The sequence below is a fragment of the Apodemus sylvaticus genome, chromosome 4 (assembly GCF_947179515.1).
Source record: "Apodemus sylvaticus chromosome 4, mApoSyl1.1, whole genome shotgun sequence".
Lineage (NCBI taxonomy): Eukaryota > Metazoa > Chordata > Mammalia > Rodentia > Muridae > Apodemus > Apodemus sylvaticus.
Window position 1 is genome coordinate 108451052 of NC_067475.1, and position 72089 is coordinate 108523140.

A 72089-nucleotide genomic window follows, 5' to 3' on the forward strand; every position below is an offset into this window, starting at 1 on the left:
AAAGTTGTCTCTGAACTTTATAGAAAACCAAACATCTCATATGATAACAAGGAATGGAACTTTATTTCTTTTCTGACTTTTTAATTTAAAATAAATTATTTAATTCTGCTTTTTAGTGTGTGTGTGTGTGTGTGTGTGTGTGTGTGTGTTTGTATGGGCATGGGACCCCAAAACAGCAATCCTGTGGGAAGAGGAGAACTTTCTGGAATCAGCATTTCCTTTTCACCATTATATGAATTTCTGGGGTTGAACCCAAGAATATATTTATCACTGAATCATCTGGATTTGTGAGCCCTGGATTTGTTGAGAGCATCACAATTCCCCAAAAATCAAAATAGCATGAAAGTGATAGTTTGTGATAGGCTCTGAGCTGCTCCACTGATCTTAGGCCCTGTGTGCTCCTAGCTGGTCCCTTCCAGAGAGAAGGTGGAGATCTCACCTCTGCTCAGAAGTGAACAGGTTTCTGGGAGATCACTCTCTCCTGTCAGGCTGTGCACAGAAGGCTGTGGAGTTTCCTGGCTCCCTGGAGCAAATCGTCTTTTGGCTTTAAAGTATGGAGAATGTTGTAATGGTAACTAGAAACAACAGGGATTTTGCCTCAAGAAAAATGCTGAAATAAGTTTAATCCCATTTCTAAATGCCTTCTGTTTCTCAGGACACTGGGGTTTTTCCATGACTTGGAAAAGGTTACTGTTTTGGTTTTTTGGTTTTTGGTTTTGTTTTGGTGTGTGTGTGTGTGTGTGTGTGTGTGTGTGTGTGTGTTTGGTTTTTTTCCATTCTGGAGCTTATCTCTATGACACTCAGTCCTTTATTCCATATTAGGAACCATCACTGACAAATATTAGAAATTTAGAAATTTGACTACTAGAAATTATTTCATAACAAACTAAAATGTTTTTGCATAACTGCTATAGGGGATGGTGATTGGGGAGGTTTGTTAACTGTAGTTTTAGAAGGCTATTATATATTAAGGCTAACATCTATGATATAGTGACTTTATAAGGGAATTCTATTGAGAAGGGTTATTTTGAAACACATCCTGGGTTATATCTTTGGGAACCAATAAATAACACAGACTGAGAATAAGAAAGATAGAGTGAGCTAAGTTAGAAGTAAGAGAGGTGTAAAGAGAAAGAAGACAGAAACCTCAGGGAAGAAAATGGAACCATGTTCTTCACAGATTGTTGAAAATGCTCAGAGCCTGTGTTTTTGTTTACATATGAAACTGAAAATCATCTTCTTGATTCTTTGAAGAACTGTGTTGGAATTTTGATGAAAATTGCATTAAAGGCAATCAAGAGTATATCAATTGAAAAGGAAGTAGTCAAATATCATTATTTTCAGATTGTATAATAATATACATAAGTAACTAAAGTGAAAATTTCTGGTTTGGTTGGAGACCCAGTTGTGTCATTTGATTTTTTTTGGAAACTGTACTATAAGAAGATGTTTTCCTGAAGCAGACATGTGAGAGGATGTTTTGCTGAAAATAGACATGTGGTGTTTTTCAGAAGCTGACTGGTGAAAAGGCATGTGATATTTTTGCTGGAGCAGACCCTTGAGAGGACGTGGTTTCCTCTGGATTGAGGTGCTGCTGCTTCTATTGCTTTTGCTACTGCTGCTGCTGATGATGATGATTGTGTTTGGTGTTTTCATAGTGAACTGGACTGAAGATAACAAATATTAAAATTGTCCAAGGAATTTATTCTAAACAGACCCACATCCCCCTTATTCTATCTTTTTTTATTTCTTTTTTTTATTGAATATAATCTTTATTTGCATTTCAAATGCTAAAATGTTTCTGGTATTCCCCCTCCCTGAATACCCTCAATACCCCCTCTCACCCTCTGCCTCCACGTATATGCTCCTCCACCCAACCCACTCCTCCCTACCTCCCTCAATTTCTCTTTGTTGGGACATCTATTGTGCCTTCACAGGATAAAGGACCTCTCCTCCCACTGATGTCCCACAAGGCATTCCTCTGCCACATTTTTGGCTGGAACCATCTATACCCCTTGATTGATGGCTTAGTCCCCATGAGTCCTGGAGCGTCAGGGTAGCTGACCTAGTTGTTCTTCCATTGGGACTGTAAACCCCTTCAACTCCTCTAGTCTGCCCTCACTTAGTATGATATTCTCCAGCTCCATCCATTTGCCTAAGAATTTGATGAATTCATTGTTTCTAATGGCTGAATAGTACTCCATTGTGTATATATACCACATTTTTTGCATTCATTCTTCTGTTGAGGGATACCTGGGTTCTTTCCAGCTTCTGGCTATTATAAATAGGGCTGCTATGAACATAGTGGAGCATATATCCTTATTACATGCTGGGGAATCCTCTAGGTATATGCCCAGGAGTGGTATAGCCAGATCTTTCGGAAGTGACATGCCCAGTTTTCTGAGGAACCGCCAGACTGATTTCCAGAGTAGTTGTACCAATTTACAACCCCACCAGCAGTGGAGGAGTGTTCCTCTTTCTCCACATCCTTGCCAACAGCTGCTTTCTCCTGAGTTTTTGATCTTAGCCATTCTGACTAGTGTAAGGTGAAATCTCAGGGTTGTTTTGATTTGCATTTCCCTGACGACTAGTGAAGCTGAGCATTTTTTAAGATGTATCTCCACCATCCAAAGTTCTTCAGGTGAGAATTCTTTGTTTAACTCTGTACCCCATTTTTAATAGGGTTATTTGGTTTTCTGGGGTCTAACTTCTTGAGTTCTTTGTATATATTGGATATTAGCCCTCTATCTGATGTAAGGTTGGTGAAGATCTTTTCCCAATTTGTTGGTTGCTGATTTGTCCTTTTGATGGTGTCCTTTGCTTTACAGAAACTTTGTAATTTTATGAGGTCCCATTTGTCAGTTCTTGACCTTAGAGTATAAGCTATTGGTTTTCTGTTCAGGAACTTTCCTCCTGTACTGATGTCCTCAAGGATCTTCCCCAGGTACTTTTCTATTAGCTTCAGAGTGTCTGGCTTTATGTGGAGGTCTTGATCCATTTGGAGTTGAGCTTAGTACAAGGAGATAAGGATGGATTAATTCATATTCTTCTGAATGCTGACCTCCAGTTGAACCAGCACCATTTGTTGAAAAGGCTATCTTTTTTCCACTGGATGTTTTCTGCCCCCTTTGTCAAGAATCATGTGGCCGTAGGTGTGTGGGTTCATTTCTGGATCTTCAATCCTATTCCATTGATCCGCCTGCCTGTCACTGTACCAATACCATGCAATTTTTAACATTATTGCTCTGTAGTATTGATTGAGGTCAGGGATACTGATTCCTCCAGAGTTTCTTTTGTTGTTCAGAATAGTTTTAGCTATCCTGGGTTTTTTGTTATTCCAGATGAATTTTAGAATTGCTCTTTCTAACTCTCAACAACATTAGTCTTTAGGGAAATGCTAATCAAAACAACCCTGAGGTTTCACTTTATACTCATCAGAATGGCTAAGATCAAAAACTCAGAAGACAGCAGGTGTTGGAGAGGATGTGAAGAAAGAGGAACACTCCTCCACTGCTGGTGGGGTTGCAAATTGGTACAACCACTCCGGAAATCAGCCTAGCAGTTCCTCAGAAAACTGGGCACATCACTTCAGGAGGATCCTGCTATACCACTCCTGGGCATATACCCAGAAAATTCTCTAACATGTAATAAGGATACATGCTCCACTATGCTCATAGCAGCCCTATTTATAATAGCCAGAATTTGGAAAGAACCCAGGTATCCCTCAACGGATGAATGAATGCAAAAAACATGGTATATATACACAATGGAGTACTATTCAGCCATTAGAAACAATGAATTCATGAAATTCTTAGACAAATGGATGGAGCTGTAGAACATCATACTAAGTGAGGTAACCCAGTCTCAAAAGATGAATCATGGTATGCACTCACTAATAAGTGGATATTAGCCTAGAAAATTGGAATACCCAAAACATAATCCACACACCAAATAAGGTACAAGAAGAACGGAGTGGCCCCTGCTTCTGGAAAGACTCGGTGTAGCAGTATACGGCAATACCAGAACAGGGAAATGGGAAGGGGTGGATGGGGGAATGGAGGGAAGAGGGCTTATGGGACCTTTGAGGAGTAGAAAGCCAGAAAAGGGGAAATCATTTGAAATGTAAATAAAAAATTTATCAAATAAAAAGAAGGTGGTGCCATCTCTGGACTGGTAGTCTTGGGTTCTATAAGAAAGCAATCTGAGCAAGCCAGGAGAATCAAGCCAGTAAGTAACATCCCTCCATGGCCTCTGCATCAGCTCCTGATACCTGACCTGCTGGAGTTCTAGTCCTGACCTCCTTTAGTGATGAACAGCAATGCGGAAGTATAAACTGAATAAACCCTTTCCACCCCAATTTGCTTCTTGGTCACGATGTTTGTGCAGTAATAGAAACCCAAAGACATCTATCCAGCCTGCTGAATGTATATAGGGGTAGGGCCAGATCCTAAAGGCTCACGCCCTTAGGACAAACTCACTGACATACCTGCCACCAGGGTCAGCTCTACTCTGCTGTCCAGGTGCTATGCAAATCCACTCTCTCAAATGCAGCAATAGATAAGATGGTGGAGATTTCCAATACTCACCAGGTAAAGGGCAGGGCCAACTCTCCTAGGTCCACAGCATAGCATGACTGACAAGGAGCAGAGCCAGCTCTCACATGGTACCCCATCACCAGGTACAGCTAGAATGTACTGCCCAGTAAACACAGAAATGTACTCCCAGTGTGTGTGTGTGTGTGTGTGTGTGTGTGTGTGTGTGTGTGTGTATGTAGATGTAGATGTGGGGGTTGTCTACTTTCCAGAGTGCTGCATCCAACAAAGAACAGGGTCAGCTCTCCCTTTCTCTCGACTACTGTCGAGGTTTCGCATACTGTCCAGACAAGGGTCAGGTAAAGCTCTGCTCAACCTTTGGACATCTATGTGGCCTTCTGCATGGACTTTGGTGGTAATGAGGGCACCAAATGAACACAGATCTTTGCTGCTGTAGAGCGATGGGCCAAGACTGTCTGTCAGTAGTAGCTCATGGCCAAAACTTCACCATGGCCTCAGTGTGGGCTATTCACATCAGAATGTTCCTCCCCACCCTCATGTTTCCAGTTCCACCTCACTTTATAGTATGTTTCTCTCTCCCCACCCCCATATCTTCATAGCCTACTTATTTCTCATAGTGGTGCCCACACACACTGTGCCAGCAATGACATCTCTTGAAAGTTAGTCAACTAAATTTTTTCTCATAAACATTTGCATAAACATTTTTATTTTGTTGTTTTTCTTTTTATTTTATTTTTATTTAAAAAATATATAAATTCAAGTATATTTTATTCTTCTCCTCTAGACCTCTGTGCCAATTCAACTTTTAAGTTTTTCTCAAAAATTAGACCAAAACCTCCCAAACATAGAAAACAAAATACAACACATAAAGAGAAAGGAAAAAGCCCACATTGTAACCAAACAAAATAATTAGAACACAAATGAACTGTGAAGTCAATTATATGTTTGCACCTACTCCTGAACATTAGGTCTGTCATATTGTTGATATACCCAGTGTCAATCTACTGGAAAAAAAACTGATTTCTTGACTCACAGCAGGTATAATTGGCAGGTCAGTTGTTAACCTTTAACCTTGAGACTAGGTTTTCATTCAGTCAGTTATTTACTTTTATAAATATAACAAAATATAACATAAAAAGATTAAAAACAATTGCATTGACATTGGATAAGCTAAAACTATAAGAAGAAAAGAGCCCCAGAGAAGGCACAAGAGTCAAAGACCCACTTGTTCACACACTCAGGAATCTCATAAAAGCACTAAACTGGAAGCCATAATATAAATGCAGAGGACCTAGTGCAGAACGGTGCAGGTCCTGTGCATTCTTTCTCTAGGAGCCCACAAGCTTTGCACATGTGCATATAAACAGCCTTGTTTTCTTGACATCCTGTATCTCCTCTGACTATGACACTCTTTCTTTCCCCTCTTATGCAGGGTTCCTAGGCTCTAGGGAAAGAATTCAATGGAGTATCCCATTTACGATAAGTGTCCAAGGTCTCTCATGCTTCATCCTATCATAGGAACACTAACTTAACCATGTTCCTTGCTACTCTCTTGATAGAATAAAGACATTGAAAACAACCTAGATACTCCTCAACAGAAGAATGGATATAGAAAATGTGATTCATTTCCATAATCTAGTATTTATTACTTTTCCTTTGAAAAGAATTACATCAAGATCTTTCCAGGCAAATGGATAGAACTAAAAAATAATTAATCTGAGCTAGGTATCCCAGAGCCAAGAAGACTTTCATCATAGAATCTTTCTCCTACAGCAGCTAAAGACAAATATAGAAACCCACAGTCAGACATTCTGCAAAGGATGAAAGAGCATGAAACATAAACATTTTTAATGAGATAAAATATTTGTTTCTGGTATGGTAACAGAACTGAGGTTAAAGGGTAAGAAACTACAGAGTCACATGACAAAACCTAGGAAATCTGACTGTGGAGATCAGCATCAAGGTACTGGCCTGAGTTTATCGCCCAGCTCATAAGCTTATATAAAGCATTTGGGCCAATCCTAAGCCCTAAATCCTTGGCCAATTTTAACTCACCACACCATCACCATGCTCCAATAAAAGCCCAGTTTAATGAGGAACCATGAAAGGAGTGAAGGGTGTATCACCCCCTTGGCTCTGATTTGATGTCTCACTGATGTGCCAGGGGCCATCTTAGATATGATATCATGTACAGCAGATAAGGATTCTTCGAGGAGTCTCAGGAGCCTATGGCACCTTGCTCTCCATCCCAGTGTTCCTTCACAATGTTGACCACCACATCCCCTACACACAGGACTTTACAGTTCTTTTTTAATATGATACTCTTATACATTTCTTGAAAATATCATACATTCCTATATTACATTTTGATCCTACACTAGCCTCCCTATTCTATGTCTATTTCCTCCTAGATCCATATCCCCAACCTTTTACCCAACCGCATGTCTTCTTTTTACTTTATAAGCCACTAGGTCCAATTTCAGTAGCTCATATATGCACATGTAAGGTGCCATCCACTGGGTCATGGTTAAGCTGCAGGAGACCACACTTTTAAAATAAAAACTCTTTGTTCTAGTAACAATCTGTTGCCAATAAATCCCCATCTGGGGTTAGGGATATGATTCACTTCCGTATCCATGGTGAAATAATTATTGATTATAACTTGATCTTGTTCAGGGTTTATGAAGGCAGCCATGTCTTCATTCCCACTGCAACAGTCTGGCCAATCCAGAAGACCATTTGTCTCACACTGATCTTCTCCAATATCTACCACTTATAACCTTTCTACCCTTTCTTCCTCAATGATCTCGGGAGGAGGAGGGCACAATAATCATATACATGACAGATTTGTTGCTAATGATCCCTACAGATATTACTCTCTTCACTTTGACCAGTTATAATTTTCTGTGTTTCCTCATGTACACTGCACAGAAAGAATTCTCTTATGAGTGCTGAGAGCTACACTAATCTATAAGGACAGAGAAATATGTTTCAAACACAGTTTAATATTATCCACTAAGGAAAATAATAGTAGTTCATTCCCCATCAGACTTATGAACATCCTAGCCCTAGGTTCTGGACCATATTCACAGCACCTAGCATGTTTGCTTCCTGTGGAATGGGCCTTAAATCCAATCAGAAAGTGATTATTCTAATAACATTTGTGCTATCAATTTACCCCTGGGCATTTGTAAAGATGACTTCTTCCTCCACCACAAATTGTTCCATATGCTTATCAAAAATTACCATGTTACTTAGATATTTGAAAAAATATTTCATGTGTATCAAAGTAAATTATATATGGAAAAAATTTCAGTTCTGGTTTAAGATAGTTTAGTTGATGACCCCTGCGGCAGTTTGAATATGCCTGGGGACAGGGAGTGACATTATTGAGAGATGAGGCCTTGGTAGAGGAAGTGTGTCACTGTAAGAGAGGGCTTTGAGATCCTCCTCCTAGCCATGTGGGAACCAGTCTACTCTTTGTTTCCTTTGGATGAAGATGTAGAACTTTTGGTCACCAGGGACTGGAGTATTGCTGTGATAGGCCTGAGCATGATTTTGTTTGGAGGAATATGAATTTGGGGACTTTGTAAAGCAGTGGAATGCTTTAAGTGGGGCTTACTGGTCCATACTAGTAGAAACATGGAGCATTCCTGAGTGCATTTTGAACTGCAGGGACCTAGTTCAAGAGTTTTCGGAGAAGACATTTAGTATGTGGTCTAGAGTCTGATTTGTGAAATTTTTGGTAAAGAATGTGGCTGATTTTTGCAATTGTCCAAAGATTCTGCCTGAGGCTAAGGTGAAGAGATCTATATTAATTGTTTTGACAAAAAAGTCTCAAAACAGTTCTTGACTTGATGGTAATGGACTGAATCTCTGAACCTGTAAACCAGCCCCAATTAAATGTTGACCATTATAAGAGTTTCCTTGGTCATGGTTCACAGCCATAAAACACAAATCAAGAAAACCCCTTTATTTTATAAAGAAAAAAAATAAAACCAAAAAGATTACTGTAGATCTTTTAGATTCTAGATAATCATGGGTCAAATGACAAAAAAGAAACATATATATCTAGTTTTTGTGGTTTACCAACAACAATGAAATGTTTTAATGTCAGGGAAGATCCTTATATGATAAAGTCAGAGAGATCAGTGATAGTTATTAAAATGAAATGATGTTCCAACTGTAAGAGAAAAAATACTGAAAGTAATGAAGATTAGGATTACTTTATCAGCTAAATCATAAGACATACCTAATTTCTGAAAGTCTTCTCAACTTTAAGCAAAAGCACAAATCAACTGAAAACAACCATAAGGAGTCAGCAGCAGTACCAGAAATTTGACAGTGATTTTAGTTCCTCGCAGTGGAAATGCAGTTGTTTTTGCAGTTGTTGGTACTGACAGAGAGGACCATAATAAAGGGGAGAGTAAGCCTGGGTATTATCAGCCCAGATACCTTCTTAGGTTAGAAATACAGTTTCTATGTGGGCTAATGATTCACTTCAACATATGAAAATAATACTGCAAATAATTCTGACTCCCACAGATAGTTGGCTAGGTATCATCATTGGATTAGTAATCACTGTCTAAGAATGAATGAAGTTTTGGCCTTTTAAAAATTAAAATAAAGTATAATTTCATAATTATACTTTTGAAGATTTCCTCCTTGAAACCCACCCCAATACATGTGTGTGCATTATGAATATGTATATATGATTCAGTGCTACTTGCATATATATGATTCCAATAATGACTACTTATACCAGATATCCTATTAGGAGGCTTTGTCTTCCTAAAGTTTAGCTAAAGTTCAAATATGCAAGCTTTGAAATTGTTTGTAGTGAAGATATCAGCATTGCTCTCTAATACATAGGAACATCTTGTATTAAGTAGTAAATAGACCTCATATAAAGTGAATTAAAAAACAAAACCTAATCTAATTTGCCCTAAGGAAATTGAATTTTTGTATAGATAATACACACTTAAAACCCTTGACTGAAATATAGTGTAATGAGTACGCCATTAAAAATGTTACTGCTATGTTTCTCCCTAACCACTGTCTCCTTGTTTATCATCCCATTATTATCTCTGCTTGGAAACTGTCATGACCTTTTGAATATAACTACACTCAATTTTTAGTACTGAACTACTAGATTAGAAATCTTAGTGATAATAAAGATGACAATGAAACAAATATCCTGATTTTGTCAGCATTGAAAATTAGCAAAGTAATTGTCCTAACATACCCAATTAAAATTAGGTTTATTCAAAGTTCAAGTCATAGTTAAGCTCTTTAAATTTAAAATACTTTAAAGTGTAACCTTTAGGTTTCATTTCTAACTACATGACCAACTAGCTACATGTACCATCATAGATTTTCTTTTAGCCAAATTATGTACTTATCTATTAATCTCAAACCTAATTGTAAATGAAATGGTGCTGTGGCAAATGATATGACCCCATGAATTCCATCCTCTATGTGCTCATGGGTGATGGGAACTCCAACATTTGTGAGTCGTGTGACATAAATAAGTCCATCATCTCTTAGGATGTCATGTTCACATGTGAGGATATAAGTTAATGGCAATTTCTGTAACTGGGAATCATTAACTAATTGGCACATTTGTTTTAATAATAGAAAGGATTGATCTAGCATGGGAAGGGAATATAAGGACAGAGAAAAAGGATGGAAGTGATTGGAGAAGGGATGGAGAGAAGAAGGTTTATGGGACATATGGGGAGGGGGGATCCGGGAAAGGGGAAATCATTTGGAACGTAAACAAAGAATATAGAAAATAAAAATATTAATAAAAAAACAGTGTCTAATGAGTACTCTTATTTTTGCTCATTGTTTGAAACATTAACATGCCATTCCCTATTCTTCAGTTAGAAAGTGGTACACCTTCTCCTGTTCACTCATGTTCATTTACACATAGCAAGCAAATGGGAATATGATCTGAAGAGTCGCTTTAAAGTTGACAGAAGGCTTATGTAAAAATATTTTTTTAGTTTTTGGTAATAAGTTATTTTTATCTATATAGAACATACTTCCTTCCAAGTGATCTAGACATTGGCATATGTCATGATGCCCAGCTTGCTTATAACAATATTTGACATATAGTAGCTAAAGGAGCAGAAACAATAAATATAATAAAACAGCATGTCAAAAACCCATTCAAATGGACATAACCATTTGTTGCTAAATGTTGAAAACAGTAGTATCATATGCCTGGCCTTTAGCTAATTAGTATTATAACATGACAGAAAATACAAAGACTACATTACAAAAATCAGAAAGGCAGAAGGAAGTAGTTGCCCATTTTATGTGTAATCTGTCTTCACCAGAAATGGGAAGTGTCCTGAGTTTTTAGCTATAAGGAGACTCTTTCCTTTCATTTTCAAGTCCTGCTCACTTCAGGAGCCCCTCAGGGCCATCACTTAGTCAGCACAGGAGTTTACCCTGTACTACCACAACCACAAATGTCTGTCTCTATAGTCCTCCACAGAGAAGATTAGGATCTGTTTAGGTCAAAGACAGGCCCCCATCAAAGAAGTTAATTTATATAAAATGAGAGGATTAGTTGTCCTCTCAACAGCACAGCCCAAGAAAATTATCTGACAAACTCCAAAATGTACACACAATAGACACAAAGTCCAGCAAGTTCATAAGGAAAATGAAGAAAGAATGTTCTTCCAAGGAAAATGTTGTCAGACTGTTGATCCTTCCCAGTGTTTTTAGGCCAGTAATTTTTCCAAATTAAATGCAGCATCCCAGATCATTTGGAGAATAAGCAGCACATGAGTAAAACTGAGGCTAAGACAAGCAATAGCTCTCTCATGTATAAATTGACATGGTCCCCAGTTGAGTTAACTCCTGCCTGCTGATGATACTTGAGGAGCAGGAAGATTATAGTTTAGTTTAGTTTTTCATGATTCATTGAGATATACAAGAAACTTATGAGTTAAGTGAAACCTGATTCTGGGGAGATGGCTCAATTGGTAATGTCCTTGCCAGAATAAGCCTCAGGAGCTTGATCTGAAATCAGACCTGGCTATAGTGGGAGCCTTGCCCCAGAGCTACGGTAGAGAAAGAAAGGAAAATCTGAGTTTAGTGGCTATTTAATCTAATAGATGATCCTGCTGAGCTCCAGGATCAATGGAAACTACTTATGTTAAATGTAACACACACACACACACACACTATGTACAATTGGCCTTGAAAATTGTATATATATATATATATATATATATATATGTGTGTGTGTGTGTGTGTATACACATACACATACACGTACACGTACACATACACGTACATGTACACATACATATACAATTTTCAAGGCCAAACTGGTTTACCTATCAAGTTACAGGCCAACAAATGCTACACAGTAAGAGTCGATCACAGAATGAAAAAATAAAGGACGGAAAGGAAAATGAGGGAACAGCTGACTGCCACATGCTTAAACACACATATGTACAACATATGTACATGCAAGAGCAAACACACATGCACACACAAAAATAGAAAAATAATTAAATTAAATCTATTACTCATTAAGAACAAAGAGAATAATGACTTTCTCAGCAGTATTTTAATCTCCACAAAATTTACATCAAGAGAAACCAAGAAATGCCAACAAATCAATAGGTTAGCATAATGGAAGGAGCTGAGGTAGAGAGTGTCTGGATTTGCAGGTATCTCTAACTCTTTCCTGAGCCATACAGTTAACTTCTTCAATGTCTTTTGTGTTAAAGCTCTAAGATACGGGGATATTTGTCCTTACCTCTAAGTACTCCACAGAACCAGCATCCTTTGTTATGAGAAACCCCGAAACAGTGGTTTCTGGTATGCTAAAATACTTTCAGAATATCACATGCCAAATCTTCCAGAAACTCTGGTCCTTTCCACATAAAAGGTCAGTAATTGAAGACTTAGTGTTTGGATTTATTAGCACCATGGAAATCTGAGCAATGACCATGAATATTTTATCCATTAACAATCCTGAGAAATCATGGAATCTGATTTGATCAAAAGGGGTCCAGATGGAAGACATGTTAGTGCAACTACTGTCTTTTATATCTCACAGAATTTTGTGAGGTCACATGTATGCTTTCAGAAGAGGTAGTTGCTTTTACCCCAGAGTCAATGTATGGTGTTCAGCTTTATATGAACCCAGAAACCCTCTCTCTCATTGCCCTTGACCAGAACCTTGGAAGGAAAACCACTGCAGTTGGATGCCTACTCCATTCCTGACAGCTAGAAAGGTCAGCTCAGGAAGAGATGTATAATAACCAACGTGTGACACACTTCTTGAATTATTTCTAGACTTTTCATGAAGCCACCTTTATAAACTATAGTAGACACCCCAAAGAAACGAAGAAGCAGGTGGAGCAATGGTTGCATAGAAATCCCTTATTCCTCCCCGTGTGGCTGACAAAGCAGAATGCATAGAATGGAAGCAGCAAGGACAGGGTCTTCTGGTAGGCAGGATTGGTGCAGGACTTTGCATTTCAGTCCCAGCACACATCATTTTTAACAAATGCTTCAATCCTTATAGCCATACTTCTTCCCTTATACTGTCTACTAGTCTAGACTCCAACATCCTTACCTATCTTATTTAAAGACTTGGGTCAAATTTAATCTTTTTCAGTTACATGGTGTTTAAAATGCCCAATGGTAATGACCCTATAGTGACCACAATCACAGGGTTATCAGTCTGGTAGCAATTTTTGCAGGTGCTCTGGTGCATTTTTAATTTTACCCATAAGTGTGCACCTGTATGTTTGTACATGCAAACACCTAAGCAAGAGAGTCACTTCCTAAATTCACAGAGCAACATGCCTCAATTCCAATGCACCAATGTTCAATTTCCACCTTACATTAAAGACCATGTGTCATACTATGTCTTAAAAACATATGAAGTATTGGAGCTGGAGAAATGGCTCAGTCAATAGCACTGGTTATTCTTCTAGAGGACCTGATTTCCATTCCTAGCTCTCACATGGTAGCTCACAACTGTCTATAACTCCCACAGGGGATTGAGTGCACACTTCTGTTCCCTCCAGATATTGAATTCAAAAATGAATCAACTAATCCTATTTTGAGCATTTTATACTTAAAAAAATAACAGATGTTATCATTGCAATCATAAAGACAGTATTTAAAAGCAGGTAGCAGCTACTTAACAAGTATGTCTTGGAATTAATATAGGCAGTGTGGTTAAGTGCATTCATCTTAGTGCTGCACAAACCCTCAGAAGAAAGTCAAGCCTTCAGGGAAGGAAAAAATGCACTCATATCAAGCCCTATGAAAACATCATCCAGAATCATTGAAAAAATGAGCGTGTGTCAACATGCATTTCTCACCCTTTATCCGAAATAACTTAAAGGATATGATTAAGGTGGGTATATTATTCCTTTAAAAATGACTCAAACTAGTTTGCAAAGGTCAAAAGAGAAAGGAAATATGATAACATAATTCTACTCTTGTTATGTGGACAAAGCTGAAATTGTTTAATTAATACATCCTGCTTAATTCAGGATACAAAAATGATGTCACATTCAACAAAATGACTCCTCGGTCTGACATTTCACAAAAAATTACAATTAAAACATGTGAACCTAGTAAGCTAGAGGATTAATGGGAAAAAATGTAATACTCTTTCTCAGGGAAGTGATACATGTCGTTTACTTCTTTATTTTTGAGTTTATAATATAATTATACTATTTTTTCTTCCTTCCCTTCTTTTAAACCATCTCTTACCTGCCTCATTGATCTGTTTCAAATACATGACCTCGTTTTGCAAATGTAATCTCTAACATTTTATATTGGTTTTCAATAGCATGGTTTAGAATAGTGTAATAACAGTTTTTATTGGTGGTATATTAGAGATTATCAAGTGTGAAAGAGCAGCTAAGGGCTTGTCAAAAGTCCTGCATCCAGAAGGACCTCATGCTTGTTTCAAAGCTCAGCATCTATAATTTAAAATTATTTAAAATGCAATTGGACTCATTAGAACAGTGGATCATATAAATGAGCATAGGAGCTGACATGTGTGCTTCACCCATGTTGGTATGTAAATCCCACAATACCTATTTCATTTCAATAGTATATTTAATTCTATCCATCTCAGACTTTGCTTTATTCACTGGCCCTTTTAAATTTACCAGAATTCTCACCCAGTGTTCCAGATCTGAACATGAAATGCTAAAAAACTGAAGATCCTGAAGATGTAACAGCCTCAGTTTCTCCTGAAATAAGAACTTGCTTCCAATGAAAAAGTAGCAACAAATGAACTCCTTCAAAGCCTTTCTTCCATATGTAACTTCCCATCTTAGCCACTTACAGGGAAACTAAAGATCGTGAGAAAATGGGTGAGCCATAGTGCTTTTACAACCAATCCTCTGTTACTTTGCAGTAAGCTGAAACTATAGATGTTGATGGAACATGCATATCTGTCATGTAATAGTAACAGTGTAATAGTTGTAATAGTGGCATAAGCTGTGCCCACTTCCACTCCTCTGCTAAGTATATACATATCTAAGCACAAGACAAGTGACACCAGTAAGTCTGCATGTAAGATAACATACTTTCATTGGTATTTAAATGGCCATTATGGGGTTGGGAAACATGTATTATCCATTAAAGTTCTTGTCTCACAAAGCATTAAAACCAGAATTGGTTCTTCAGAACCCATTTATCAGACATGTTAGCCTGTAGTGTGCAATTGCAGCCTGGGAAAGCAGAACTGGCATCATTAAATCAAGGTGGCTAGCAAGAACAGACAAATCAGTGAGATCAGAGTTTGATTGAAAGATACTTCCTCAATAAATAAGGTAGATGCAACGTTCTAACATTGATCTTGGGCTTCCACATGCACATAGAAATATACATGCAAACACATGTATAAACACATATAGTGATTTCACACACACACATAAACACACACACACATACCTTTAAAGGTCACTATATATAGCATAAGCATAAATTGACATTTTATAATGTCTGTTCAGGGCCCTTCAGGATGCTGAAAGGCATTGTGATTTGCTCGGATGACTCTCTCTCTTCCAGTTTCGTAGACTCACCCACCCCATCTCTACTTCGCTCAAGACCCTCACAATACAGCTTGAGTTCCTGAAGCAGCAGGAATAGTAATATTAATGTAAGATATTAGGAATATATTAGAGAGGAAAGGCTAGAGTTGAATAATGATGTGTTTGTGTGTCAAGGTGACAAGAACTCAATTATCCTGACTGGTTTTATTTTATTTTGTTTGAAAACATGAAAAAAATCTAGATTTATTTGAGAGGAGGAAACAAAAAGAAAATCTCTCTTAAGCTGTCCTATGTGTAAGACTATGCAGTATATTCCATACAAGTGATTGATATCCCCAGCCGATTATCGGAGGTTCCATCATGCAAAGTATAAAAAGCAATCTGAGCGAGCCAGGAGGAACAAGTCACTGGGCACCATTTCCTCATGTCCTGTGCTTCATGATTCCTTCTGTGTGTCCTGGAGAAATATAAGCAATCAGCTCCACCCTCCTGCTCCATCCAGACATAAACCCACTCCCACTACCATGGATTTTCTACTATGATGTACTTTGTCATACCATAAGCCCATAACTCATTTCTCCTTTAGCTGCTTCTTGTCATCTTTTCTAGTCACAGAGAAAAGAAAGCAATTAATACACATCAAGTACACTGATACCAACATTAAAGGGGATTTTACAATTTATTGTTAAAAGATTTAACAGTAACTCTTATATTCAATGGTAGTTCATAGTCCTTGGTATATTTTAAACTTTGTATGACAAGACAGGCCAACTTGAGAAGAGTTTAAAAGGAGGTAATTACTTAGGTCCATGGTAGACCATTGTCTAGCAAGCACAAAACATTGGACATTGGATTCAATGTTCAGTACACACAGACAGAAACACACACACACACACACACACACACAGAGAGAGAGAGAGAGACAGAGACAGAGACAGACAGAGACAGAGACAGATAGACAGACCGATAGATAGAGATAGATGAAAGAGAGAGAGAAGAAGAATTAAATCCCTATTTAATATTACTTACTTAAAGCCAAAACTAAAGCTAAAGTCATGCAAAAAGAATAAATTTACTGGATTATTTTACATCATATAGATTACATTCCAAACATCATGCATCATGGAATCACAACATTCAAAAGATTTCATTTGTTTTAGGACTAAACTGTGCTGGTTTCTATCATATATTATACATACAACATACCAGTTGAGTCACTGTTGCTGCCAAGGTGCCCCCAGAACTGTCTCCTGAAATACAGATGCGAGTGGGATCCACTCCATATTTTGCAAGAACTTTATCCTGGAGAAATAACTTGACGACAAAAATACAATCTTCGAGGGCCGCTGGGAATAGATGCTGAGGAGCAAGTCTGTAGCTTTAAAGGTAAATCAAGCATACAAACAAACAAAACCAGTGGAGAAATTATGATTAAGTTTATGTTTTCGATTATCTCTCAATTTTCCCAGATTCTTTTAAATTAACCCATTTTGAATATTTAATTCCATCAACTAAACTTGGGCTTACTAAAATTTTCAATTTGAATACAAGAAGTAGAGTTTGGTTTAAAGGTTCTGGGGCATTGTTTCCATTGTGAGAAGAGTGAGACAGGATACATCTTTGACCTCAGAAAATTTGTAAGCTTCACCAGGCCCTCAGTAGAGTCAGTGATTCAAAAGCAATTCATAATCATTGATTAGATAATTCGTGGAAATTAAAATTTGAAAAAAAAACTTATAGAAAAGCATTGGTGGTTGTCTTTAATTAGAAATTTATTTAGACCAAAATTCCATAGAATGGTAGAATTTCATGTAACAAAACAAGGATTTGAATTAAAATTATGTTTGATATATGAACATGTAAAGCATATCACTAAAATACTGTAAGTCTTAAAACAAAATAGTATCATGATTTTACTTTCCCCCTTCTTGGACACATCTCACTGTGTTCTGTTATAGAAACTCAATTGAGCTGTCTCACTTAACTCTGTTTTAAACACTAAAATATCCATTGATTTCTACAATTCTTCACAGTTCTGTAACGAACATTAATATTCAGAAAGTCCTTGTGAAGTTTTAAATTTTGAGATGTGTCTAAGTGTTTTAAATAGCTTAATATCAACTAAGCAACATTAAAATATTATATTTTACAGTAATTTTAAAAATCAACTAAAAAACCATAGAATGCTTAGACTAGATAGATATACCTTAATGTACTCTGTTTAAAAAAAAAACTTGGGGGGCTGGAGAGATGGCTAAGCAGTTAAGAGCACTGACTGCTCTTCCAGAGGTCCTGAGTTCAAGTTCCAGCAACCACATAGTATCTCACAACCATCTGTAATGAGATTTGATGCCCTCTTCTGGTGTGCCTGAAGAAAGCCACAGTATACTTATATACATGAAATAAATAATATTTTTTAAAACTTCTTTAAATTGTAATGTGGAAATATTGGCTAAGCTATAATGAGGAAAGAAAACTATCATTACTGTTTTGAAATTTCTCAGGCATAAGTAATTCCATTTGCTTTGAAGGGATAGCTGTGAACAGGACAGTATTAAACTTTCTAGTATTCGCTACTTGACTCTATAACACTGTCAGTCAAAATTCTATATACTGTTTCTGCAAAGGTCTAAAGCTTTGTAAAATAATTTCTGTACCATAATATTGGAAAGTAAAAACTTTTTTTTCCAATCTCATGAGGGGATTTAAGAAGTACAGAATCCACCAAGTAGGTCATAAAGTAGCAGGTATATATTCAACTTTCTAGTGTATTGTTGCACATTTGAGCAGCAAAAGTTATAAAATATTAAGAGTTATCATTAAAAAGATTCTTGATGTATTTGAATGGTTCCAGCATTGGTTCTAATATTACTGGACCCAGGAATAATTCTAACATACATGTTTTTGTTATTATGTCAAATAAATCCCAACACACCTCAGATATTATGGGAATACACTGCAGGAATATTACCTGTGTAGGCTTTATGTTCTTGGAGCTATCACTGCTTTATGGACAAAGATGCTTACTTCTCTGTATCTCACAGGTGTCTGCCATGGCAGAGACGAAAGCAAAATAGTGCCTTGTTGAGGACTCACTGACATTATAGTACCAAGAAAAAAAATTGTAAACCAAAATTCCCTAGCAGGAACCCAGCCACCATTGAGGACTGTGAGACTTTGACTATAAACCAAGTTTATCCTGGGAGAGCAAAGGCCACAAAAATAAAAATCACCAGGTCTCTTACTCTGGAGCCATAACAACAGCGTCAAGTTTGTTGGTTGTCCATCGGTTCACGGAATCATAAGGCAGCATCTCTGGAATAGAAGAAATAAGTATAGAGCAGAGCTGCATAAAAGCCAAGCAATGAAAACCCAGACACATCTATGAATCATGACTTATTTGAATTCTAGTTACTTGATAGAAGCCTGTCAATCTACACTTCTGTCACCTCATATAGGAAAATCGGAGTAACAAAACCTTTGTATCTCCTGCCTACTAAATTACTCCTGAGCTGGGCCAGAAGATGAAATCAGCTTGGTCACAATGAAATAAGCAACCGGAGTTCTGGTGACCTGCTGTGTTCTCTCAGGAAATTTCCGCTGGGTTCTTTGTGTTGCTTACTCATATGACCCTTGCTGCAGAGCAGAGCCTACAAGCATCATGCTCTGTTCTCGTCTGGGGCCAGTTTTATCAGAAGTTATGTGCCTGAGCAGTAAGGAAAGAAACTACACCAGGTGATATTGCACCAACAGTGACCACTGAGCAATGGTGACGATCATAATCCCAAAACTTTTGCAGTAACAAATTATTCTTTTGTTGATTTTTTTTCTGAGAGAGGAAAAAGTGTATGCCTTGACTCTCCCGAAGTAACTACTCTCTTATCCATTAAACTGGCTTTAAATCTAGAAATCAGAAAACAATATAATCATCACTAGACTATAAAATCAGATAGTAATGTAATTAATATTTAAAGATCTTTTAGAGTTCTTGCAATTTTAATAGTGGAACTTTAACTTACTATATAAACTTCATGGGGTAATTGTAAAAAAATAATAAGCCTTTTTCCTTATGCAGGGCTTAGACTTTTAAATAAAGTCATTCATATTTAATACATTTACAAATAAACTTTAAGTTACTTTTCTGAATATAAGTGAAAATTTTAGTTGCTAAAATAAGTCAACATATTCTTGCTTGTATAGTTTCTTGTTTAAACTAACTATAGTTTGTATCTAGTGATTATACAAAGCAGTGGGAATAGGAAAGGATAAATTTATTAAAATCTTAACAGAAAACAATGTCAAAATTTATTGGCAAAATACAATTCACGTAAAGAGCATAAAAATATATTCATGCTGTAAAACACAAGCATAATGACTTTTATTAACTGTTTATGGGGAAAACTAAATCACTGAGTGACAAAGTGGATCAAGGTCATGAGAATGCACAGAATTCCATTGCAAGCAAATGAAACCTACATTTAAAAACTATACTTACTGAAACTTCCCAAGATGTAGGCACCACCATGAATGTAAATCACAGCTGGTCTCTGTTTTGCAGACTTCCTTTTCGGTAAATACAGACGAACAGGAATGCCACTGAAATCTGTGTCAATCACTGTAATGTTTTCATCTGAAACTGGCTTTGTATCTTGAAATCCCATTAATATGGCAAAAAACTCTTCAAATTTCATAAGACCCATATTTTCCAACAATGTGGCCTATTAAAACAACATTCAAACGCAAACATTAATATTTTAATGTTAGTAATACTAAATGCACAGAGATGAAATGGGAAAAAATAAGGAGGTGGGGATAATACTGTAGTGTTTAGAGAAAAGCCCTTGCCACAGATTGTATTGAGATCTCAGAAGATGGTGAGGAAAGATATAGAAACCCAGGAGTGGAAGACTGCTGAAGTAGTGTCCTCAATACATGGCAAGACAGTTGTACTAATAAACTCACTGATGCTTTGGTTGCCTACATTAGACACACACATAAAAAAAGCAATATGTAAGTATAGATTGGTAGTTGTAATTTGAGAGACCCTAACCCAACTCAGGAGCTATGTGCAGTTTATGGCCTCTGAGCATGGGAGAATCAGGTAGCTTGAGGGATATGCCCCTTGATAAGTTGCCCTGGCTCCAATACATGGCTCTATATCTATAAACATATATGCAGCACTAACTGGACTACTTGAGTTATAGAAAGTATTTTGTAAAAGGGCATGATGTGGAGCAAGGAATGAGGGAAAAGGGGTCTGGGAAAAATAAGTATCATTCTTACTTTACAGAAACATGAAAATATTGTTGGACTCTTAAAAATGAGACTTCTTACATGTCCTATGACATGTACTATCATTTACACTACAAAACCTCAATAATTTCATCTGCTAACACTTTCATAAAATGGAGCCAATCAACATTTCATGATAGATATGGGAATTGTTCATGAAGTCCCAACCCAACCTCATAGAAATACTGGCAGTTAATGCCTGTTAGGGGAAGGTCGCTTTCTTCTATGATGTAGTTACCCTTGTCCAGATACATAATCTTCTTTCATGCTAAGGCAAGAAACTAATTAAGCTAATTGTGTCTTGCCAAGAAAGAAGACATAAAAGTAAAAAGAGAAAATTTTGAGAACAATTTCACCAGAATAAAGAACATATCCCATGAATGTATGAACTATCAAGCTTAAAAAAAGAAATCTCAAGCATCTAATATTTGGAAACAAAAGTAATCTCATCTGATACCCCAAATTTTTGGTACTGTAATTATTATCATGCTATGTTCTTCTTAATGGTTTTATCAAAAATACTATCTGAGGATAGCATTTTATGCTTTCTTTCTTTGAATGCCTATTTCCACAATTTAATTTGTTGTATAATAAATTTATTTATAACTTTTAAAATTTAACTTGTGTGTGTGTGTGTGTGTGTGTGTGTGTGTGTGTGTGTGTGTGTGTACAGGCATGTATATACCATGTGTCTATGAAGCCAGAGAATATATTCAGATGTTGTTTCTCAATTTCCATATTGTGTGAGTTAGGGTCTGCATTTCTTTTTTTTTTCTTTCTTTCTCTTTCCTTTTTTTGCCACTGTATTTGCCCATCCTGCGAGTTCAAGAGCTTCCATAGATTTTCCTATCCTATCTTCTCATACCACTGTGGGAGCTGCAGGATCACAAATGAACCTTACTGTGTTTAGTTTTATGTGGGTACTAGAGATCCAAATTCATGTTTGCCTTCATGTGCAGCAAGTGTTTTAGCACCAGGTATCTCCCTGGCCTTCAATTTATTTCAGTGTTGAATGTAATCACTTAGTTACTATATTACTAACAGTCTAAGTTTCCACTTTTAAGCTACCAAGAATTTTCTTTTCTTTTCCTTAAATAAGTCTCTTTTTATTTCTATAGCTGATGTAAATCACTCTTTAGTATTTTTAACTGTTTTCAAACATGTAAATGTTAGTTCAACTAAAGTAATTATAATTTGGTTTGTTACTAGAATATTTTGAAAGCATGCATCAGTGTAATTATCTCAGAGTAGAGAGATCAATAATTCTTGTTTTGATAACCTTAGTGAAGATACGTATCTATATTAAGGTCATCTGGGCATAAACTTGCTGTAACATCATTAGCATGAAAACAGAAAAGTGATAAACATGTCAGGAGAATTGACAAATTGGACCTCATAAAATTTCAAGGCTTCTGTAAGGCAAAGGATACTGTCAATAGGACAAAACAACAACAAACAGATTGGGAAAAGATCTTTACCAATCCTACATCCAAGAGAGGGCTACTATCCAATGTACACAAAGAACTCAAAAAGTTAGACTCAGTAGAAACAAATAACCCTATTAAAATGGGGTACTGAGCTAAACAAAAAATTCTCAACTGAGGAATACTGAATGGATAAGAAGCACCTAAAGAATGTTCAACATCCTTAGTCATTAGGTAAATGCAAATCAAAACAGCCCTGAGATTCCACTTCACACCAGTCAGAATGGCTTAGATCAAAAACTCAGGGGACAGCAGATGCTCTCGAGGATGTGGAGAAAGTGGAACACTCCTCCATTGCTGGTAGGATTGCAAGCTGGTACAACCACTCTGGAAATTAGTCTGAAGGTTCCTCAGAAAATTGTAAATAGCACTTCCTAAAGACCCAGCTATACCATTCCTGGGAACATACCCTGAAGTTTCTCCAACATGTAATAAGGTCATATGCTCCACTATGTTCATAGCAGCCTTATTTATAATAGTCAGAACCTAGAAAGAGCCCAGATGTCCATCAACAGAGGAATGGATACAGAACATGTGGTAAATTTACACAATGGAGTATTACTCTGCTATTAAAAACTATGAATTCATAAAATTCTTAGGCAAATGGTTAGAACTAGAAAATATTGTACTGAGTGGATTAACCCAATCACAAAAGAAGACACATGGTATGCACTCACTTATAAGTAGATATTAGCTCAGAAGCTCCGAATACCCAAAATACAATTACAAACTAAAGGAAGCTCAAGAAGATGGAAGACCAAAGTGTGGATAGGTCATTCCTTCTTAGAATGGAGATTGAAATACCCAAGGGAGATACAGAGACAAAGTGTGGAGCAGAAACTGAAGGAAAGGCCATCCAGAGACCGCCCCATCTGATGATCCGTCCCATATGCCGTTACCAAGCAAAGACACTATTGTGGATGACAATAAGTGCTTGCTGACAGGAGCCTGGTATAGCTGCCTCCTGAGAGGCTTTGCCAGTGCCTGACAAATACAGAAGTGAATGCTGACCACCATCAATTAACTATGTACAGAGTCCCCAATGGAGGAGCTAGAGAATGGACCAAAGGAGCTGAAAGGGTTTCCAGCCCCATAGGAGGAACAACAACATGAACCAACCAGTACCCCCATAGCTCTCAGGGACTAAACCACCAACCAAAGAGTACACATGGAGGGACCCATGGCTCCTGCCATGTTTGTAGCAGAGGATGGCCTAGTTGGACATCAATGAGAGGAAAGACCCTTGGACCTGTGAAGGCTCGATGCCTCAGTGTAAGAGAATGCCAGTACAGAGAAGGGGGAGTGGGAGGGTGAGTGAGCAGGGGGAGGGGAAAGGGATAGGAGGTTTAGAAATGGATAACATTTGAAGTGTAAATAAAATATCTAATAAAAAAGAAAAAAGGAGAGCACGTATATTTGTAAGACTCAATTATATTCTTTATAGATGCTTAGTAACATTTCCTGCCACAATCAATTAAAGCTGATCCTTTGCAATCCTGATTTTAGAGCATTTTTGATATTTTAATTTCTGTAATTTTCAACCTGTGTTTTTTTAAAAAATTAAATATTTACTTATTTAAAATATTTTAGCATATCTTAATTTGCAGATTATCTTTATTAAACTTATCCAAATATGTGCAACACTTCTTAAACTCTTTTCCATATACAATATTAATTCCTGTTGCAGCTTCCCCTAGGGATCCTTCACAGGCCCAAATTCTATCTTGTAGAACTTGTACCCTAATTTCCTCAGGAAGACAATGCCTAGGGGTCAAATTAGGATGCACCAATATTTCCAGAAAGGTCAGTTCACTAATCCAACAGCTCCTCATGGGGTCCAAACTCTTCTACACACCCTTTACAACTTTTATTATACATACATCTTCCAAATTCCCCCAATATTTCTTTATCAAACTTGCTATTGGTAGAGATCATGGAGGCTCTAATCATTTCTCAGTAATCAAGTATACCCAGATATTTCCACTCTCTCCTGTCCCTCATATTTTTTCTGTGCTTAGTAACCCAGGCCCAGTGTTCCTTCTCCTTTGGGCCTTCAATTCTCTTAACTACTAAAGCTTTATGTTTCTCAAAAACATTTCCTGTTTCAGATATTTCTTTGTACAACTTAGTCATAACCATGAGTTGGCTAAAATTTCCCAGTGAACATTCATGGCTGTCAGCCTCCACATCCAGACTCCTTGTCCTGTTATGCTCTGGGTTGGCTGCATGAATGGCCAGGGCCAGAACAGTTTGTTTAAATAGGTATCAAAGTAATTTTCTTCTCTAGTAATGCCCTCAACCTCTTTCCCAGAAAAAATTACCAAAATTTTATTTAAAGAAAAATAGGGTATAGAAAAAGGTAAAAAACATATAAGCTTACAAAAAGAGAAATGCCATCTGTATACTAGAAAACCAGAGACACATTATTCAGGTTGATGGTACTCTTGCAGCTTAAACTGTGTGTCATGTAGCTATGTCCACACTCATGTCACACCTGACATGAGTCATAAATAATGACTAAAAGAGAACCATACTGGCTGAAAAATTAATAAGCAAAATGCTTATCAATTGAACTCCCAATGGAAGCTTGTCAATAACTGGAATGATCATTTCAATAACTCATAATTTGTTCCTATGTATCCATGTGAAAGGAAATCAATGTACAGTTACATGTTTCATGTTTGTATTTTGCATTTGAGTACACGAAAGTCACAGAATACATTTATAGTGAGAGGATATAAGTATTAGGATACTTTGTAATCTAGTAATGTATGAACTCAATAATGATGATGTAGCAAGTCTTCTATAAAATGTAACTTGTTGCCCCTCATTTCCTATTTTGTCCAAGTCAATAATGTGAGGCATTAAGAAACCCGAACCAGGATAACTCAACCAGCATTGGACTCAGAAGTAACTGTATTAGCTGTTTCAATGATTAGTTCAACTGTCAATGTCATACAACCTAGAATCACCTTAGGAGAATCTCTCATTAAAGGACTGTCTTGATCATGTCAACTTGTGAACAGATGTATGGGGAATTGTTCAATTATATTAACTGATATAGCAATATATAGCCCTGTATTGAAGGTGGCCCCATTCCCAAGTTTGTGCCTGGATATCTAGCTAAACATATAAAACATATACACATGGATACTTTCGTTTCTCTCTGCACTTGATTATACATCAAGATCCCAAACTTAATCTTCCTAGTATAATGGACTGTATTCTATGTTGTGAACTAAAATAAACACTCTCTAAGCTAAGCTGCTTTTGCCAGGGTATATTGTAACAGAAATCAGAATTAGAATAGGGCAGTTGTCCAGCATGGGACGGTCACTATCCTTCGGTAGTACACTAGCCATGTCTTCCTCATCTACTATACACTGATGCATCTTCTCTGATCATTCATTGTTTTATCTCATCTACTTCCCAAACATTTCTATTGTCAAAAGCTTCCTGACAGAAGTATATTTTGGTAAAAGAGAATGAGATATATTATTGAGTTCATATTCAGGCACTGTCACAAAGTCTTAATCACAGCAACATAGACCTAAAGGCAGAAAACAGCAGCAGAAGATGCCAAAATGTAGCCTCTGAGATATGTGAGTCACTGAGGCATGTCAGGGAGTATGTGCCATATAGCATACTTTCTGCTCATAAAAAATGTGCTCTTCTCATGAGTACACAGGGTAGCTTTCTCGTGGATTTTACAGACATTACAACACACAAATTCAAAAGCATATAGAACAGACAGATCTATAGTTATTATACAAATAATTGTTAAATGATATGAAAAGATAGAAATAAATGGTACTATCATAACATTTTTCTTATTATTACAATATAATTTATTTAATATCAATATAACACATGTATAAAATTGTAATGAAATTATCATTACTATTGAGTTTATTATTAACACAGTTAAAACTGATCAATTATTTGGCACAAGAATAGTTTTTGAATATAGGAAGCATAGGAATTACCTAAAAAAGGGGAAAAGATACTAAAATAATGAAAGGTTTAATATATAAAATCTTTTATAATATGAATGGTTTATACACATGAATTTAAAGAAATATGTAAGCCTAGGTTTTCTGAAAAAGCATCAAATATATTTAAACATCTGAACAACTACGCAAAAATTCTTTTAGGAATACTAGTTCTTTTGTGTGGTCAATACATTATTAACTTTAGAAATAGTATCTTAAAAACACCATGAGTCCTTCAATAGACCATAAAGTGTGTTAATGATTAATTCAAATGTTAAGCACATGAATTATAATAATTTGTATATATAGCTCTAAAAAAGCAAGGTATCTTTCAAAATACTAATGAAAGAAAATTTCATATTCATTTATAACAAAGCTTCCCAATTTCTCAGGAAAACATATTACCATAAGTGATGATATTTTCATGCCAGCATCTATGATTCTCACTTTCCACGGTTCTTCAATGTTTTCTGGTATGGCTACATAACTATGATAAGCAAGGAAGATAAAAATGGATCCAAAGCACAGAGTTTTGTACCGCATGATAAGTCTTCTACAGACTTCTTTGTGTGAGTAGTCAAATGCCATCTCACATATAAATTGCTAAGAAGTAAGACAAAGGTAGAAGACAAATCTGTCCAGGTCAAATGACAATATAGCAATACCTAGTAAAGATTAAGTACAAAGATCAGTTTACTATTACAACAAGTTATGTAATTGTGCTTTCTTGTGGAAAGAGTGTATCATGAAGTATCTATTGATTGTTTGTATTAAGAACAAAAATATTACAGAGTAGCAAATTCTTCTTTAACATGAGTGAAACTCATCTTAGTGGGACTCTGGGAATAGCACCAGAAAGGTAAAAGTCCATTTTTGGTGCCATTTTATGAAAAGTATTGACAAGAAGTTTAAAAAATGGGGATAACATTGAATCAACATGAAGTTTAAAGCACAACAAAATATACTGTGAGGTGAGCAATCAACTATAGGACAGGGAACTAAATGCTTTTCAAAATTACACATTTAATTCACCTGATGGCGATTAGGCAGTATTAAAATATCATATATGAAATTAAATTTAGAAAATTCATATAGCTACTTGCATTATCACAAAAATAATATGTATTCATTAAGCAAGTATCGATTACAACATTGTGTCTGTCATGTCTTGTGTTAAGCGAAAAATGTTAAGTACTAGATTAAACCTGAAATATGTCCATTCCTTTTATGAAGCAACCTTGCTCAATTTATTTGTTCTAAGGCCTTTTCTACCAATATTATAATAGAATAGTTTCCTTATTTAAGTCCACTGCAAGTTTTTCAAGAAATTTGAGGCATAAGCTATTACTGGCGTAATTGTTCCATGTTCTTACTTGCTATAATGTTTACCAACCCTGCATTAATATCTACCAGAACAAAAAAAATATATCAGAAAAAAAATCACTCTTCAAAAGCATTTAAAATAATAGAACTACCTGGAATCATGGATAGTGCCAGGAGCCAAACTGACCTTACTTTATGTTTAGAGTTCATTTTAAAGATAGACTTAGATTTTGACTTCTCCTCAGCTACAGACCTTGGAGAGATCATGTGGTCAATGATCACTGTGCCCTTCCAGAAGAAGAAAACATCTTACAGTTGCCAGAGATGCACCTTGGCAAAATGCCTGGGCTATGTTGAAAATCCCATTTGCCTTCTTCCCTGCCTGTATAAGTTCCCCGAGAAAATACAGTTTTGGGGGCCTTGAACAAAGTTGGTCTTGGCCTTCTTTGTGTCTCCTGTCTCTGTTTCTCTGTCTTTGTCTCCTAGGGTCCCCTGTTGAAAATCCCCGCAGGCTGGGTAGATATAAGATGTTGAGAAGGTTATACTTATACAGGTAAGACTATATATGTATATACACATACACATATGTATGCAACAACAATTAATTAATTAAAAGTCCATGAACTTTATAAGAACAGCAAAAAACTGGAGTGTTTGGAGGGAATCAAAGAAGATAAGACATGAGGGAGTTATAATCTCAAATAATAAAAGAAATGATTTTAGAAACAGAAGACAGAGACTGAAAAGAAGGAGAGGAAACAATCCCACATGAACACAATGGAAAGAGAACTCAGTTATGAATTATTAGATGGCTCTCTTGCACGTTCTTCTTACTTCTGAACTGCAGAGAAGTTACATAGGATTTTATGACCCTCTTCCGCTTCCTCATGTCCAGCATGGCAAGCCCTATTCTTCCCTACTTATCAAAACAGAATGTATCAACTGGAAGCAGGAAAAAAGTAAAAACAACTTAACTTTCTGTTGTTAAAGGCTCAAAAGTTTTAGTAACAGTAAAGTGTTAAGAAGTCACAAAATTGGGTATTTTGTATGCAGGCTCCATAAAAACAAATGAGCGTGAAGACATCCGAGGCAGGCCAGTAGTGTTCATCTCCACTGACACAAGGACCAGCAAAGCATATATTAAAGACAAAAAAATCATGAAACAGATATTTCTGAAGTTCATTGATCTGGGGTGTGTGTGTGTGTGTGTGTGTGTGTGTGTGTGTGTGTGCGTGTGTGATTCTCACAAACAGAACAGAAAACAAATAGAAATAAAGAGATCACTTGGCACAGAGAATAAGAATCCTCTAAAAGTAGAATTGATCTTAGTCCAAGGACAGAAAGAAAGCAAAGTACGGCTAGGCATTGTTGGGATGATTATAATCCCTGCGGGAGGAAGGTCAAATGGAAGAATCACAGGTTCAAAGCAAACATACAGTACAGCCAAAGCTACAGCATCACACCATTCCCAACATTAAAAAAAATCTAAAGAGAGATACAGGGAGAGATAGAGATACATAGAGAATGAACGTCGCAATGCTCTAAAATTCCTTACCATGATGCCTCAGTTCTATAATATAGAAAACAATAAGATCCTAGAACAGTATTTAGATATGTGCCCCCTAGTTACCCACTTCTAGCAGTTGGTTTTTACTTCCATAAATTTCTGACTTCAACTGATCCTGGGCAAAAGCAGAATGATGGGTTGGTGGGGATTGAACCCTTTAAGGCCAGGTTCAAATTGCAGAATTCTGATTGTCAATAGAATTGGCTGAGGGCGCCAAAAATTCTGTTCACTTGTAGGAATGTTTATTCTGTTTCTGATGGATGGCATGCACTCGATAACCACAGTGAAGGAGACACCTGGCTGTCAGGAGGCATACAGTTCCGATCAATACAACGCCAAAGAGAGCTGGGGAGCCAGCTCATGTCTGGTACCTCCCCTTAATACATTCTGATTTCCAATTACTCTTTTAAACCATGGAGGAAAAAATCCATGCTTTCATGAACTTTCAATCATTAATAACTCTAAAACTAGCATAGCACGGACAACACTGACAAGTTAGGCTACCTGTTTGATCCTGCTATTCTTGGACCAGAGTTACAGCAGGTTCTGTACATTGAAGCTGATGAAAATTTTTCTAGGCAATTATTCTTTGGAAAAAAAAGTCCTTATTTTCTCTTTCTTGGTGGAGTCTCACTCTTGGGCACTTTTCTTTTACTCCACAGCAATGCAGGGTGTTTTTCTTTGATGGTTCTAATCTCTTGAACAATCACACCACCCCTCCCCCTTCAGTACACAATTGACTGAACTCATAGTGTCCTGATGCCCTTTTCTGCTCTAAGCTGCATATATCAATTCTTCCCATCCTTGCTGCTCCTTTTCAATGTATACTTACATAAGAGTATACATTGAAATACTGGCCAGTAATAACCAGCCTACAGGCTCAACAGTATGCTAAATATTGAAACTGCCTCTGGAAAATAAATCAGTATAATGGCTTTTAATTTAGTCTCATAAAACAATTCTTGGGACATTAGAAGAATACAGCTAGATTCTTGGCCAAAATATCACATAAATGGCATTTAGCCCAGTGGTTGATATCGTCTCTGGTTCCTGCTGAGACTTTATGAACAAGATTTCTACTATGCACATTGATTTCAGCAAAATTGCCTTCCACACTCTTAATCGAAATCTCCATTAAGCTCTGCTTAAAGCATTCAATTGCTTGTCTAGCCCAAAGTCCCAAATCCTTCCACATACCTTTTAATTCCAACATGATCAAGTTCCTCGCGGCAACATCCCACCTCTGGTGCCAATATTTTTATCAGTTGCTTTTCTGTAACTGTGATAAAACATTGCACTCAAAACCAACTTAGTGAAGAAAAGGGGGTTGTTTTAATTTTATGTTTCAGATAAGTAGAGAGAATGATGGTGTGTAGGCAGGGGGTTGACGCTGTCTGATCATATGTCCATCCATACGAGGAAGCCATGAGAGGTAGCAGGAATTGGTGGGAGAGTGTAAGCCTAAAAAACTGTGCTCTTGCATTTATCTCTCTTAATGATTTCTTTGTATTTTTATATAGCTCATTTTATTTTAAGATTGTTCATCTGTTTCTCTATCTCTTCAATTATTATTATTTCTACTATACTTTTCACCCATAGTGCATGCACTTGCTATGGTAGTTTGAAGGAAAATTGGCCTTCATGTGTTCGTATATTTGTGTTGCTCTTTGTGTAAATTATGAAACTTTAGGAGGTGACTATTTCCTGGAGGAAGTACACCTCTGACTTACTGGTACTCCCAGTCGATAATCTACCTCTTCATAAAGCACCTGATATTTAGTGATCCATTGTAGATCTAGATATTATATATTTTTGATAGAAGTTAGGCTAATTTACCCTAATGAATCAGTATGCCCAAGTCCTATGCTGCTGAGTCATGCCATATTCAACATTTCTTTACATATTCAGTTTTCTCCTTGTTCAAGATAACAGTAATATAATTCAGTATCTCTTTATATGATATTTTATATATGCATATAATTTGTTCATATTAAATTATCCCCTCAATTTACTCCACTAATAGCCCTCAGAACCTCATCCTTATATTTTCATGGGTCTTCTCTTTCTTACATATACTGGGTCCATGCAGTGTGGTCGATATGCACAATAACTTAGTACACTATGCTGGGACATGAGTAGTCTCTCAGGTTCCACATCACTTAATAAAAATTGCTCTGTCTCCACCAGCAGACATCAATTATTAATTCTTCTCAGATAGTGGTCATATTTCACAAGCCCCTACCCTAACCATGCTGACACTTTAGAAAACTTGAACTTATTCAAGTCTAATGCATGCAGCCATAGCCACTGTGAGTACTTGTGTGTAATGACCTAGCCATATTCAGCAAAAATATATTTCACTGCTTACCTAGACTCCTGCAACTTAAATCATCCCTCCTCCATGATGATCCATGAATCTTGGACGAAGATTATATGATATGTTATTAAAGCTGAGCATCTCTTATTTAATGCATATTGACCAGTTCTGAATCTCTTATTAATCACCATTTACTGCAAAAGAGATTTATCTGATGGTAGCTGAAAGATACACTAAACTATGGCTATAAAAATAGGAACTTAGAGGACGTTTTATTAGTATGTTAACTTAGCAGGATAATGTATTAGATTCTCTTATCCAGCCATAGATTTTGTTCTTGATTTGGTATTTTGTTTTGTGTGTGTTTGTTTTTCACAATTAATAATACGAGGCATGAACTCTATTTCGAGGACCTTTGGTGAATAGTTACCTCCACAACATTCAAGCCACTATTACACCAATAGATTACCAATCTTGCCTGGACAATCATTATTGTAGAATGCAGGGTCCAAATTTGATAACACAATTGATGACAGTTCTCCTTTGGTAGCATCATATAACCTTACAGAAACAGGACATATAGCCAGTTAGAATTAATCGTCCAGGTTGGTAACAGCTAGATTTCTCTATGTCCTATGTCTCCAGTATGTGAGGTCTTCAGAAATAAGGATCTTTCCTTTGTGTTAAAGAGCAACGGAGACATCTCCAGGTCATGCAAGAGGAAAGAGGGGCTTCCAGGTGGCCAGCAGGGAGAAGTCAGTGTACTCTGGTGAATCCAGCACGCCCCAGCAGGGGCCTTCAGGTGCCTGCTTTGGGATCTGAACAGCCTGGGCCACAGCACTCAGTCTCCAGGAAGTGCAGGAGACCTGGTGTGCACCCAGAGGCAGTCTGGGAGCTCACAGTACAGCTTGCTCCTGTGGCACAGAGCTTAGGCTCCAGTCCAGAGGCCTCTGGCGGGAGCCCTCAGACCTCTCCGCTTCGGGATCCAGATCAGCCTGGGCGGCAACACCACATCTCCAGGTCCTGCAAGAGGCAAGAGAGGCTTCCGGGCAGCCAGCGGGGAGAAGTCCTGTGCTCCTGTGAATCCAGAGGACCCCAGCAGGAGCCTTCAGGTGCCTGCTTCGGGATTTGAACAGCCTGGGCAACAGCACCCTGTCTCCAGGCAGTGCAGGAGGTAAGCTGTGCACCAGAGGCCAACTGGGAAAGGGCAGCTTGCACTGGTGAGTACAGCATTGACAAGACCAACTAACACCAGTGGGAACTAGATGGCAAAAGGCAAACGCAGGAACGTCACTAACAAAAATCAAGGCAATATGGCAACATCTGAACCCAATTCTCCTTTACCAGCATGTCCTGGATACCCCATCACACCAGTAAAGCAAGATTTGGATTTAAAAGCACTGGTCATGATGCTGGTACAGGAACACATGAAGGACATACTTAAAGAAATTCAGGAGAAAATGGATCAAAAGTTAGAAGCCCTTGCAAGGGAAACACAAAAATCATTGAAAGAAATCCAGGAGAATACAAAAGCCAATAATGAGGAAACGCAAAAAACACTTAAAGAAATACAGGAGAACTTTGGTCAACAGGCTGAGGTCATGAAAGAGGAAACACAAAAATCTCTTAAAGAATTACAGGAAAGCACAAACAAGCAAATGAAGTAGCTAAGCAAAACCATCCAGGATCTAAAATCAGAAGTAGAAACAACTAAGAAAACTCAATGGGAGACAACGTTGGAGATAGAAAGCCTTGGGAAGAAATCAGGGGACATAGATGCAAATATCAACAACAGAATACAAGACATAGAAGAAAGAATCTCAGATGCTGAAGATACCATAGAAACCATGGACTCAACAGTTAAAGAAAATGCAAAATGCAAAAAGCTTGTAACCCAAAATATCCAGGAAATCCAGGACACAATGAGAAGACCAAACCTAAGGATTATAGGCATAGATGAGAGTGAAGATTTACAACTTAAAGGGCCAGCAAATATCTTCAATAAAATTATGGAAGAAAACTTCCCTAACCTAAAGAGAGAGATGCCCATGAATATACAAGAAGCCTACAGAACTCCAAACAGACTGGACCAGAACAGAAACACTTTCCGTCACATAATAATCAAAACACCAAATGTATTAAACAAAGAAAGAATATTAAAGGCAGAAAGAGAAAAAGGCCAAGTAACATATAAAGGAAGACCTATTAGAGTCACAGCAGACTTTTCACCTGCGACTATGAAGGCTAGAAGATGCTGGGCAGATCTCATACAGACTCTAAGAGAACACAAATGGCAGCCAAAACTACTATATCCAGCAAAACTCTCAATCACCGTAGATGGAGAAACTAAGATATTTCATGACAAAACCAAGTTTACCCAATATCTATCCACAAACCCAGCCCTACAAAGGATAATAGGAGGAAAACACCAATACAAGGAGGGAAACATCACCCTGGAAAAAGCAAGATAGTAACCTTTCATCAAACCCAAATGAAGTTAACCAATCAAATTTAAAAAATAACGTCAAAAATGACAGGAAGTAACAATCACTATTCCTTAATATCTCTTAACATCAATGGACTCAATGCCCCAATAAAAAGACATAGACTAACTGACTGGATATGTAAACAGGACCCTACATTTTGCTGCTTACAGGAAACACACCTAGGGGTCAAAGACAAACACTACTTTAGAGCAAATGGCTGGAAGACAATTTTACAAGCAAATGGTCTCAGGAAACAAGCTGGAGTAGCCATTTTAATATCAGATAAAATTGACTTTCAACCCAAAGTCATCAAAAGAGACTCTGAGGGACACTTCTTGCTGGTCAAAGGAAAAATACTACAAGAAGAACTCTCAATCCTGAACATCTATGCTCCAAATGCAAGGGCACCCTCTTTCGTAAAAGAAACTTTATTAAAGCTCAAAGCACACATTGCACCTAACACAATAATTGTGGGTGACGTCAACACTGCACGTTCCTCAATGGACCGATCAGGAAAACAGAAACTAAGCAGGGACACAATGACACTAATTGAAGCTTTGGACCAATTAGATATAACAGATATATATAGAACATTTTATCCTAAAGCAAAAGAATAGACCTTTTTCTCAGCACCTCATGGCACCATCTCCAAAATCGACCATATAATTGGTCACAAGACAGACCTCAACAAATATAAGAAGATCGAACTAATCCCATGCCTCCTATCAGATCACTATGGAGTAAAAGTGGTCTTCAATAGCAACAAAAACAACAGAAAACCCACATACACATGAAAACTGAACAATATTCTACTCAATGATACCTTGGTCAAGGAAGAAATAAAGAAAGAAATAAAAGACTTTTTAGAACACAATGAAAATGAAGACACAACATACCCAAATCTATGGGACACAATGAAAGCAGTGCTAAGAGGAAAACTCATAGCCCTGAGTGCCTCCAAAAAGAAAATGGAGAGAGCATACATTACCAGCTTAATGACACACCTGAAAGCCCTGGAACAAAAAGAAGCTATTTCACCCAGGAGGAGTAGAAGTCAGGAAATCATCAAACTCAGGGCCAAAATCAATCAAGTAGAAACAAAGAGAACCATACAAAGAATCAACAAAACCAGGAGCTGGTTCTTTGAGAAAATCAACAAGATAGATAAACCCTTAGCCAGACTGACCAAAGGGCACAGAGAAAGTATCCAAATTAACAAACTTAGAAATGAAAAGGGAGATATAACAACGGAAACTGAGGAAATCCAAAAAAATCATCAGATCCTACTACAAGAGCCTATACTCAACACAACTGGAGAATCTGGAAGAAATGGACAATTTCCTTGACAGATACCAAATACCAAAATGAAATCAGGACCAAATAGATCATCTAAACAGTCCCATAATACCTAAAGAAATAGAAGGAGTCATAGAAAGTCTTCCAACCAAAAAGAGCACAGGACCAGATGGTTTCAGTGCAGGATTCTATCAGACCTTCAAAGAAGAGATAACACCAATACTCTTCAAACTATTCCACAAAACAGAAACAGAAGGAACACTACCCAATTCCTTCTACGAAGCCACAATTACGCTGATACCAAAACCACACAAAGATCCAATAAAGAAGTTAAAATGGCCATTTTGGCAAAAGCAATATACAGATTCAATGCAATACCCATCAAAATCCCAACTCAATTCTTCACAGAGTTAGAAAGAGCAATTATCAAATTCATCTGGAACAACAAAAAACCCAGGATAGCTAAAACTATTCTCAGCAACAAAAGAAAATCTGGGGGAATCAGTATCCCTGACCTCAAGCAATACTACAGAGCAATAGTGTTAAAAACTGGATGGTATTGGTACAGTGACAGGCAGGAGGATCAATGGAACAGGATTGAAGATCCAGAAATGAACCGACACACCTATGGCCACTTGATCCTCGACAAAGAGGCTGAAAACATCCAATGGAAAAAAGATAGCCTTTTCAACAAATGGTGCTGGTACAACTGGAGGGCAGCATGCAGAAGAATGCGAATTGATCCATTCTTGTCTCCTTGTACTAAGCTCAAATCCAAATGGATCAAGGACCTCCACATAAAGCCAGACACTCTGAAGCTAATAGAAAAGAAATTGGGGAAGACCCTTGAGGACATCGGTACAGGGAGGAAGTTTCTGAACAGAACACCAATAGCGTATGCTCTAAGAGCAAGAATTGACAAATGGGACCTCATAAAATTACAAAGTTTCTGTAAGGCAAAGGACACCATCAAGAGGACAAATCGGCAACCAACAAATTGGGAAAAAAACTTCACCAATCCTACATCAGATAGAGGGCTAATATACAATATATATAAAGAACTCAAGAAGTTAGACTCCAGAAAACCAAACAACCCTATTAAAAAATGGGGTACAGAGTTAAACAAAGAATTCTCACCTGAAGAACTCCGGATGGCGAAGAAGCATCTTAAAAAATGCTCAACTTCATTAGTCATTAGGGAAATGCAAATCAAAACAACCCTGAGATTTCATCTTACACCAGTCAGAATGGCTAAGATTAAAAATTCAGGAGACAGCAGGTGTTGGAGAGGATGTGGAGAAAGAGGAACACTCCTCCACTGCTGGTGGGGTTGTAAATTGGTACAACCACTCTGGAAATCAGTCTGGCGGTTCCTCCGAAAACTGGGCACCTCACTTCCAGAAGATCCTGCTATACCACTCCTGGGCATATACCCAGAGGATTCCCCACCATGTAATAAGGATACATGCTCTACTATGTTCATAGCAGCCCTATTTATAATTGCCAGATGCTGGAAAGAACCCAGGTATCCCTCAACAGAAGAGTGGATGCAAAAAATGTGGTATATCTACACAATAGAGTACTATTCAGCCATTAGAAACAATGAATTCATGAAATTCTTAGGCAAATGGATGGAGCTAGAGAACATCATACTAAGTGAGGTAACCCAGACTCAAAAGGTGAATCATGGTATGCACTCACTAATAAGTGGATATTAACCTAGAAAACTGGAATACCCAAAACATAATCCACACATCAAATGAGATACAAGAAGAAAGGTGGAGTGGCCCCTGGTTCTGGAAAGACTCAGTGAAGCAGTATTCGACAAAACCAGAACGGGGAAGTGGGAAGGGGTAGGTGGGAGGACAGGGGAAGAGAAGGGGGCTTATGGGACTTTCGGGGACTGGGGGGCTAGAAAAGGGGAAATCATTTGAAATGTAAATAAATTATATCAAATAAAAAAATAAATTGCTTGTGAATTTAAAAAAAACAAAAAAAACAAAAACAAACAAACAAACAAAAAAAAGAAACAATGAATTCATGAAATTCTTAGGCAAATGGTTGGAGCTAGAGAACATCATACTAAGTGAGGTAACCCTGACTCAAAAGGTGAATCATTGTATGCACTCACTAATAAGTGGATATTAACCTAGAAAACTGGAATACCCAAAACAAAATCCACACATCAAATGAGGTACAAGAAGAAAGGAAGAGTGGCCCCTTGTTCCAGAAAGACTCAGTGAAGCAGCATTTGGCAAAACCAGAACGGGGGAAGTGGGAAGGGGTGGGTGGGAGGACAGGGGGAGAGAAGGGGGCTTGCGGGAATTTCGGGGAGTGGGGGACCCAGAAAAGGGGAAATCATTTGCAATGTAATTAAAAAAAATAAAAAATAAAAAAAAAGATCCAATAAAGAAAGAGAACTTCAGACCAATTTCCCTTATGAACATTGATGCAAAAATACTCAATAAAATTCTTGCCAACCGAATCCAAGAACACATCAAAATGATCATCCACCATGATCAAGTAGGCTTTATCTCGGGAATGCAGGGTTGGTTCAATATACGGAAATCCATCAATGCAATCCACTACATAAACAAACTCAAAATAAAAACTCACATGGTCATTTCATTGGATGCTGAAAAAGCATTTGACAAAATTCAGCATCCTTTCATGCTTAAAGTCTTGGAAAGACCAGGAATTCAAGGCCCATACCTAAACATAGTAAAAGCAATATACAGCAAACCGGTAGCCAGCATCAAACTAAATGGAGAGAAACTTGAAGCAATCCCACTAAAAACAGGGACTAGACAGGGCTGCCCCCTTTCTCCTTATCTTTTCAATATTGTACTTGAGGTACTAGCTCGGGCAATTCGACAACATAAGGAGGTCAAAGGGATACAAACTGGAAAGGAAGAAGTCAAACTATCATTATTTGCAGACGACATGATAGTCTACCTAAGTGACCCAAAAAACTCCACTAGAGAACTCCTACAGCTGATAAACAACTTCAGCAAAGTGGCAGGTTATAAAATAAACTCAAGCAAATCAGTGGCCTTCCTATAATCAAAGGATAAGCAGGCTGAGAAATAAATTAGGGAAATGACCCCCTTCACAATAGCCACAAACAGTATAAAGTATCTTGGGGTGACTCTTACCAAACATGTGAAAGTTCTGTATGACAAGAACTTCAAGACTCTGAAGAAGGAAATGGAAGAAGACCTCAAGAAATGAGAAAATCTCCCATGCTCATGGATTGGTAGAATCAATATAGTTAAAATGGCCATTTTGCCAAAAGCAATATACAGATTCAATGCAATACCCATTAAAATCCCAACTCAATTCTTCACAGAGTTAGAAAGAGCAATTCTCAAATTCATCTGGAATAATAAAAAAAACCCAGGATAGCTAACACTATTCTCAGCAACAAAAGAAAGTCTGGGGGAATCAGTATCCCTGACCTCAAGCAATACTACAGAGCAATAGTGTTAAAAACTGCATGGTATTGGTACAGTGACAGGCAGGAGGATCAATGGAATAGGATTGAAGATCCAGAAATGAACGCACACACCCATGGCCACTTGATCCTTGACAAAGAGGCTGAAAACATCCAATGGAAAAAAGATAGCCTTTTCAACAAATGGTGCTGGTTCAACTGGAGGTCAGCATGCAGAAGAATGGGAATTGATCCATCCTTGTCTCCTTGTACTAAGCTCAAATCCAAATGGACCAAGGACCTCCACATAAAGCCAGACACTCTGAAGCTAATAGAAACGAAACTGGGGAAGACCCTTGAGGACATCGGTACAGGCAGAAAGTTTCTGGACAGAACACCAATAGCATATGCTCTAAGATCAAGAATTGACAAATGGGACCTCATAAAATTACAAAGTTTCTGTAAGGCAAAGGACACCATCAAGAGGACAAATCGGCAACCTACAAATTGGGAAAGGATCTTCACCAATCCTACATCAGATAGAGGGCTAATATCCAATATATATAAAGAACGCAAGAAGTTAGACTCCAGAAAACCAAACAACCCTATTAAAAAATGGGGTACAGAGTTAAACAAAGAATTCTCAACCGAAGAACTTCGGATGGCAGAGAAGCATCTTAAAAAATGCTCAACTTCATTAGTCATTAGGGAAATGCAAATCTAAACAACCCTGAGATTTCACCTTACACCAGTCAGAATGGCTAAGATTAAAAATTCAGGAGACAGCAGGTGTTGGAGGGGGTGTGGAGAAAGAGGAACACTCCTCCACTGCTGGTGGGGTTGCAAATTGGTACAACCACTCTGGAAATCAGTCTGGCGGTTCCTCCGAAAACTGGGCACCTCACTTCCAGAAGATTCTGCTATACCACTCCTAGGCATATACCCAGAGGATTCCCCACCATGTAATAAGGATACATGCTCTACTATGTTCATAGCAGCCCTATTTATAATTGCCAGACGCTGGAAAGAACCCAGGTATCCCTCAACAGAAGAGTGGATACAAAAAATGTGGTATATCTACACAATGGAGTACTATTCAGCCATTAGAAACAATGAATTCATGAAATTCTTAGGCAAATGGATGGAGCTAGAGAACATCATACTACGTGAGGTAAGCCTGACTCAAAAGGTGAATCATGGTATGCACTCACTAATAAGTGGATATTAACCTAGAAAACTGGAATACCCAAAACATAATCCACACATCAAATGAGGTACAAGAAGAAAGGAAGAGTGGCCCCCTGTTCTGGAAAGACTCAGTGAAGCAGTATTTGGCAAAACCAGAATGGGGAAGTGGGAAGGGGTGGGTGGGAGGACAGTGGGAGAGAAGGGGGCTTGCAGGTCTTTCGGGGAGTGGGGGGGGGTGCTAGAAAAGGGGAAATCATTTGAAATGTAAATAAAAAATATATCGAAGAAAAGAAAGAAAAGAAAAGCGAGGCCAAGCAAAAAGGGGTGTTTTGTCAAAGCCTCTTTAATGAAAAGCAAAATATCTGGTTTTGAACAGACTGTAAGAAGAAGTAGGGAGGGGCTGAGGGGGAATGCTAAAGGCACAGAAAGAGGAAAGGTCATCTGGGGCAAATGCTGGCTGTGGCATCCAGCAGCTTTTCTGGAATGCTGGTTCTGCCTAGACAACCCCAGTTGTTGGGCCAAGATAAGAACCAGTTGATCAGCCTTGTGTGAAGAAGGGGGTGGTTCAGCTGTAAACTGTAAGGTCCGTGGACTCTCAAGGTGAGAGCTGTTGAAAGTCTGGTTTCCCACAGTTTGGTCTCCCACACACCTCCATTCTCCTGATACATCTCCTTCATCAGACTCCTGAACCATACAGGTAAGTTTCACTTCTCCTACCCATCTTCCCTATGGGCTAAACCCTCTGGGCCAAGCCAAGCTGCTGTGAGCAGTCTACTATCCCAGGAGGACCTCTATTTCCTACTGCCTCTCCTCAACCTCCATCAAACTCCTGTACAATATAGATAAGTTTCCCTTCCCACACACATCTATCCTGCTCTGCCTGAGCCCCATTGTCCTTCCAGTATGGATTTATACCTCACCCCACCTCCCCCACAGCCTACCTGTTATATAGGAAGCCCACCATAACCAAGTTCATAGTTATCAGATTCACACTCCAATACCCATGCCATCTGGGACTCCCACAGAGCCCAGCAGATGTGGCATCTATTCCTAAATGCCTAAGCCCAATCATCCATCCAGCCTGCACCTCCACCTGAACCCTTGGCAAATCAATGTGCCTACCCCAGAACCCCCAAAACCAGCCTGTTTCCCAGGAAGTCTGCCCTAACCAGAGACACGGGGACACTGGAAACTTGCTCTATCAAGAACCAGAGGAGGCCTGCCCTAACCAGAGAAAGAATTGCCTACCTCCCAAGAGACTTGATCTAACACAGGTTACACTGTTCTACTTGTCTCCAAATAGGTCTGCTCCACTCCTAGGCCAGTTCAGAGATAACCAGATGGCAAAAGGGAAGCATATGAAGCAGAAGCAAATGTAAATTGACACAATCAGAACCCAGTTGTCCTTACACAGCAATCCCTGTCTATACAGCATCTGAGGAGCAAAATTCTGACCTGAAATCCCATCTCATGAAGATGATAGAGGCCTTTACAGAAGATATAACTCCCTTAAAGAAATAAAGGGGGAGAGGAGATAAAGGAAGACACAAGAAAACAGGTAGAAGCCCTTGAAAAAGAACAAATCCCTTAAGGAAATACAGGAAAACATGATCAAACAGGTGAAGGAAGGACTTGAACAAAATGGTCCAACAGCCAATATCAAGTTAAAGAGAGAAATGTTTGAAGCAATGCCACTAAAAACAGAGATAAGACAAAGCTGCCCAATCTTTCCCTATCTATTCAATATGGTACTCAAAGTTCTCACTAGAGTAATTAGACAACAAAAAGACATCAAGGGGATCAAGATACTAATTGAAAATGAAGAATTCAAGGCATAACTATTTGTGAATGATAAGGTAAAATACATAAGCAACCCCAAAATATTTACCAGAAAACTCCTAGAGTTAATAGACAACTTAGCACAGTGGCTGGATATGAAATGAACTCAAACAAACCAGTAGCCTTCCTTTATACAGATGATAAATAGGCTGGGAAAGAAATTATAGGAACAAGACCCTTTACAATAACCACAAATGATATAAATTATCTTGGTGTAACTCTAACCAAGCAAATGAAAGATTGTCAGGAGCCAATGAGCAGAAGCTAAATACTAGCAGGTGACTTTCCTGAGATGGGTCCACTTTGGATTAAAATCTATGATGGATTTGCTCAGGTAGGCATGGCTCAGGAGAAATCTGTTTTAGGAAAGATTCCTGCTATTTACATGCTTTTCCTTTTATTATATATAACAATCACTAGGTATCAGCCTACCCTTTCCTCTGCAGAACATGTAGTGTACTGGCTTGTACTGATGCTATATAGACAAATAGATGATTTCTTTATCCTTAGTCAAGATCCTATAAGAACTCCTAAATTATAGTAATTACAGTAATTATTTACTCTTTTATAATAACACTGCCATTAAATCTTTTCTGATAGGTAAAACTGCAATGAGAACTCAGCACTGTTTAGTGGCATGATATAATTGCTTCTGAGACAGAAAGCAGGCATCCATTACTCAAAGCATGGACATAAAGATAGACAGCAGCAGTCACAGGGGTCAAGATGTAGTCTTTAACTATGTGGCTCTCTGGTGTGTCAGGGAATGTGTGTCATCTCACACACTTTCTGTTTCAAAACAAATTCTCCTCTGCTTATAAGAACATAATAAAGATTTCCGGGGTGATATCATAGGTGGATTAATACAAAAGAATAATTTACGTGATCACTTCTCAGCCTTTTGGCTATGACCAAGTGAAGAATAATTAATGTGAAAGCAGACAGGAAAGCCACCTCTTTCCCTTAAACAAATGTTTTTCCGGGGATCTAAGAAAATGTAAACAGAGCTTCTACCATGACATTTTTCTGTTACAAAAAGTACATTTTTATTATAATATTTATTTTTACTTTTTATTGTATTTAACACAATCTATGTTTTATACTATTCATAAAAATGATGGACACGTTATTAAATGAACATAAAAATATAAAGTCTTTTTGTTTATTTGTTTTGTTTTGTTTTTTAGTAGAGCTTAAAATCTTGGCTCTTACCCTGGTACAAACCCAAAAGAAGAACAATTTTTAGACACTGAAGTTCATTGTAATAAGGCTGTTCTTCAATGTCCCTCACATCACCAAAGGGTTTTACCTCCATATTAGCTAAGCTAAGCATTGACAGTTCTGCTGTGCCAAGGAACGAACTGTAGGCACAATTATTTGGATACAGATTTCCTACTATGGTCAAAGCTATTTGACTTGAGTGATTGTCACCATTCTCAGCCCACAGGGAAGATGTTTAGGAAATGGTGTGTGTATTAAGTTGCTCTATCCATGAAGTCGTTCATCAACTATTTCAAAGAAATATGTTTCTGCTTGGAGGGTGACACAGATATTAGGTGAGGTTAAGACTCTGGTTCATTGGCTCTGATGATTTTGAAAATCATTCATCTTAGAAAAAGAGTAACTTATAAGGCCATCTTCAAAATTGATACAATAATTATAAATATAAAGCAAAACATTCAGTCTCACTCTTTGTTGTTCTCTTAGAAGTCACCTCCCAAATTGTCTACATTTCTTTTGGCTGTATAAATAATTTTGAAATATGTAAGCTGTTCTGAAAATCACAGTATAGTGTAAAAACATCAGATAAAAAATCCTACTTATAGAGAGGCTGATATAGGAGAAGCATGATTTCAAGACCATTATGCGATACACAGCAAGACACTGTCATGTACAAACAAGCAGAAAATGTATATGGATTGTACAATATTGGACATATTTCTCCAATTATCAAATTGGAGAGACCACTGGATGACAGCCAACAAATTTCTAATTCCTTATATTTTTGAATTTCAGTCAATTAAATATGTTGGTAATATTAATTTTCATATTAAGATATATTAAGGCAGGGCAATGGTGGTGCATGCCTTTAATCCTAGCACTTGGGAGGCAGATAGGCAGATTTCTGAGTTCAAGGCCAGCCTGGTCTACAGAGTGAGTTTCAGGACAGACAGGGCTACACAGAGAAACCCTGTATCGATAAAAACAAAACAAAACAAAACAAAAGAGGAAAGAGAGGGATTAGGGAAAAGTGATTGTTACTTTCTGTTACTTTTGTTGTTAGAGGCAGAATTATATTTTTCTAGGGTGCAGTTTCCCTTCTTGTATTGGTGTTTGCCATATATTATCTTTTGTAGGGCTAGATTTATGGAAATATATTGTGTAAATGTAGTTTAGTCATGGAATATCTTGTTTTCTCCATCTATAGTAATTGAGAGTTTTGCTGGGTATAGTAACCTGGGCTGTCATTTATGTTTTCTTAGGGTCTGTATGACATCTGCCTTGGATCTTTTTGGCTTTTATAGTCTCTGGCAAGAAGTCTATTGTAATTCTCATAGGTCTGCTTTTATATGTTACTTGACTTTTTCCCTTACTGCTTTTAATATTCTTTGTTTAGTGCATTTAGTGTTTTGAATGTTTTGTGATGTTATGAATTTCTTTTCTGGTCCAGTCTATTTGGAGTTCTGTTTCTTGCATGTTCATGGGCATCTTTTTCTTTTGGTAGGGAAATTTTCTTCTATAATTTTGTTGAAGATATTTACTGGCCCTTTAAGTTGTAAATCTTCACTCTTTTCTATATCTATTATCCTTAGGTTTGGTCTTCTCATTGTGTCCTGGATTTCTTGGATGTTTTGGGTTAGGAGATTTTTGCCTTTTGCAATTTCTTTGACTGTTGTGTCAATGTTTTCTATGCTATCTTCTGCATCTTAGATTTTTTTCTTCTATCTCTTGTATTCTGTTGGTGATGCTTGCATCTATGACTCCTGATTTCTTTCCAAAGTTTTCTAGTTCCAGGGTTGTCTAACTTTGTGATTTATTTATTGTTTCTAGTTCCATTTTTAGATCCTGGATGTTTTTGTTCATTTCCTTCACCTGTTTGATTGTGTTTTCCTGTAATTCTTTAAGGGAATTTTTTGTTTACTCTTTAAGGACTTCAAGCTTTTTACCTGTGTTCTCCTGTATTCCTTTAATGGAGTTATTTATGTCCTTCTTATAGTCCTCTATCATCATCATGAGAAGTGATTTTAGATCTGAATCTTGCTTTTCCTGTGTAATGGTGTATCCAAGACATGCTCTGATCCTATGATACTGGGTGTGCTAGAGCACCTGGGAGTGGGGATTCCTCTGGTTGTTGTAGGGACTGGCTGTGGAGTTTATGCCCAAGGTCTGCTCAGGGCACGAGTCTAGACAGACCTGAATTAACTCATGCCACAGGTCTGGCAGAGTTCCTGCATGCCTGGGTCCTGCTGGGACAGATGTTGTGTCCTCCTCACCTCTGATCCTATGACCCTGGGCTTGTTAGAGTGCCTGGGAGTGGAGCTTCCTCTGGGTGCTATGGGGCTGGCTGAGGAGTTTGCACCCAAGGTCTGCTCAGGCCATCTTCCCAGACAGTCGAGAAGGAACCCCAAATATTATTTTTATGTTAACACAAATGCACCGTGTTAAATTGCAATGACCTTCATCATCATCATTGTCATCATCATCATCATCATCATCATCATTATCAGTGAAGAATGACAGTTGAATACCTCTTTGGAGTTCACAAAAACACAAGGAATGTGCATAATTCCTTAGAATAGGAAATTGAATTATCCAGAAGAGAAAAGTAGTAAATGATTAAATATACATAGATATCCTATAGCATAAGAAACATTGTACAATATAACATTAGTTTATCAGATCTTCAATTTTTCATAAAAGCATTTAATACATTTTAACTTATTAAAAATCACAAGTGTTGCTTTGGATAACACTATTTTTTATTTTGATACCAATATATGATAGTCATTTAGTTTAGAAATAGCATCTGAGAAAACATGTGTCCCTCTCTGTGTACATTCAATTAAACATGTTTAACATTAACTAAGGCATTAAGATTTTTTGATTATTCAGCATACCATAAAAAGTCAAAGTCAATTTGAAATTACTACTGAACTATTATGAATTATGAAATATTTTCATAAATAGTTGTAACAAGGCCTCCCTGATCCAGAGAAAAATAGTTTTAAAGCATTGTGTTAAATTCACAAAAGAATTAATAAAATATTATATTAAAATACATTACCATAAATGACAACATTTTCATATCAGCATCCAGAAATTCCAGCATTCTTCAATGTTTTCAGGCATTGGTAAATAAATATAATTAGCAAAAAGAATACAGATCAACCCAAAGCACAGAGTTTTGTATCCCATGGTACATCTTTCTTTAACTTCTGTGCAATGATGAGTGTCAGCCTATACACAGACTATTAAATATTAAGTCAAAGGGCTTAAGTGAAGTCTTTGACATGTAACAACCATTTAGCAGCACACATCTCTAGAGGCCATATTTTAGTGATTTTGTAATTATGTGTCTAGTGAAACTAGATTTATGACCACGTATCTAAATACAAATCAATATTAGACAGCATTATAATTGCAGCTCACTGTTCTTTCTTAACAATACAGTGTCAGCAAAGAAAAATTAAGTAGGACTCTTGTCAGAGCATACACATGAGAAGGAAATACTACTTTGCAAATATTTTAAAAATATGGTGTATATACAGAGCACCTCCATGGGTTCAAGGCTGAAGAGGGGTCCCAGCAATGAGGAGAAAGGCAATTCAATCCTACCTCTAATCAAGAGGCTCACTACAATCGGCACCAAGTTGCAAATTAAAACAGTTTCTTCCAATGAAGTCTCATTTATTATATTAATCACACTAAAAAGCAGACCTAATGCTTAGCAGTAGATGGTAAACACAAAATGAGACTGATGGTATTTTTGTAAACTTTTTGTCTAAATATTGTTGTATTTGAACATATTCGAGCATACCAGTCTGTTGCTGGGTTATTATGATTTGTGAATCAATCTCCCTCTCTCTCTCTCTCTCTCTCTCTCTCTCTCTCTCTCTCTCTCTCTCTCTCTCTCTGTGTGTGTGTGTGTTCTGTTTTTTTGTTTTGCATTTTCAAGACAGGGTTTTTCTTTGTAGCCCTTGCTATCCTGGAACTTACTCTGAAAATCAGGCCAGTCAGGAACTCAGAGGTATGCCTGCCTCTGCCTCTGAGTGATAGCATTAAAGGCCTGTGATACTCTAGCCAGGCATTTGTCATGTTCCTATGATAGCAATTCTACTCTCAATCGTAATGGAAAAGTCCAGATTTAAAAATTCTCTCTCAAAAAGAGGGCCTACAGAGAGAGGCAAATAAAATTAAATACCATTTTAGGGGTAGTCTAGAAACATAATATAGCTTTCAAAAATGTATACATGTATGAAGGCAATATAAATAATAATAATAAAGGATAATAGATATATCTATTATCACCAAATAATAAAGGATATAGAGCCCAATTGGCCATCTCCTGTCACCAAATGAAACTTCCAGTTCTAGGACTGGGTTTCATCTAATTGAGTTATTGGCCAAAGGGGTTGCATGGGAACTGGCAAACAATACAGACTGTTGCCAAGTCTGCTAGCTGCTCCTCATATGAAGATAACACCTAAACAATGAACTTGAAGAAGTTGAGTTGGCAGCTGCATAGAGCCTTTACTTAGGTGTTTTAGTATCTTTGGTAAGAGAAAGTACCCTACAGACTGCCAGAGTAGAAATATAAAGCCCACCCAGTCACAAATCCTTTGATCTATAAGGATGTCATGCCTAGAAGGTAGGATAGAGCACAAGCCTTGTGAGAGTAACCAACCAATATGCTATTTGACTTTAGGCACACTCTGTGAGGTGGTCTCTATGAGGTGGAATACCTGACACTCTTTGGGTGACCACCAAGAACCTAAGACTAGTTAGTCTAGGACCTAGGGTAAATCCGAATACTATTGCTCAATAATAATAATAAATAATAATAATAATAATAATAATATAGCAATAAAATGACTATATGGCATTCAGCTATGCTCATAGATCTGTGTTTTCTTTGCTAAGCCATTATCAGAGACACTTCCTCTTGTAGCAGATGGGATCAAATACAGAGACCCACAGCTAGATATAATTCACAGAGCAAGAATCTTTGAAACACACAGTCCTAATATCTTCTTCAAATATCTACCCTCAGGGTTCAGAGAAGCCTACAGAATAGAAAGGCGGTGTAAAGAAAGTAAAAGTCAGAAAAAAATGGATAACACTAAGAAAAAGGGGCCCTATAAATCAGCAGGATCAATTGATGTGCATATGAACTCTCAGAGGCTGAGGCAGCATTCACAGGCCTACACAGGTCTTCAATAGATATGGTTCTAGAGCTGAGAGGAGAAGAAGTGGACAAATGCCCCATCCCTAACTCATAAGCAATCTCCTATTGATACCCGCTTATAAAGGAAACATTGGCTTTCTGGAGGAGAGTCTTAATGGAAAAATAAACTACTCTTAGGCATCGACTGCATGCCCAGCAGTAGATGGCCAACAGAAAATGAAATTGGTGGCATCGTTGGAAGTTCCTTGTCTTATAATTATTGTCAAGACTTTTAAAATTTTGTATCTTATTTTTATTTGTATTTTTGTCTGTTTCCAAATATATTATGACTTCTGGTTTAGTGTTTCGATGGGATTCCAGAGTGTGGGAATGAGTGGATCTCTATATCTATATCTGCTTCTTATGCCTTTTCTTGGTTCTTTTCTTTCAGTTTCTTTTTTTTTTCTGTCCTATTATGGTGTGCTAGTTTTTGTTTGCTTTTATTTTATTACCTCTTAGGTGCCTGTTCTTTTCCAAAGGTTGACAGAAAGGAGCTGGACCTGGGTTGGAGGGGAAGTAGGGAGTAACTTAGAGGAATAGAGAAAACAAAAACCTTGTTAAGAGTACATTATGTGACAAAAAATTATTTTCAATAGGAGGGAAAAATTCTCATTCCTGAGTACCATATAAATATTGGAACATTGTTAACCAGAAAACTAGAGAATAACACATGTAAACTAATGAGTGCCTTCCCTGATATTAAGAATTATTTCTCTATAGCTAACATAACTAGTATGTATGGAACAGAAAAATAATGTGTAATACATCTAGGTAAAAGCATTTTGACCTGAGTGCATAAGGAACAATTAAGACCAAATGTCCTTTCCCCCTTAAACCAAGATCAACCTGTACAAGTTTAAAGTTAGAAACATGGAAGACACAGTTTCTAATTGTGCATACACTTAAAGCTAGTTTAGGCTAGATGGGCCCATCTACCTTGAATTCAAAATGTGTTTCAGAGTATGTTTGAATAGAAGTTGGAAATCATCAAGGGACTGTAAAAGGAAATAGGTGTTTACACTATTTAAAGCAGGTACATGCATCCGGGTATAGGTGAGGGTCTTAGGTGTCTATGTGCATTGTTAGAACAAGGGTCCATGTGTATAGAACATGCAGATAAGGATTGTGGTAGAGGCGTAATGTGTATGAAGTCCAAGCCCAATGGAGTTCTAGATTGCTATTTTCTGATTTTGTCTGGCTCAATGGCCTTAAAAACATGAAAACAGACATGCATCATGATACAAGCCTATAATCCCAGCACTTGGGAAACTAAGGCAAGAAGGTGATTTCATTCCAAACCAAAGACCCATAGTGAGTCAGAGGCCATCCTGAGCTACATAGTGAGATCTTGCCTCAAAATAAAACTAAAGTAAAATGAAAAATGGAGATTGTACTAAGTGAGGTAACCCAGACTCAAAAGATCAATCATGGTATGCACTCACTGATAAATGTATATTAGCCTAGAAACTTGGAATACCCAAGACATAATCCACTTATCAAATGATGTCCAAGAAGAATGGAGGAGTGGCCCCTGGTTCTGGAAAGGCTCAGTGCAGCAAAGTAGTGCAATACCAGAAGAGGGAAGTGAGAAGGGGTGGATGGGGGAACAAGGGGAGAGAAGAAGGCTTTTGGGACTTTTCGGGAGTGGGGAGCCAGGAAGGTGGAAATCATTTGAAATGTAAATAAAAAATATATCGATTCAAAAAATAAAAGAAAAGAAAAATGGAAACATGTGAATGAAGTGCTAGCATTTTTAATAAGATTTATAATATATTTAAAATAGATTTTACCTAAACATAGTAAAAGCAATATGCAGCAAACTGGTAGCCAACATCAAACTAAATAGAGAGAAACTTGAAGCAATCCTACTAAAACCAGGGACTAGACAAGGCTTCCCCTCTCTATATATCTTTTCAATTTAATAACTGATGTTCTAGCTAGAGCAATTAGACAACATAAGGAGGAAAAAGGGATACAAATTGTAAAGGAAGAAGTCAAACTATCACTATTTGCAGATGATGTTTATACTTAAGTGACCCAAAAAACTCCACCAGAGAACTCCTACAGCTGATAAACAACTTCAGCAAAGTGGCTGGTTATAAAATCAACTCAAGGAAATCATTAGCCTTCCTATGCTCAAAGGATAAGTAGGCTGAGAAAGAAATTAGGGAAATGACACCCTTCACAATAACCACAAACAATATAAAATATCTTGCTGTGTCTCTAACCAAACAAGTGAAACATCTGTATGACAAGAACTTCAGGTCTCTGAAGAAGAAAATCAAAGAAGACCTCAAAAAATGGAAAAATCTTCCATGCTTGTGGATTGGCAGGATTAATATAGTTAAAATGGCTATCTTACCAATAGCAATATACAGATTCAACGCAATCCCCATCAAAATCCCAACTCTTTTTTGAGTTAGCAAGAGCAATTCTCAAATTCATTTGGAATAACAAAAAGCCCAGGATAGCTGAAACTATTCTCAACAGTAAAAGAACTTCTGGGGGAATCAGTATCCCGGACCTAAAGCAGTACTACAGAACAATAGTTTTAAAAACTGCAAGGTATTAGTAGGCAGATCAATAGAATTGAAGACCCAGAAATGAACCCACATACCTATGGTCACTTGATCTTAACAAAGGAGTTGAAACCACCCAGTGGAAAGAAGATAGCCTTTTCAACAAATGGTGCTGGTTCAACTGGAGGTCAGCATGCAGGAGAATGAGAATTGATCGATTCTTATCACCTTGTACTAAGCTCAACTCCAAGTGGATCAAGGACCTCCACATAAAACCAGACACACTGAAACTAATAGAAAAGAAACTAGGGAAGAGCCTTGAGGACATGGGCACACGGGAAAAGTTCCTGAACAGAACACCATTAGCTTATGCTCTAAGATCAAGAATTAACAAACGGAACCTCTTAAAATTACAAAGATTCTGTAAGGCAAAGGACACTATCACAAGGACAAAACAGCAACCAACAAATTGGGAAAAGATCTTCACCAACCCTCCATCTGACAGAAGGCTGATATCCAATATATACAAAGAACTCAAGAAGTTAGACCCCACAGAACCAAATAACACTATGAAAAAATAGGATACAGCGCTAAACAAAGAATTTTCATCTGAAGAACTTTGAATGGCTGAGAAACACTTTAATACATTTTCAACATCATTACTCATTAGGGAAATGCAAATCAAAACAACCCTGAGATTTCACCTCATACCAGTCAGAATGACTAAGATTAAAAATTCAGGAGACAGCAGGTATTGGTGAAAATGTGGAGAAAGAGGAACACTTCTCCACTGCTGGTGGGAATGCAAATTGGTACAACCACTCTGGAAATCAGTCTGGCAGTTCCTCAGAAAACTGGGCATGACACTTCCGGAGGACCCTGCTATACCACTGCTGGGCATATACCCAGAGAATTCCCTGGCATGCAATAAGGACACATGCTCCCCTATGTTCATAGCAGCCTTATTTATAATAGCCAGAAGCTGGAAAGAACCCAGATGTCCCTCAACGGAAGAATGGATACAAAAACAATGAATTCATGAAATTCTTAGGCAAATGGTTGGAACTGGAAAATATCATCCTAAGTGAGGTAACCCAATCACAAAAGAACACACATAGAATTCAATCACTGATTAGTAGATATTAGCCCAGAAACTCTGAATACCCAAGACACAACTCACATATCAAATCATTCCCAAGAAGAAGGAAGGAGAGGGCCCTGATTCTGGAAAGGCTTGATGCCACATTGTAGGGTATTACCAGGACAGAGAAGTGGGAGGTGGTTGATTGGGGAATGGGCAGAGGGAAAAGGGCTTATGGAATTTATGGGGAGGGGAGAACCGGAAAAGGGAAAGTAATTTGGAATGTAAACAAAGCATATAGAAAATTTAAAAAAAAGAACACACACAAAAAAAATAACAGGCTACCAAAAAATAATAAAATATATTTCATTAATAAATAGAATACTTTATATGTCACATGACAACCAAACCTTTTTACTAACATAATTCCGGTGAGTGGAACTGAGCTTTATGATATACTGAGAAGTTTTAATTTGATAGAGGAGGTGTAATTGACTATTTAAAGCAAAACCTGAATAAAGTTGGCAGACAGTTTTGGCTCACAGCTAACAACTTAATATAAAATTGGAAAAATTTCTTAAGAAAATTCCAGCTGTTTCATTACAATCACAAGTATTCCCAAGGATGACAGAGACAGAAAGAGCGCTGTCACATAAGAACGACTCCTGTCTGTGGCAGCACAATGGCTCAGCTCATTCAGTACTTCCTATGCACACCTGGCAACTTGTGTTCAATCCACGTACTCACATAAGGGTGGAAGGAGAGAAGCCAATTCACAAGTTTGTCCTCTGTCTCCACACATGTGCCATGGCACACTCGTGTTCACATACATATATCAGGCACACACAATAAAAATGAGTCAGTAAATACATTTTTAAAGAATTAAAAAAAGGAAGTCACAACTACCCATTTTTTATCTTTGATGATGTAGAGAGACCAGAAGCAATTCAGGGAGCCTCGAAAATCTAAAAACTGGGGAAGCAAACACCGATAACCAGTTCTTTAGAAAAACAAGAGAGCCTTGTAAGTACATTGCTTTAGAACAGAAAGACCTATTCAGACCTCTAATCTAAATAACTGGAAGATAAATATGTGTTGTTTCATGTCACTGTTTGTCCCAGCAGTGACAGGGAACCACTATGTCCAAAGAAGACCTAAGCATCCATCATTATTACTTTGGTGTGCTCTCATTTCCAATTCAGGAAGTCAGAGGAAAACCAAATACTTAGGTTTTAGAACAATGGCAAAATATAAGTAATATGATGACTGAACTAAAGGCATCAAAACATTTGGCACATAAACAACATTGGGAACTGTGTGTCTCATCAATAGTGCATGCATATTCAGTTGTAAACTTGACTATACAGATAATGTGGGAGCCTGGGTCTGTTGAAGAGGTTTCCTGAGGACAACAGTGGAGGACTCTGCATCTGGGGTGAAGGCCAAGAGAAGATAAACAAAGAACCTTATCCTGCTTTGCAGCAGGAAACCAGTGAGCAGATCATGGGATTTACTCTTATTCTGGCAAGGATGCATGACCCTTCACTCAAGGGTAAGGATTATTAGGGAGAGATCATCAACTGTGTGAAACAAAGAAGCAACACGCCTGTCACCTCTGTCCCCTGGAATGTTTCCCATGGGCTGCTAGCTCTGTTGCTCTCAAATTTAAACTGCTAGTACTTTACACATTGCTGCCATTTTTTTTTGTTTGTAGCTGTTTTGATGATTTTGCTATTTCTTATTTGGTGGTAGAAGCATTTATCAAGGTCCCCCATCATCCCCAGACTAAACCTACTCCATTATTTTTAAAGGTTTTTAATTTCAAAAGGTTTTTCAATATTTTTAGAGTTAAACAAAAATATTTAAACAGTACAGAGAGATACCATGCATCCTGACCCAGAATCCCATTTTATTAAGAATTACTGTGATACCCTTGCTTAAAGTTAGTGATTTTGCTAATTTCCATTTACTGGTTTAGATCTTATGATAATTTTCATCTTTTACCACTTTCTGACTTCCCAAGTAGACATCAAGTTACCTGATTAAAAGTATTATGGATGTTTTCCCTCTAAAAATATAAATTTCTAACATTCTGTGTATAGTATTAAAAATTGATGCTGACCTGAGCGCCATACATCAGATTTTCTCACTTTTTATCTAATGTCTTTAAAAAAAGAGTATTCAAATTCACATTATCTCCTTACATCTACTAGATGGATCTTTTTAAGTTTTTCTAGGCAGAGATATTCCCAGTAAATGGTTTTGCAAAGATAATATTTTTAGTTTTCATAATTTAAAGTTCATGTTTCCAATTATGAAATGAATACATCATATTAGATTATAAAATATATATCAATGAAATATATAAAATGGTCGCATATAAATATTTGCAGTCTACCTACCTGCAACCTCTTGCATAAAAACTTAGCATATTGAATAAACATTGTTTCTACAATACTCAGTTAAAAGAACATAACCTTCATAAATTAGGTATGAAATATTTACTTTTCAATATAATTGAGCAATTCATACCTTTTATATGAATCATGGTATTCCTGCACATATTTAGATATTGTGAATTCATGTAAGTAAATAAATGAAGTGAGATTTTATTTTATTTTCATTTTTTAATAACTATTTTCATTAGATATTTTCTTTATTTACATTTTAAATGTTATCCCCTTTTCTCATTTCCCCTCCAAAAGTCCCTATCCCATCCCCCACCCCTTGCTCACTAACCCACCCACTCTCCCTTCCCTGTCCTGGTATTCCCCTACACTGGAGCAACTTCACAGTCCACAGAGGAGAGCACTAAGTGCCTCTCCTCTCATTGACGTCTAACAAGGCCATGCTCTGCTACATATGAGGCTGGAGCCATGACTCCCTCCATGTGTACTCTTTTGTTGGTGGTTTAGTTCCTAGGAGATTTGGAGGTACTGGTTAGTTCATATTGTTGTTCCTGCTATGGGACTGCAAACCCTTTCAGCTCCTTGGTACCTTTCTCTGGCTCCTCCACTTGGGGCCCTGCGTTCAGTCCAATGGTTAGCTGCAAGAATCTCCCTCTAAATTTGTCAGGCATTTCCAGAGCCTCTCAGGAGACAGCTATTTCAGGCTCCTGTTAGCAAGCACTTGTTGGCATCCACAGTAGAGTCTGGGTTTAATAACTATATAGGGGATAGATCCTCAGGTGGGGAAGTCTCTAGACGGTCTTTCCTTCAGTCTGTGCTCCACACTTTGTCTCTGTATCTCCTCCCAAGGGTATTTTGTTTCCTCTTTTAAGAAGGACCAAAGTATCCACACTTTGGTTTTCCTTCTTCTTGAGCTTCATATGGTCTGTGAATTATATCTTGAGTATTCCTAGCTTCTAGGTTAATATTCAAATATCAGAGAGTACATATCATGTGTATTATTTTGTGGTTGGGAATCTCACTCAGAATGATATTTTCTAGTTCCATCCATTTGCCTAAGAAACTCATGAATTCATTGTTTTTAATAGCTGAGTAGTATTCAAATGGGAAAATGGGCATGTACCCAGAAGTGGTATAGCTGGGTCCTTTGGTAGTACAATGTCCAGTTTTCAGAGAAATCGCCATACTGTTTTCCAGAGTAGTTGTACCAGCTTGCAACTCAACTAGCAATGGAGGAGTGTTCCTCTTTCTGTACATCCTCACCAGCTTCTGCTGTCACCTGAATTTTTTATCCTAGCCATTCTGACTGGTGTAAGGTGGAATCTCAGGGTTGTTTTGATTTACATTTCCCTGATGACTAAAGATGTTGAACATTTCTTTAGGTGTTTCTCAGCCATTTGGTATTCCTCAATTGAGAATACTTTGTTTAGCTCTATGCCCCATTTTTAATAGGATTATTTGGTTCTCTGGAGTCTTAATTCCTGAGTTCTTTGTGTATATTGGAAATTAGTCCTCTATCAGATGTAGAATTGGTAAAGATCTTTTCGCGATCTGTTGATTGTCATTTTATCGTACTGACAGTGTCCTTTGCCTTACAGAAGCTTTGCAATTTTATGAGGTCCCATTTGTCAATTCTTGATCTTACAGCATAAGCTATTGGTGATCTGTTCTGGAAATTTTCATCAGTGCCCATGTGCTTGAGGCTCTTCCCCAATTTCTATGAGTCTTACTGTATCTGGTTTTATGTGGAGGTCCTTGATCCACTTGGACTTGAGCGTTGTAAAAAAAAGATAAGAATGCATTTATTTGTGTTCTTCTACATGCTGTCAGTTGAACTACCACCATATGTTGAAAATGTTCGACCCAAAGAGCTTAAGGAGGTTGCTTCACAATAGGAGGAACAACAATTTAAAACACCTAGTACCCCCAGAGATCCTGGGCACTAAACCACCAACAAAGGAGTACACATGGAGGGATCCATGGCTCCAGATGCATATGCAACAGAGGATGGCCTTGTTGGACATCAAAGGGAGAAGCCCTTGGTCCTGAGAAGGCTCGATGCCCCAGTATAGGAGAATGTGAGAACAGGGAAGCAGGAGTGGGTGGATTGAGGAGGGATGGATGGATTAGGGGATTTTCTGGGAGTGTGGGGCAAGGAAAGGAGACAACATTTGAAATATATCTAATTTAAAAATAAGAAAAGAAAAATGCTGTCTTTTTTCCACTGGATGGTTTTGTCACCTCTGTCAAAGATCAAGTGACCATTCATGTGTGGGTTCATTTCTGGGTCTTCAATTCTGTTCCATTTATCTACCTGCCTGTCACTGTATCAATACCATGCAGTTTTTATCGTGATTGCTCTGTAGTAAAGCTTGAGGTCAGAGATGGTGATTTCCCTCAGAACATCTTTTATGGTTGAGAATAGTTTTCACTATCCTGGATTTTTTTGATATTCCATGTGAATTTCCAAATTGCTCTTTCTAACTCCATGAAGAACTGAGTTGGAATTTTGATGGGGATTACATTGAATCTGTAGATTGCTTTAGGCAAGATGGTCATTTAACTATATTAATACTTCCAATCCATGAATGTGGGAGATCTTTCCATCTTCTTAGATCTTCTTCAATTTCTTACTTCAGAGACTTGAAGTTCTTGTCATACAGATCTTTCACTTGCTTAGTTAGAGTCACACCAAGGTGTTTTATATTATTTGTGACTATTGTGAAGGGTGTTGTTTTCCTAATTTCTTTCTCAGCCTGTTTATCTTTTGAATAGAGAACGACCACTGATTTGTTTTAGTTCATTTTATATCCAGCTACTTGGATGAAGTAGTTTATCAGCCTTAGGAGTTCTCTGGTAGAATTTTTTGGGTCACTTAAGTATACTATCATATCAGCAGCAGTGATATTTTCACTTCTTACTTTCCAATTTGTATACCTTTGGCCTCTTTTTGTTGTCTAATTGCTTTGGCTACAATGTTGAGTATGATATAGAATAGGTATGGAGAGAGTAGGTAGCTTTTTCTAGTTCCTGATTGTAGTGGGATTGCTTTAAATTTCTCTCCATTTAGTTTGATGTTGCTACATATTGTTCTTACTATGTTTAGGTATGGGCCTTGAATTCCTGATCTTTCCAAGACTTTTATGATGAAGGGGTTGGTTTTTGTCAAATTCTTTCTCAGCATCAAATGAAATGATCATGTTGTTTTATTCTTTGAGTTTGTTTATATAGTGGATTACATTGATTGATTTCTGTATATTGAACCATCCCTGCATCACTTGGATGAAGCCTACTTGATCATGATGGGTGATCATTTTGATGTGTTCTTGTATTCAGTTTGAGAATTTTATTGAATATTTTTGCATCGATATTTATAAGGGAAATTGTTCTGAAGTTCTTCATTGTTGGTTTAGTATGGTTTAGATATCAGAGTAGTTGCGGATTAATAGAATGAATTGGGTAGTGTTCCTTCTGTTTCCTTTTTGTGTAATAGTTTGAAGAGTATTGGTATTAGATCTTTTTTGAAAGTTTGATATAACTCTGCACTAAACACATCTGTTCCTGGGCTTTTTTGTTTGTTTGTTTGTTTGTTTGTTTGTTTGTTTGTTTGGGAGACTATTAAAGACTGCTTCTATTTCACTAGGAGTTATGGGACTGTTTAGATTGTTTATCTAATCCTAATTTAACTTAGGTACATGGTATCTGTCTAGAAAATTGTCCATTTTATCCAGATATTCCACTTTTGTTGAGTATCTGGTGATTGTAGGAAGATCTGATGATTTTTTGGATTTTTTCTGTTTGTGTTGTTATGTCTCCTTTTGATTTCTTATTTTGTAAATTTGGGTACTGTCTTTGTACCCTCTGGTTAGTGTGGCTAAGAGTTTCTCTATCTTGTTGTTTTTTTTTTCAAAGAACAGCTCCTGGTTTTGTGGCTTCTTTGTATAGTTCTTTTTGCTTCTACTTGGTTGATTTCAGCCGAGTTTGATTATTTCCTGCTGTCTACTCCTCTTGGGTGTATTTGCTTCTTTTTTTTCTAGAGCCTTCAGCTATGCTGAAAATCTGTTATTGTATGTTCTCTCCATTTTCTTTTTGGAGGCACTCAGAGCTATGAGTTTTCCTCTTAGCACTGCTTTCATTGTGCCCCATAAGTTTGGCTATGTTTTACCTTCATTTTCTTTAAATTCTAAAAAAACTTTAATTTCTTTATTTCTTCATTGACCAAGTTATTATTGAGTAGAATGTTGTTCAGTTTTGAAGTGTATGTGGGCTTTCTGTTGTTTTTGTTGTTATTGAAGACCAGCCTTAGACTGTGGTGAGTTTATAGAGTGCATGGAATTATTTCAATCTTCTTATATCTGCTGAGTCTGTTTTGTGACTGAATTTATGGTCAATTTTGGAGAGGTAGTGTGAGGTGCTGAGAAGAAGGTATATTCTTTTGTTTTAGGATAAAATGTTCTATAGATATCTGTTAAATGCATTTGGTTCATAACTTCTGTTAGTTTCACTGTTCCTCTGTTTGGTTTGTGTTTCCCTGATCATTCCATTGGTGAGACTGGGGTGTTTCCCATTACTATTTTTCAAAGCACAAGGTGTGCTTTGAGCTTTAGTAAAGCTTCTTTTATGAATGTGGGTGCCCTTGTATTTGGAGCATATATGTTCACAATTGAGAGTTCATCTTGGTAGTTTTCCTTTGATGGGTATGAAGTGTCCTTGCTTATATTTTTTGATTATGTTAGGTTAAAAGTCAATTTTATTCTCTATTAGAGTGGCTACACCAGCTTGCTTCTTGGGACCATTTTCTTGGAAAATTGTTTTCCAGCACTTTACTCTGAGGTATTGTTTGTCTTTGTGCCTGAGGTGAGTTTCCTGTGTGCAGCAAAATGTTGCTTATGTTATGCTTATGTTTCCAGTCTGTTATTCTGTCTTTTTGGATCAATGGAGAATTAAGTCCATTGATAAGAGATATTAAGGAGAAGTGATTGTTGCTTACTGTTACTTTTGTTATTAGAGGTGGAGTTATATTTGTGGGTCTCTCTTCTTTTTGGTTTATTAAAAGAAGATTAACCCCATTTTGTTGGTGTTTTCCATTCATTATGCTTTGAAGGGCTGAATATGTGGAAAGATATTTTGTAAATTTGTTTGTGTCACAGAATACCTTGTTTTCTCCATCTATGGTAATTGAGAGTTTTGCTGGGTATAGTAGCCTGGTTTGGCATTTGTGTTCCCATAGGGTCTCTATGACATCTGCCCAGGATCTTCTGTCTTTCACAGTCTCTGGCGAGATGTCTGGTGTAATTTTGATAGGTCTGCCTTTATATGTTACTTGCGCTTTATCCCTTACTGCTTTTAATATTCTTTCTTTGTTTAGTGAATTTGGTGTTTTAATTATTATGTGATGGAAGGAATTTCCTTTCTGGTCCTATCTATTTGGAGTTTTGTAGGCTTCTTGTATGTTATGGGCATCTCGTTCTTAGGTAATGGAAGTTTTCTTTACGTTGGAAATTGTCACTCCCTTCTATACCTACAATCCTTAGGTTTGGTCTTCTCATTTTGTCCTGGATTTCCTGGATGTTTGGGGTTAGGCGCTTTTTGCATTTTGCATTTTTTCCACGGTTTTGTTGATGATTTCTATGCTATCTTCTATACCTGAGAATCTCTCTTCTGTCTCTTGTATTCTGTTGTTGATGCTTGCATCCATGATTCCTGACTTCTTTCCTAGGTTCTGTATGTCCAGAATTGTTTCCCTTGGTGATTTCATTTTTGTTTCTACCTCCTTCTTTAAATCCTGGATGGCTTTGTTTAATTCCTTCACCTGTTTTATTGTGCTTTCCTGTAATTCTTTACGGGCTTCTACCTGTTTACCTGTGTTCTCCTATATTTCTTTAATGGAGTTATTTATGTCCTTCTTGAAACCCTATCATGAACTATCAGCATCATGAACTGTGATTTCAAATCCAAAGCTTGCTATTCTGGTGTGTTGGGCTATCCAGGACTTGCTATTGTGGAAGAATTAGATTTGGATGGTGCCATTTTCTTGATTTCTCTTGGTAACATTCTTACCTTTGCCTTTCTCCATCTGGTTATATCTGGTGTTAGTTGGACCTGCTGTCTCTGGCTGGCACTTTTCCCTCCTGTGGGCCTGCAAGCCTGTCTCAGTACCCCCGAGTGACTAGCTCTCCTCTGGCAGAGTGCTGTGGCTCAGCCCAGCTCCTGGGTGTATATGGAACCTAGAAGAACCCTGTCCCAGCTGTTCTGCAACTCTTGTGTTCCCTGTGCTCCTGGCTGTACCTGCCTGATCAGTCACCAGACTGAAAATGGCCATCTCACCTCCAGATAGAGAGTCAAATCACTCTCTGCAGACCAGTTCTCCCAGCTCCTGGGTACAGGTGGAGCCCAGAGGGACTCTGTCCCTGATGCTCTGACACTTCTGTGTTCTCTGTACTCCTGGTCATTCCTGCCTTCTCAGTCTCTGGAAAGAAAATGGCTGCTGGTCTCTTCTTAATCACTGTTAATTTCTTAGCTCCAGCTAACCAGCATCAATTGTCCCAGTAGTGCCTACTATTTTTTTACTCTAAAGTCTGAGCCATGTCCTGCAGCTTGCAGGGGCTGGAACATGGCCCTCCTTATTCTATTACCAGCTTTTCTGCTTTCTGACTCCTTCTGTGCCTAAGCTTGGCTTTCCTGGAACTTGTTCTGTAGATTGACCTTGAACTCAGAGATCTGCATAGCTCTGTCTCCTTTAATGCTGGGATTAAAGGCATGTACCGCCATGCCTGGATTTAAGGTTTTCTTCACCTAGAGCCTGCTTTGTCCCAGTCTGTCTGTGAACTAAGAGATCTGTTTGGTTTTGTCTCCTAGGATTAAAGGTATGTACCACCATGGCTAGATCTAAACTTATCTGGGTAGGTTCTTACCTCAAAGTCCCTTACTTTGTTATCTTCTAGAATATAGGATTCAGTTCCATTTCCCTTACTGGTGTCCCTTTAATACTTGAACTATATATTTTATGTTTTTTCCTTTCTAAGCTTGCTACGATTGTTCAAAATGCTCAAGAGACTTAACCAAAGAACAAAGTCTCTGCTGAGCTTTTTTGAGACTTCCTTTGTCAATGCAATTAATCTGAGTTTCTTAAACTTAGCCTCAGGCCGACTCTTCAGACAAGGGCAAAATATAGCCACATCCCTCACCAAAATGTCACAAAAACAGTATCTTGACCACAAATTAAAATTCTTCTCTTCTGAAACCTCTAGAGCCTGGCTTCCACAGTTCAGATCTCGCTCAGCAACAAAGTCTTCCATATTCCTACTAGGATGGCCCATTAAGTCCCACTTAAAACATCCCACTGCTTTCCAAATCCAAAGTCCCAAAATCCACATTCTTCCAAACAAAAGCATGGTCAGGCCTATCACATCAATACCCTACTCCCAGTAACCAACTTCTGTCTTAATTAGGGTTTTACTGCTGTGAACATTCACCATGACAAAGGCAAGTCTTATAAATGACATTTAATTTTAATTGGGGTGAGCTTACAGGTTCAGAGGTTCAGTCCATTATCCTCAAGGTAGGAACATGGTAGTATCTAGGCAGGCATCGTGGAGGAGGAACTGAGAGTTCTATATCTTCATCTGTAGGCTGCTTGTAGAAGACTCACTTCCAGGCAGCTAGGGTGAGGGTCTTAAGTCCACACCCACTGTGACAAACCTAGGCCAACAAGGCCATACCTCCTAACATTGTCACTCCCTGGACCAAGAATATACAAACCATCATATCCTGGGAGTTATGGTTCTTGGGTTAACAGGGCATACTTGCTGGAGTTGGATTCTGACATACAGTTATAAGTAGGGTGTGGGAGTTTAAGAGGGGAGAGTCTGTAGGATATCTAGGAGATGTGGGGATGGGGAGAGAAGGCTGTATCTAGTTTTCTATTGCAGCACTATAGAATAGTCTGAGAGAAATACGTGTGGGTGAACACAGATCTTTATAAGTGGGATAAATTCCATCATCAAACCTCTGTGAATGCACATTATTGTTCCCACTGTAGATCTTCCACAGAGAAGGACTTGGACATTAGATCCACTCAGTGCCCCTTCCCATTTTATTGTTGAAGACTCCTATTTTTACTTATGAGAAATTTTGGTTTGGTCAATCTGTTCTTATTGATGGCATAGTTATACAAAGTATTCCCCACCAAAAATAAATGTTCATGTGTTTTGTTACGGTACATATTTATTACACTGGTCTACTTTTTAGTTTTTCTGAAACCTTGTTTCTTCTTGTTCATGAGGTCAAAAGAATGTGGTCCTTCAAGTATGGTTTAGTTATCAACAATCACTTTAGTTTTAGATTTAAGCATTAGTTTACGTTAAAACTACATACCTCCAGCTTAATCCCACATGATAGTGGATAGGCCAGGGCTCAGGTATTAGAAAGTTTTGCTTTTGCAGAAGAATGTGAATTGATCCATCCTTGTCTCCTTGTACTAAGCTCAAATCCAAATGGGTCAAGGACCTCCACATAAAGCCAGACACTCTGAAGCTAATAGAAAAGAAATTGGGGAAGACCCTTGAGGACATCGGTACAGGGAGAAAGTTTCTGAACAGAACACCAATAGCATATGCTCTAAGAGCAAGAATTCACAAATGGGACCTCATAAAATTACAAAGATTCTGTAAGGCAAAGGACACCATCAAGAGGACAAATCGGCAACCAACAAATTGGGAAAAGATCTTCACCAATCCTACATCAGATAGAGGGCTAATATCCAATATATATAAAGAACTCAAGAAGTTAGACTCCAGAAAACCAAACAACCCTATTAAAAAATGGGGGTACAGAGTTAAACAAAGAATTCTCACCTGAAGAACTCCGGATGGTGGAGAAGCATCTTAAAAAATGCTCAACTTCATTAGTCATTAGGGAAATGCAAATCAAAACAATCCTGAGATTTCACCTTACACCCAGAATGGCTAAGATTAAAAATTCAGGAGATAGCAAGTGTTGGAGAGGGTGTGGAGAAAGAGGAACATTCCTCCACTGCTGGTGGGGTTGCAAATTGGTACAACCACTCTGGAAATCAGTCTGGTGGTTCCTCCGAAAACTGGGCACCTCACTTCCAGAAGATCCTGCTATACCACTCCTGGGCATATACCACTCCAGAGGATTTCCCACCATGTAATAAGGATACATGCTCTACTATGTTCATAGCAGCCCTATTTATAATTGCCAGATGCTGGAAAGAACCCAGGTATCCCTCAACAGAAGAGTGGATGCAAAAAATGTGGTATATCTACACAATGGAGTACTATTCAGCCATTAGAAACAATGAATTCATGAAATTCTTAGGCAAATGGATGGAGCTAGAGAACATCATACTAAGTGAGATAATCCAGACTCAAAAGGTGAATCATGGTATGCACTCACTAATAAGTGGATATTAACCTGGAAACCTGGAATACCCAAAACATAATCTACACATCAAATGAGGTACAAGAAGAAAGGAAGAGAGGCCCCTTGTTCTGGAAAGACTCAGTGAAGCAGTATTCAGCAAAACCAGTATGGGGAAGTGGGAAGGGGTGGGTGGGAGGACAGGGGGAGAGAAGGGGGCTTACGGGACTTTCTGGGAGTGGGGGGGCTAGGAAAGGGGAAATCATTTGAAATGTAAATAAAAAATATATCGAATAAAAAACATGAAAAAAAAAGAAAAGATGAAAAAAGGAAAAAAAAGAATAAAAGAGCCTGGAAGCCCCAGGGAGTTTAGAGGTCAGGTGAGGTGAGGGGTGGGGACATCCACTTGGAGACAAGGGGTGGGGAGGAGGTACATAATGTGAAACAGTCAGGATGGACAGGGGATGTGGAAGAATAAAACAGAGTGTAAAAAAATTATTATTAATAATAATAATAATACAATATTAAAAGAGATGTTAAGGAAAAGTGAAAAAAAAAAGAGCACTGACTGCTCTTCCAGAGGTCCTGAGTTCAATTCCCAGTAACCACATGGTGGCTCACAGCCATAAAAAAAAAAAAAAAAGAAAGAAAGAAAGTTTTGCTTTGTTCACCACTGCCTGGGTCAGAGAGTCTTTGCGGCCTGTTAGATGACAGATGTTAGATTATTATCAGTAGTAGCCATAGCTGGAGAGAGACTAAGGAAGCACTTATGCTTTCAGCCTTTTGATTTGCATCTTTGGAATAAAGAACATTGACAAGTCACTGTTCCCATTACAGAATTGCTGGTGTTCTGTACTATCTGTCAGTCAAGATTTTACTTCTGTTCAGAACATACCCTTAAGTAGCTGCCTAGTCTCTAGTCTACTCCATCTGTGGGCACCCATGGTTGGCTAAACAAACTCTTTTAGCTTCAGTATGCAGGTGAGGATGGAAAGTCCCTTTTGAACAAACTTGCTTCTCTGGAAGCATCATCTGTTTTACTGGAGGACTGAATCTGTATAATTGGATTAAGGTAATTGAGGAATATGTCAAACTGAAAGCAAAGATGAAGATAATGTCACTGTAGGTCTTAAAATATTCCTGCTTTTTTTTCCATAGCCTTGTCAGACACTTGGAGAAAATGGCATTTATCTGTATCCAGATCTAAGATTAAAAAAACTAAAAAAAACAAAGAACAACAACAAAAACCCTGAATGAAATGCAAGTAATAAACCCACAGGGATCCACATAGGATGTTATAAAATGTGGGTTTAAACATATGTATGTGACATTTAAAAATGTATAACAAAATATATTGGCAACTGACTGGATATTGTTTAAAAGAGAAAAAATTTAAAATTTCAGTAAAAACAAAACAAAAAAACCGAGACATGCCTTATTTCAAATGAAAAATGAATTTTGACAGAAATCTGAAGAGCATGGAATTCCTTGACTATGTCAAAGAGATTATGAGGCATGATTGTGAAGTTCCAGAAGAGGCGAAGGAAGTGAGAATATGAGGGAACTTGTTTTAGCAGAGATGTGGTAAGAACTTCAAAGCTCTTGGGAGGTCCTTTTGAAGAAAGGTCAGAAGTTTTGTCTAAACTATCTTGTAAAGTGGGATTCAAGGAGAACTTAGGTAAAACCTTAATTTGGTGTTTTACCTAGTATGATAAAAATATTCCTCACTATAATAAGCATTCCTGTGGTAGACTTTGCTCAGAAACCTATAGCCTGGCCTGGAACAACACCAAAAGCTACACAGAGTTTTGCTTGGCATGGATTCTGTGTGACAAAAACTCCAGGGAAAGCTGCAACACTTACCTCTGCCCCAAGCAATTTTCAGATGGCTTCATGAAGTTACAAAACAAAAGGATGAAAATCAAAATAAAATAAAAGAAAGTTCTCTCTGTATAAATCCCTTTCTTTTCTTATCTCCACAAGGAAAACAAGTTAAAGGTTTAACCAGCTAAACATCAATGATGTTAGTGACTCCTTTAGGAGGCTGGAAAATGCCCACCCACCTTTTCTGGAGCAGCAGATGGAATTCATTTTGTACCATCTAGAACATGCAAATGATCCGATCTCTCTCATTTTTAACCCAGGCATTTGGGAGTACATATGTCATTGCCAGAATTAATTATCTTTACAGATACTAGGTCTGGGTCTAGAGAATTGCAAGACTGGGCATCACTTTCTCCACTTCCCCAAGTGATGGCATTCTTAGTTGCTTTCTCCAGAACAATCCAAATTAATCCTAGTTGAGAGGCAGAGGCATTCTTGAAAATGCTTGAGGAATACTTTTCAAAACTCATGGGATCTTTAGAATTTACTACAGAGACCAAAACAAAATTTATAGAAATTGCCAGAGCATTTATCTTCATGAATAGCAATCAACATTTACAATAAAGTTTAATATTCTTAGACATTTTTGATAAAAATCCAACTTGAATCTCTTATTTTAATTTTTATAGATGTTAAACTATATTATATAATAATTATATATAGTTTTATTGTATATTTATTATATACCATATATAATTATGTAATCAAAAATATAAAACATTATTATAATTTAAAAATTGAGTTTGCCTATACAGTACTATATTGCATTTTAGTATTTTTCAGAAAAATTTGTTGTATTAACTTACTGATTCTTCTTGCTCAATCCCATGAGCCTACATGTGCTCTTTCACCCATCATTCATCTCTTACTTGTGGACTTTCTCCCTCCTATCCCTTCATCAATACTCATTGTCCCAATTTAGAAAATAAAATCTTGCCTTATAGGCACTGTTTCTGCCAGGAGAGAACTGCTTTCCCAAGAGTGCACTTACTCTCAGGATCTGAGGTGAGCTTTCCACTTTCTCTCCAATAACTGTCCAGAGCAGGAGCAGCTAGGAGTGCACAGGGTGCTGGAAAGGTGGAGCAGCTGGGACAGAATCCTTTCAGTCTCCATCTGAACCAAGTAGCTGGGGCTATTCCACAGATCCCACCAGAAGAGAGCTGGCTTCCCAGGTGTGCTGACACAGAATGGCAGGCCCACAGAAGGGACAAGCTCCAGCCAGAGACAGCAAGGCCAACTAACACCAGAGATAATTAGATGGTGAAAGGCAAGGGCAAGAACCTTACCAACAGAAACCAAAGCTACTTGGCATCATCAGAACACAGTTCTCCTAGCACAGCAAGTCCTGGATACCCCAATATACCTGAAAAGCAAGATTTGGATTGAAAATCATATCTCATGATGCTGATAGAGGAGTTTAAGGAGGACATAAATAACTCCATCAAAGAAATACAGGAGAACACAGGTAAACAAATAGAAACCCTTGAAGAGGAAACAAAAATTATCCCTTGAAGAATTACAGGAAAACACAATCAATCAGGTGACAAAATTGAACAAAACAATACGGGATCTAAAACTGGAGGTAGAAACAATAAAGAAATCACAAAGGGAGACAACTCTGGAGATAGAAAACCTAGGAAAGGGATCAGGAATCAAAGATGCAAGCATCACCAATGAAATACAAGAGAAGAGAGAATCTCAGGTGCAGAAGATACCACATAAAACATTGACACAACAGTCAAAAAATGCAAAATTCAAAAAGCTCCTAACCCAAAACATTCAGGAAATCCAGGACACAAGGAGAAGACCAATCCTATGGATAATAGTTATAGAAAACAGTAAATATTTCCAATGTAAAGGGCAAGTAAATATCTTCAACAAAATTATAGAAGAAAACTTCTCTAACATAAAGACAGAGATGCCCATAAACATATGAGAAGCCTACAGAACTCCAAATAGATTGGACCAGAAAATAAATTCCTCCCATTTTATAATAGTCAAAAAATCAAATTCACAAAATAAAGAAAAAATATTAAAAGAAGTAAGGAAAAAGGTCAAGTAACATATGAAGGCAGACCTATGAGAGTTACATCAGACTTCTTGCCAGAGACTATAAAAGCCAAAAGATCCTAGGCAGAACACAAGTGACAGCCAGGCTACGATGCCGAGCAAAACTCTCAATTATCATAGATGGAGAAATTCCAAGATATTCCATGACAAAGCCAAATGTACACATTATCTTTCCACAAATCCAGCACTTCAAAGCATAGAAATGGAAAATTCCAGCACAAGGATGGAAACTACACCCTAGAAAAAGCAAGAAAATAATTTTCTCTTAACAAACCAAAAAGAATAGAGACACATATACATAATTGCACCTCTAAAAACAAAAATAACAGAAGGGCAAAATCACTTTTCCTTAATATATGTTAATATCAATAGACTGAATTTTTTAATAAGAAGACATAGACTAACAGACTGGATACTTAAAGAGAACTCAATGTTTTGCTGCATACAAGAAACTCATCTTTCCTGGGCATTTACCCAGAGGATTCCCCAGAATGTAATAAGGACACATGTTCTACTATGTTCATAGCAACCCTAATTATAATAGCCAGAAGCTGGAAAGAACCCATATACCCCTCAACAGAGAAATGGATACAGAAATTGTGGTATATTTACACAATGGAATACTACTCAGCTATTAAAAATATGAATTCTTAAAATCTTAGGCAAATGGGTGGAAGGAACTGGAAAATATCATCCTAAGTGAGGTAACCTAATCACAAAAGAAGACACATGGTATGCACTCACTGATAAGTGGTGCATATTAGCCCAGAAGCTTGGAATACCCAAGACACAATTCACAGATCAAATGAAGCTCAATAAGAAGGAATAACAAAGTATGGATACTCTGGTCCTTCCTAGAAGGAGGAACAAAATACCCACAGAAGGAGATACAGAGACAAAGTGTGGAGAAGAATCTGAGAGAAAGACCATCCAGAGACTGTCCCACCTAGGGAGCCATCCCATATACAGTTACAAAACCCAGACACTATTGTGGATGCCCGCAAGTGCTTGTTGACAAGAGCAGGATATAACTGTCAACTGGGAGGCTCTGCTAGTGCATGAAAAATACAGAGGGGGACACTCTCAGCCAGCCATTGAACTGAGCATAGGGCCCCAATAGAGGAGCTAGAGAAAGGACCAAAGGAGCAGAAGGGTCTGCAGTGCCGAAGGAGGAACAACAATATGAGCCACCCAGTACTCCCAGAGCTCCCAGGGACTAAACCATCAACCAGAAATTATACATGGAGGTACCCATGGCTCCAGATGCATAGGCAGCAGAGGATGGTCTTGCTGAACATCAAAGGAAGGGAAGGCCCCTGGTCCTGGGAAAGCTCAGTACTGCAGTGTAGAGGAATACCAGGACAGGGAAGCAGGAGTGGGTTGATTGGAGAACAGGAGGAGGGGATATTGATTATGGGATTTTCAGGGGAGGAGAACCAAGAAATGGGACAACATTTGAAATGTAAATAAAGAATATATCTAATAAAACGAACAAACAAGCAAACAAGAAATAAAAGTAATACAGATAAAACCAGGGACAAGGGAAGATGTGAGCAGAGTGGCAAGAATAAAAATGGCCTGTACAAGCCCACAAAGGAAACACCACTTAAAACCAATTCTGAAACAAGTGAGTGAACAAGTCTGGCTCTGGTTTCTGAGAGCTTAAAACAAAGGTGAAATGTCGCGACCAACGAACTGCTGTCACCTTGTAATTTTATGAGGTCCCATTTGTCAATTCTTGATCTTAGAGCATAAGCTAATGGATGCAAAAAATGTGGTATATATACACAATGAAGGACTATTCAGGCATTAGAAACAATGAATTCATAAAAACACAGTGTTGGCATAAAAACACTTGTTGATCAATTGAATTAAATTGAAGACTTGGACATAAATCCAAACCCATATGGATATCTGATTTTACATAAAGAAGCCAGAAATACACACTGGGAATAAAAAGAGACAGCATCTTCAAGTGCCAAGTGGTGCTTGTCAAAACTGAAGGCTGCATGTAGATCCTTATTTATCACTGTTCACAAAGCTCAAGACCAAGTGGACCAAAGACCTCATCATAAAACCAGATATACTAAACCTGATAGAAACAAAAATGGGGAATAGTCTCGAATCCATTGGCACAAGAGACAACTTCCTAAACAGTATACTGATACTGCAGGCACAAAGATCAACAACAAATGAGACCTCATGAAATTTAAAAGCTTCAGTAAGGCAAAGGACACCATCATTTGGACAAAGCCACAACCTACAGAAGGGGAAAGATATTTATCAACTCCACATCCAACAGAGGACTAATAACCAAGATACATAAAGAACTCCAGAAACTAGATATAAAAAAACAATCTAATTAAAAAAGGGTGAATAGATTTAAACAGTAAATAATCAGAAGACTCCCAAATAGCTAAGAAACACTTGAAAAAATGTTTAACATCCTTGGTCATCAGAGGACTTTAAGACTCCATCTTGTACCTGTCAAGAATGGCTATGTTCAATAAAAGAAGTGGGAGCTCATGGTGGCTAGGATGTGGACCAAATAAATATTTTTCCATTGGTGGTGAGAGTGTAAACTTGTACAGTCACTATACAAATCAAGATAGTGATTGCTCAGAAAGATGGAACTCTATCTACCTCAAGACCCTGATATACTACTCTTGGGCATATATACCCAAAGAACTCTCCATCTTACCACAAGACTCTTGCTTAACCATGCTTTTTGTGGTTTTATTAATAATAGCCAGGAACTGGAAACAATATAGATGTCCCTCAACAGACATGGATAAAGAAAGAGTTGTATATTTTAACAATGGAGTATTACTGAGCTGCCAAAACAATGACATCATGAAATTTGCAGACAACAGGAAGGAGCTAGATAAAAAAAAATCCCATGAAAAGTGAATAACTGAGACACAGAAGGACAAATATGGTATGTATAAGAGAATATTAGCTGTAAAGTAAAAGACCCAAAGAGGCTAACAAGAAGGACCTACCTGGGAAGGGGAAACAGAATAAATTCATGTGTAGACTGGTGGCCACAGAAGATAGAAGCAGGAAAATAAGTAGGAGTAGATATGGGGTGGAGGAAGAGAATGCCAGGAGAGATTCTATCCATCAAATACAGCTATAATTGGAAAACATCGTGGGGTGGGGTCAGAAACCTAGTGCAGTGAAAACATTCAGGAATTTATGAAGGTGATCCTAATGAGAACTCCTAGTTAGTTGGCATATAGAGTATCAACTAGCCATCACTTGTAGAATAGGTCCTATTCAGTTGTTGGCCACAGGGTATAGAAATCTCCAAATAACCCAATCTGTAGACTAAGACAAAATGTAACTCTGCAAGCTGACAGCATGGCTGTATTGCTGAGGATGACACCTATACAAGTAATTGAACAAAGAGAAGCCACTGGTACTTACATGTAACCTTCAGTCCATTTTTGCAATGATCCCTGAGCCTTGGCACTTTGGACAGAGTGCCCAGTGAACCTGAGCTGGATCTGATCCAACAGCTTCCTTCCTGGGGACTAGCTTTTATGGTATCCAAAGTCACCATGCAAGCTACCATGAGAGAGGGTTTCAACCTAACTATCACACCTGTGAACCCCAAACCATACCAAAATAATAAAAATTTAAAAACCAGAATGGTACAATAGCCATACTTTGATGGTAACTAATAGCTCATTATTTGAAGACCAGACCTGCTCAACAAGAGGGAAAACGTACCTGAAGTCTAGTCAAATTACCTGTAGCTAATGACATCATAGATCTTGGAGGTGATCCTAAAATTGCCACTTCACTAAATAAGCATAAGTCCTAACTACACTCTAAATATTTATCCTACATTCACATATAAGTATAGTTCTCATCTCTAGTCAAAGAAATTTCTTTTCTCAACAAAAACCATTACAGAAAACGAAACTGATCAAAATACAGAGAAAAACAAATCATGTGAAACTCAGCTCCAAAAAAATTATCAACATAATTTCTATATTTAAATTCATGATATTTTCATGTACCTAAAAGTAACTATATGAATATAGTACATGCATGGCTGACCATTGTAGAGTCTTAATAAGAATCTTTTGTAATCAGTGGCACATGACTGCTGATATTATTTGCTGTGTTACAGAATTTGAGAGTGGTGAAGAAATGGAATTGCTCATTGAAAGAAATTACAGTATGAAGCTCAAGACAAAGGGGGACCAAAGTGTTGATACTTCAGTTCTTCTTAGAAGAGGGAAAAAATACCCATGGGAGGAGATACAGAGACAAAGTGTGGAGCAGAGACTGAAGGCAAGACCATCCAGAGACTGCCCAGCGTCAGGATCCCATATACAGTTACCAAACCCAGACACTATTGTGGATGGCAACAAGTGCTTGCTGACAAGAGTCTGATATAGCTCTCTCCTGAGAGGCTCTGCCAGAATCTGTCAAATACAGACATGAGGCTCTCAACCAA

At 37.7% G+C, this 72089-nt stretch overlaps 1 protein-coding gene across 1 annotated transcript; it reads right to left on the reverse strand.

Moving 5' to 3' along the window:
* Window positions 1-9920: 9920 nt before the first annotated feature.
* LOC127683685 (arylacetamide deacetylase-like 2) lies at window positions 9921-26921 on the reverse strand. The gene is made up of 5 exons (XM_052180963.1): window positions 26784-26921; window positions 20106-20328; window positions 18856-18925; window positions 16810-16988; window positions 9921-10162 (listed from the first exon to the last, which is right to left on the reverse strand). Exons 1-5 carry the CDS (start codon window positions 26919-26921, stop codon window positions 9921-9923), a joined length of 852 nt encoding a protein of 283 aa, XP_052036923.1.
* Between the last annotated feature and the right edge of the window lie 45168 nt (window positions 26922-72089).

Excerpts from the sequence above, each read along its gene's own strand:
- LOC127683685 (XM_052180963.1), bottom strand. The coding sequence starts at position 26,921 with ATGCGGTACAAAACTCTGTGCTTTGGATCCATTTTTATCTTCCTTGCT. Across the intron at positions 18,926-20,105 it reads CTACATCTTGGGAAGTTTCA|AGATGCTGCCTTATGATTCC; the intron begins GTAAGTATAGTT and ends CTTCTATTCCAG. Across the intron at positions 16,989-18,855 it reads GCTGTTGTTATGGCTCCAGA|CTACAGACTTGCTCCTCAGC; the intron begins GTAAGAGACCTG and ends TTACCTTTAAAG.